The sequence below is a fragment of the Oncorhynchus mykiss genome, chromosome 16, assembly GCF_057628025.1.
Source record: "Oncorhynchus mykiss isolate SJ-2025 chromosome 16, ASM5762802v1, whole genome shotgun sequence".
NCBI lineage: Eukaryota > Metazoa > Chordata > Actinopteri > Salmoniformes > Salmonidae > Oncorhynchus > Oncorhynchus mykiss.
In genome coordinates this window covers 56,276,763-56,341,373 of record NC_143037.1, presented here as the reverse complement: position 1 = coordinate 56,341,373, position 64,611 = coordinate 56,276,763, and the positions used below count along the sequence as shown (strand labels likewise).

At 42.8% G+C, this 64,611-nt stretch overlaps 3 protein-coding genes across 11 annotated transcripts in view; 2 read left to right on the top strand and 1 right to left on the bottom strand.

Moving 5' to 3' along the window:
* The first annotated feature begins 6,029 nt into the window (after nt 1–6,029).
* Nucleotides 6,030–21,171, top strand: LOC110492291 (immunoglobulin superfamily member 21). 5 transcript variants are annotated; one of them, XM_021566492.3, is made up of 10 exons: nt 6,030–7,401; nt 14,717–14,829; nt 15,594–15,715; nt 15,923–16,041; nt 16,700–16,815; nt 16,935–17,451; nt 18,823–18,923; nt 19,324–19,516; nt 19,598–19,636; nt 19,746–21,171. In XM_021566492.3, exons 1-10 carry the CDS (start codon nt 7,242–7,244, stop codon nt 19,823–19,825), a joined length of 1,560 nt encoding a protein of 519 aa, XP_021422167.2. In that variant the 5' UTR covers nt 6,030–7,241; the 3' UTR covers nt 19,826–21,171. The 5 variants fall into 5 exon arrangements, with proteins under 5 accessions (XP_021422167.2, XP_090059561.1, XP_090059562.1 ...); XM_090203435.1 differs by lacking the exons at nt 6,030–7,401; nt 14,717–14,829; nt 15,594–15,715; nt 15,923–16,041 and adding an exon at nt 16,189–16,566; XM_090203436.1 differs by lacking the exons at nt 6,030–7,401; nt 14,717–14,829; nt 15,594–15,715; nt 15,923–16,041 and adding an exon at nt 16,199–16,488.
* Nucleotides 21,172–21,521: 350 nt separating this feature from the next.
* On the top strand, nt 21,522–31,679 carry LOC110492292 (short-chain dehydrogenase/reductase 3). Of its 2 annotated transcripts, XM_021566494.3 has the most exons (7): nt 21,771–22,297; nt 22,772–22,953; nt 24,093–24,239; nt 26,128–26,247; nt 28,967–29,205; nt 29,652–29,777; nt 29,926–31,679. In XM_021566494.3, the coding sequence occupies exons 3-7, from the start codon at nt 24,126–24,128 to the stop codon at nt 30,008–30,010; spliced, it is 684 nt and encodes a 227-aa protein (XP_021422169.2). In that variant the 5' UTR covers nt 21,771–22,297; nt 22,772–22,953; nt 24,093–24,125; the 3' UTR covers nt 30,011–31,679. The 2 variants fall into 2 exon arrangements, with proteins under 2 accessions (XP_021422168.2, XP_021422169.2); XM_021566493.3 differs by lacking the exon at nt 22,772–22,953 and having other exon boundaries at nt 21,522–22,297.
* A 7,251-nt stretch (nt 31,680–38,930) lies between these two features.
* The window catches only part of vps13d (vacuolar protein sorting 13 homolog D), a 65,318-nt gene continuing 39,637 nt past the window's right edge, over nt 38,931–64,611 (bottom strand). For all 4 annotated transcript variants that reach the window (XM_036947251.2, XM_036947253.2, XM_036947252.2 and 1 more), the window contains 14 exons: nt 63,747–63,855; nt 61,508–61,678; nt 61,137–61,241; nt 60,578–60,727; nt 60,297–60,449; nt 59,836–59,932; nt 59,396–59,544; nt 59,016–59,150; nt 53,887–54,054; nt 48,573–48,705; nt 48,163–48,358; nt 41,319–41,450; nt 40,389–40,629; nt 38,931–40,169 (listed from right to left, as the gene is read on the bottom strand). In XM_036947251.2, coding sequence (XP_036803146.2) covers nt 40,038–40,169; nt 40,389–40,629; nt 41,319–41,450; nt 48,163–48,358; nt 48,573–48,705; nt 53,887–54,054; nt 59,016–59,150; nt 59,396–59,544; nt 59,836–59,932; nt 60,297–60,449; nt 60,578–60,727; nt 61,137–61,241; nt 61,508–61,678; nt 63,747–63,855 — 2,071 coding nt within the window. In that variant the 3' untranslated portion in view covers nt 38,931–40,037. The remainder of the gene's footprint in view (nt 40,170–40,388; nt 40,630–41,318; nt 41,451–48,162; nt 48,359–48,572; nt 48,706–53,886; nt 54,055–59,015; nt 59,151–59,395; nt 59,545–59,835; nt 59,933–60,296; nt 60,450–60,577; nt 60,728–61,136; nt 61,242–61,507; nt 61,679–63,746; nt 63,856–64,611) is intronic.

The following is a 64,611-nucleotide window of genomic DNA, read 5'->3' as shown; positions in this document are numbered from 1 at the left end:
GTGTCTGCCTGGATCTGTGTGTCTCTGGATCTGAGTCTGGCTCTGTAGTCTCGCTTGCCAGACGAATGACACTCCACCCCCAGCGGCTCGTGAGATCAAGTTGGTCTGTGAGTGGGAGAGAGAGAGAGAGAGAGAGAGAGAGAGAGAGAGAGAGAGAGAGAGAGAGAGAGAGAGAGAGAGAGAGAGAGAAAGTAATCTCCTTGCTAGCTTTCTGTCAGTGCTTCATTCACGACCTCCTCCTTCGCAGAGTCAATGCTTGCAGGCTTCAAGCATAAGCTTAGGCCTTGAGTGTGCCTATTTTCAGAAGAATCAAGTCTCACAACAGTGCCAGTGTTTATTTCTCTGATCACCGTATAATTCAAAATAATTGGACTGGGTGTACTGTATTGAAGGCCTACAATGTCCTCTGTTAGATACAGTAGATGACAGCTGTCTGTCATGGTGTCTGCTCAGAAGACGGAGCGAGCCTGAGAAGCTTGTTGTTCATTGTAGAGCACTAACATGAGATGAAGTGCACCCTGGGTATTTGCAGTGGGTCTTCTACTGTTTAATTTAGTTACATTTATTTGCACCAAAGAAAACAAGTGATATACAGATTAAAACAAATTTTTAAAAGATGTGCAGGTGAGGTTTGAAGCCCAAGGGCTTACATGAAAACCACATCACAAAAAAAACTATATACAATACATATAGTTGAAGTCGGAAGTTTATATACACTTAGGTTGGAGTCACTAAAACTCGTTTTTCAACCACTCCTTAAATTTATTGTTAACAAACTATAGTTTTGGCAAGTGGGTTAGGACAGCTACTTTGTGCATGACACAAGTAATTTTTCCAATAATTGTTTACAAACAGATTATTTCACTTATAATTCACTGTATCACAATTCCAGTGGGTCAGAAGTTTCCATACACTAAGTTGTCTGTGCCTTTAAACAGCTTGGAAAATTCCAGAAAATTATGTAATGGCTTTAGAAGCTAATTGCCATAATTTGAGTCAATTGGAGGTGTAACTGTGGATGTATTTCAAGGCCTACCTTCAAACTCAGTGCCTCTCTGCTTGACATCATGGGAAAATCCAAAGAAATCAGCCAAGACCTCAGAAAATAAATTGTAGACCTCCACAAGTCTGGTTCATCCTTGGGATCAATTTCCAAATGTCTGAAGGTACCACGTTCATCTGTACAAACAATAGTACGTAAATATAAACACCATGGGACCACGCAGCCGTCATACCGCTCAGGAAGGAGACGCGTTATATCACCAAGAGATGAACGTACTTTGGTGCGAAAAGTGCAAATCAATCCCAGAACAACAGCAAAGGACCTTGTGAAGATGCTGGAGGAAACCGGTACAAAAGTATCTATAGCCACAGTAAAATGTGTCCTATATCGACACAACCTGAAAGGCCACTCAGCAAGGAAGACTTTACTATTTTCTACATTGTAGCATATTAGTGAAGACTTCTAAACTATGAAATAACACATACGGAATCATGTAGGAACCAAAAGAGTGTTAAACAAATCAAAATATATTTCAGATTCTTCAAAGTATCCACCCTTTGCCTTGATAACAGCTTTGCACACTCTTGGCATTCGCTCAACCAGCTTGGAATGCTTTTCCAACAGTCTTGAAGGAGTTCCCACATATGCTGAGCACTTATTGGCTGTTTTTCCTTCACTCTGCGGTCCAACTCATCCCAAACTATCTCTATTGGGTTGAGGTCGGGTGACTGTGGAGGCCAGGTCATCTGATGCAGCACTCCATCACTCTCCTTCTTGGTCAAATAGCCCTTACACAGCCTGGAGGTGTGTTGGGACATTGTTGAAAAAAAATGATAGCCCCACTAAGCGCAAACCAGATGGGACGGTGTATCACTACAGAATGCTGTGGTAGCCATGCTGGTTAAGTGTATCTTGAATTATAAATAAATGACAGTGTCACCAGCACCCCCACTCCATCACACCTCCTCCTCCTTGCTTCACTGTAGGAACCACGCAGAAATCATCCTTTCATCTACTCTGCATCTCACAAAGACATGCAGTTGGAACCAAAAATCTCACATTTGGACTTATCAGATCAAAGGACAGATTTACACCGGTCTGATGTCCATTGCTCGTGTTTCTTGGCCCAGGCAAGTCTCTTCTTAAAGGTGTCCTTTAGTTGTGGTTTCTTTGCAGCAATTGTACCACGAAGGCCTGATTCACGCAGTTTCTTAACAGTTGATGTTGAGATGTGCCTGTTAATTGAACACTCTGAAGCATTTATTTGGGCTGCAATTTCTGAGACTGGTAACTCTAATGAACTTATCCTCTGCAGCTGAGGTAACTCTGGGTCTTCCTTTCCTGTGGCGGTCCTCATGAGAGCCAGTTTCATCATAGCAATGGTTTTTGATGGTTTTTGCGACTGCACTTGAAGAAACGTTCAAAGTTCTAGAACTTTTCCAGATTGACTGACCTTCATGTCTAATGATGGTTTGTTGTTTCTCTTTGCTTATTTGAGCTGTTCTTGCCATAATAGGGACTTTTACCAAATAGGGCTATCTTCTGTATAACACATACCTTGTCACAACACAACTGATAGGCTCAAACACATTAAGAAGGAAAGAAATTCCACAAATTAACTTTTAACAAGGCACACCTGTTTGAAATTAAAATGTATTCCAGATGACTACCTCATGAAGCTGGTTGAGAGAATGCCGAGAGTGTGCAAAGCTGTGCAAAGGCAAAGGGTGGCTACTTTGAAGAATCTCAAATAAACAAATCCAAATATATTTTATAACACTTTTTTTTTTGTTACTACATGATTCCATATGTGTTATTTCATAGTTTTGATGTATTCACTATTATTCTACAATGGAATGAGTAGGTGTGTCAACTTTTGAATGGCACCGTATATGTATATATGTATATATATGTAATGTGAGAGAGAGGGGAAGCACCAAGGTGTTTGCGCACGCACGCGTAAGCGTGTGTTGAGAGAGCGCGAAAGAGCTGATGAGACTTTATTCACATCAAATCTGTTGTAGTTTTTAATCCTCACACTATTCTGGAAGCAATATCGGGATGAGGATTTATTTTCTCACTGGTCGCTTGACAGAAACAGAAAAGTAGCTCTGCCTTTTGGTGCAGAATGAAGCGTTCCGAATGGGGACCAGATCCCGTGCCGCGGGCATTGTGGATGGCACTTTATCAACTATTTATCGCCTGAAAAACAGATGGAGTGTCAATTTGACCACACGAACGGGGAAGATGACTTGTGCTTTTTCTCTGTGTATCCTCGTATATGTTTTGGATTTAGCTGTTGGTATGTCTCCGTTTTTTGTACTACATGGAGCATTTTGTTATTAGCTAAAAAGTTTTGATTTTATTTCTAAAGCTCCATGCTGTAGACAATTTTTACTAACCTATATATTTCACATGTAACATACTTCTGTGTTAGGCTGTAGCTCTAAAGCCTGCAGATTGAAATGACATTGCAATGATTATAGGCTGCAAACGTTATTTTCTTACCTGTCTTACATATTTGAAATTCATTACACTAGCCTAGATTGACTGTTAACAGTTCCAAGGTATTGACAGCCATCCAAAATGATTAGTTTGTCCATGACGAGATGCACTGTATCATACAGCAATTTCTGTAGACTGTACATTGAGTACACTCGTTGAATGCATGTTTGACTTAAATAGGCTAAAAGTTGTCTCATGCTAGTGAGGCTATGATGTCACAATCCTAGTTACCCAATCCAGTTTTTGATTGATTATCTGAGGGATAAAGGCTATTTGGCTGACCCATTTTACAGGTAATCTGTACTCTAAAATGATTAAATGCCACTGTCCCAAGGCTCTAGGACCTGACAGAATGCAAGCCAACAAAACATTGCAGATATGCATTATTTCAAGCATCTAATATAAGTAACATGATTTGCAATCAGGATCTGTGATAACATGTAAGTATAGCATTTCAATCCCATCATATGGCAATAATATATGCTATAGAAATTGAGGGGAGGGAGAGCATAATTGTGATTTCAGTGAATGCAGTTCCTATTGAAGTTGCTCTGTCACATGTGTGTGTGCACGTGTGTCTGCCTGGATCTGTGTGTCTCTGGATCTGAGTCTGGCTCTGTAGTCTCGCTTGCCAGACGAATGGCACTCCACCCCCAGCGGCTCGTGAGATCAAGTTGGTCTGTGAGTGGGAGAGAGAGAGAGAGAGAGAGAGAGAGAGAGAGAGAGAGAGAGAGAGAGAGAGAGAGAGAGAGAGAGAGAGAGAGAGAGAGAGAGAGAAAGTAATCTCCTTGCTAGCTTTCTGTCAGTGCTTCATTCACGACCTCCTCCTTCGCAGAGTCAATGCTTGCAGGCTTCAAGCATAAGCTTAGGCCTTGAGTGTGCCTATTTTCAGAAGAATCAAGTCTCACAACAGTGCCAGTGTTTATTTCTCTGATCACCGTATAATTCAAAATAATTGGACTGGGTGTACTGTATTGAAGGCCTACAATGTCCTCTGTTAGATACAGTAGATGACAGCTGTCTGTCATGGTGTCTGCTCAGAAGACGGAGCGAGCCTGAGAAGCTTGTTGTTCATTGTAGAGCACTAACATGAGATGAAGTGCACCCTGGGTATTTGCAGTGGGTCTTCTACTGTTTAATTTAGTTACATTTATTTGCACCAAAGAAAACAAGTGATATACAGATTAAAACAAATTTTTAAAAGATGTGCAGGTGAGGTTTGAAGCCCAAGGGCTTACATGAAAACCACATCACAAAAAAAACTATATACAATACATATAGTTGAAGTCGGAAGTTTATATACACTTAGGTTGGAGTCACTAAAACTCGTTTTTCAACCACTCCTTAAATTTATTGTTAACAAACTATAGTTTTGGCAAGTGGGTTAGGACAGCTACTTTGTGCATGACACAAGTAATTTTTCCAATAATTGTTTACAAACAGATTATTTCACTTATAATTCACTGTATCACAATTCCAGTGGGTCAGAAGTTTCCATACACTAAGTTGTCTGTGCCTTTAAACAGCTTGGAAAATTCCAGAAAATTATGTAATGGCTTTAGAAGCTAATTGCCATAATTTGAGTCAATTGGAGGTGTAACTGTGGATGTATTTCAAGGCCTACCTTCAAACTCAGTGCCTCTCTGCTTGACATCATGGGAAAATCCAAAGAAATCAGCCAAGACCTCAGAAAATAAATTGTAGACCTCCACAAGTCTGGTTCATCCTTGGGATCAATTTCCAAATGTCTGAAGGTACCACGTTCATCTGTACAAACAATAGTACGTAAATATAAACACCATGGGACCACGCAGCCGTCATACCGCTCAGGAAGGAGACGCGTTATATCACCAAGAGATGAACGTACTTTGGTGCGAAAAGTGCAAATCAATCCCAGAACAACAGCAAAGGACCTTGTGAAGATGCTGGAGGAAACCGGTACAAAAGTATCTATAGCCACAGTAAAATGTGTCCTATATCGACACAACCTGAAAGGCCACTCAGCAAGGAAGACTTTACTATTTTCTACATTGTAGCATATTAGTGAAGACTTCTAAACTATGAAATAACACATACGGAATCATGTAGGAACCAAAAGAGTGTTAAACAAATCAAAATATATTTCAGATTCTTCAAAGTATCCACCCTTTGCCTTGATAACAGCTTTGCACACTCTTGGCATTCGCTCAACCAGCTTGGAATGCTTTTCCAACAGTCTTGAAGGAGTTCCCACATATGCTGAGCACTTATTGGCTGTTTTTCCTTCACTCTGCGGTCCAACTCATCCCAAACTATCTCTATTGGGTTGAGGTCGGGTGACTGTGGAGGCCAGGTCATCTGATGCAGCACTCCATCACTCTCCTTCTTGGTCAAATAGCCCTTACACAGCCTGGAGGTGTGTTGGGACATTGTTGAAAAAAAATGATAGCCCCACTAAGCGCAAACCAGATGGGACGGTGTATCACTACAGAATGCTGTGGTAGCCATGCTGGTTAAGTGTATCTTGAATTATAAATAAATGACAGTGTCACCAGCACCCCCACTCCATCACACCTCCTCCTCCTTGCTTCACTGTAGGAACCACGCAGAAATCATCCTTTCATCTACTCTGCATCTCACAAAGACATGCAGTTGGAACCAAAAATCTCACATTTGGACTTATCAGATCAAAGGACAGATTTACACCGGTCTGATGTCCATTGCTCGTGTTTCTTGGCCCAGGCAAGTCTCTTCTTAAAGGTGTCCTTTAGTTGTGGTTTCTTTGCAGCAATTGTACCACGAAGGCCTGATTCACGCAGTTTCTTAACAGTTGATGTTGAGATGTGCCTGTTAATTGAACACTCTGAAGCATTTATTTGGGCTGCAATTTCTGAGACTGGTAACTCTAATGAACTTATCCTCTGCAGCTGAGGTAACTCTGGGTCTTCCTTTCCTGTGGCGGTCCTCATGAGAGCCAGTTTCATCATAGCAATGGTTTTTGATGGTTTTTGCGACTGCACTTGAAGAAACGTTCAAAGTTCTAGAACTTTTCCAGATTGACTGACCTTCATGTCTAATGATGGTTTGTTGTTTCTCTTTGCTTATTTGAGCTGTTCTTGCCATAATAGGGACTTTTACCAAATAGGGCTATCTTCTGTATAACACATACCTTGTCACAACACAACTGATAGGCTCAAACACATTAAGAAGGAAAGAAATTCCACAAATTAACTTTTAACAAGGCACACCTGTTTGAAATTAAAATGTATTCCAGATGACTACCTCATGAAGCTGGTTGAGAGAATGCCGAGAGTGTGCAAAGCTGTGCAAAGGCAAAGGGTGGCTACTTTGAAGAATCTCAAATAAACAAATCCAAATATATTTTATAACACTTTTTTTTTTGTTACTACATGATTCCATATGTGTTATTTCATAGTTTTGATGTATTCACTATTATTCTACAATGGAATGAGTAGGTGTGTCAACTTTTGAATGGCACCGTATATGTATATATGTATATATATGTAATGTGAGAGAGAGGGGAAGCACCAAGGTGTTTGCGCACGCACGCGTAAGCGTGTGTTGAGAGAGCGCGAAAGAGCTGATGAGACTTTATTCACATCAAATCTGTTGTAGTTTTTAATCCTCACACTATTCTGGAAGCAATATCGGGATGAGGATTTATTTTCTCACTGGTCGCTTGACAGAAACAGAAAAGTAGCTCTGCCTTTTGGTGCAGAATGAAGCGTTCCGAATGGGGACCAGATCCCGTGCCGCGGGCATTGTGGATGGCACTTTATCAACTATTTATCGCCTGAAAAACAGATGGAGTGTCAATTTGACCACACGAACGGGGAAGATGACTTGTGCTTTTTCTCTGTGTATCCTCGTATATGTTTTGGATTTAGCTGTTGGTATGTCTCCGTTTTTTGTACTACATGGAGCATTTTGTTATTAGCTAAAAAGTTTTGATTTTATTTCTAAAGCTCCATGCTGTAGACAATTTTTACTAACCTATATATTTCACATGTAACATACTTCTGTGTTAGGCTGTAGCTCTAAAGCCTGCAGATTGAAATGACATTGCAATGATTATAGGCTGCAAACGTTATTTTCTTACCTGTCTTACATATTTGAAATTCATTACACTAGCCTAGATTGACTGTTAACAGTTCCAAGGTATTGACAGCCATCCAAAATGATTAGTTTGTCCATGACGAGATGCACTGTATCATACAGCAATTTCTGTAGACTGTACATTGAGTACACTCGTTGAATGCATGTTTGACTTAAATAGGCTAAAAGTTGTCTCATGCTAGTGAGGCTATGATGTCACAATCCTAGTTACCCAATCCAGTTTTTGATTGATTATCTGAGGGATAAAGGCTATTTGGCTGACCCATTTTACAGGTAATCTGTACTCTAAAATGATTAAATGCCACTGTCCCAAGGCTCTAGGACCTGACAGAATGCAAGCCAACAAAACATTGCAGATATGCATTATTTCAAGCATCTAATATAAGTAACATGATTTGCAATCAGGATCTGTGATAACATGTAAGTATAGCATTTCAATCCCATCATATGGCAATAATATATGCTATAGAAATTGAGGGGAGGGAGAGCATAATTGTGATTTCAGTGAATGCAGTTCCTATTGAAGTTGCTCTGTCACATGTGTGTGTGCACGTGTGTCTGCCTGGATCTGTGTGTCTCTGGATCTGAGTCTGGCTCTGTAGTCTCGCTTGTGGCTTAAGGACAAGAAAGTCAAGGTATTAGAGCGGCCATCACAAAGCACTGACCTCTATCCGATAGAAAATTTGTGGGCAGAACTGAAAAAGCGTGTGCAAGCAAGGAGGCCTACAAACCTGACTCAGTTACACAAGCTCTGTCAGGAAGAATGCACCAAAATTCACCCAAATTATTGTGGGAAGCTTGTGGAAGGCTACCCGAAATGTTTGACCCAAGTTTAACAATTTAAAGGCAATGCTACCAAATACTAATTGAGTGTATGTAAACTTCTGACCCACTGGGAATGTGATGAAAGAAATTAAAGCTGAAATAAATAATTCTCTCTACTATTATTCTGACATTTCGCATTCTTAAAATAAAGTGGTGATCCTAACTGACCTAAAACAGGGAATTTTTACTAGGATTACATGTCAGGAATTGTGAAAAACTGAGTTTAAATGTATTTGGCTAAGGTGTATGTAAACTTTCGACTTCAACTGTAAGTACAACAACTACTGTACTTAAACCATTCATCATTAACTCGCATTAATTTATATTTCCTGGTGGTAATATAGTGAGTCTGGGCTCTAGTTGGGTGAGTAGGGACTATCGCTGCCTTTTGTTAACTGCGTAAGACAATGGTGATGCATTCAGAGGCCAATTCTGACATAAGAATTTACGCCATTCCTACGCATACCTTTCCTACGCACTTCTCAGTATTTGGTAAGTATTTGGTATTCATACTCACACCTACAGTGTCATTGCTCAAAATGGTATGCAGCATCATCTGGATATGTGTGCAACAAAAGTTAAACATTCACCTTCAGCTACCATTTCTTTCAAGCTGTCTACGCAGCTTGACTCGGCAGACTCAGTAGCCTCGGTTTTTCGGATGACTGCCTTGCCTGGTTCACCAATTACTTTGCAGACAGAGTTCAGTGTGTCAAATCGGAGGGCATGCTGTCCGTTCCTCTGGCAGTCTCTATGGGGGTGCCACAGGGTTCAATTCTCGGGCCGACTCTTTTCTCTGTATATATCAATGATGTTTCTCATGCTGCGGGCGATTCCCTGATCCACCTCTACGCAGACGACACCATTCTATATACTTCCGGCCCGTCCTTGGACACTGTGCTATCTAACCTCCAAACGAGCTTCAATGCCATACAGCACTCCTTCCGTGGCCTCCAACTGCTCTTAAACGCTAGTAAAACCAAATGCATGCTTTTCAACCGTTCGCTGCCTGCACCCGCACGCCTGACCAGCATCACCACCCTGGATGGTTCCGACCTTGAATATGTGGACATCTATAAGTACCTAGGTGTCTGGCTAGACTCTAAACTCTCCTTCCAGACCCATATCAAACATCTCCAATTGAAAATCAAATCAAGAGTCGGCTTTCTATTCCGCAACAAAGCCTCCTTCACTCACGCCGCCAAACTTACCCTAGTAAAACTGACTATCCTACCGATCCTCGACTTCGGCGATGTCATCTACAAAATTGCTTCCAACACTCTACTCAGCAAACTGGATGCAGTTTATCACAGTGCCATCCGTTTTGTCACTAAAGCACCTTATACCACCCACCACTGCGACTTGTATGCTCTAGTCGGCTGGCCCTCGCTACATATTCGTCGCCAGACCCACTGGCTCCAGGTCATCTACAAGTCCATGCTAGGTAAAGCTCCGCCTTATCTCAGTTCACTGGTTACGATGGCAACACCCATCCGTAGCACGCGCTCCAGCAGGTGTATCTCACTGATCATCCCTAAAGCCAACACCTCATTTGGCCGCCTTTCGTTCCAGTTCTCTGCTGCCTGTGACTGGAACGAATTGCAAAAATCGCTGAAGTTGGAGACTTTTATCTCCCTCACCAACTTCAAACATCTGCTATCTGAGCAGCTAACCGATCGCTGCAGCTGTACATAGTCTATTGGTAAATAGCCCACCCATTTTCACCTACCTCATCCCCATACTGTTTTTATTTATTTATTTTTCTGCTCTTTTGCACACCAATATCTCTACCTGTACATAACCATCTGATCATTTATCACTCCAGTGTTAATCTGCATAATTGTAATTATTTGCCTACCTTCTCATGCCTTTTGCACACAATGTATATATAGACTCCCCGTTTTTCTACTGTGTTATTGACTTGTTAATTGTTTACTCCATGTGTAACTCTGTGTTGTCTGTTCACACTGCTATGCCTTATCTTGGCCAGGTCACAGTTGCAAATGAGAACTTGTTCTCAACTAGCCTACCTGGTTAAATAAAGGTGAAATAAAAAAAATAAAAATAAAAAACAATTTGATGCACACCTTTGATAAATCCACCGTATGCACCACATAGAACGCACTGCAACTGTCTCCGCTGGAAACGCAGTATTCCATTGGAAATTAAAGTACTTCTGATGCACCAAAACACAATAACACTATCGGTGGGATCGAGGCGTTACCTAATTCAGTCGTGTCGCTGGAGACAAATAAATTAGTAATCTGCAGGTGTGGCTGGCTACCTGAAAGCCCTCCCACTTGCTGGCTAACAGATTTTCTTGTTGAGTTTTCATTCAATAGGGTTTTCAGTACATTTATCGTAAGCCATCCCTTTAAATCGATACTGATAGAGGCTAATATTTAACAATAGAAAACAGAAATAGAAAACAGAGAAACTGCAAGTTAAATGGCCGTACAATTTAAATTCTGCATAATGGCACAGCATTTCATAAACTTCACTGTGGGAAAGTTGATATGTTGATATGCTTCAGTTTGCTGCCATATGACTGGTTTCACATTTGTCTCCATCGATTATAAGGTAAAATATATCTAAAACATATGCAATTTATATTTACAATTCCCTTATCCAAACGGATTACTAATTTACCCAGCTCTTATCAATAGCTCTTTTCAAGTTGTAAATTACAGTGCATGGAGAATGGTATAATTTCTATCTGAAAAAAATAAGTAGGCCTAGATGCTTTTCCCACATGTAACCGGTAGGTTCGCTAGACATTATTCATGGTTTCCTCACACATAAAGGTGGTGGAATTATTCGGAAATTAAGTCAAGGTCAGAATACAGTGTATCTCTAGACATCCTCTGTCACACCTTCATTTATTTGATCTCCACCCCCAAGGAATAGCAGTTGAATTGCATGCTATTCTCATGCTTAAGTTCAAGGTCAGAATAGGCATAAAAACGTAAGTACTTTCCATTTACGCAAGCTTAATTCTGGTCAGATTCGGGCCCTCAAGACCTAACCTCACCAACAGTAACTGATGAGGAGGATGTAGCTGACAGCCTCAATAGTTAGGTTATGTTCGATAGTCGCCAAACAGTTGAAAACGGACCTAAATAGGGACGGACTACCTTGTTCTATAAGAAACCCTTATAAATACAACTCTGATTGGGATTGTATATTCTTAGTGGAAGGGCCCCTTTAAGAAATGTCAACTGACATCATAAAAACATCTGAGTCAAGTATTTTTGCCTCCACCTACAGGGCTCACGCTTACATGGTTGAATGGCAGCTCTGCTCCAAAATGCTGCAATTTCTTTATTTATTTTTCAAATGTTTGTGAGTATAAAGCTCCCTCCAGTTCTCTCCTGGGTCTGTTGATGAAAAAATGGGGGATTAGCGGGAAAAACATGAGGAAAAATAATCCACCTTGACGTCAGGGTGTAGAGGCCAAGGTGGGAGGAGGGGTGGCGATTCTATACTGGAGTAGCAGTATGAAACAGGAGATTACACTCTTTACCAGCTGCCCTGCACTGTGCTACGCTTATGTCTCTTTAAGTGCTCTGGGATCAGTCCTGGGCCATCACACCATCACACTCAACATGCCAAAAAGTCAAGGGTCATCGTGGATACCTGATCCTACAGATTTAATCTGTACTATGTACACCCTGGTGTTATTGTATAGGTTATTATATTATTATATAGGTCGTTTATAAGTCCTTTTGGGTTTATTTAACTTGTTTTAACATTCTGTCCTGATGAGCACGTTTTTATTTTATAAATTATTTTTTTTAATCAATTTTACCCCTTTTTCTCCCCAATTTCGTGGTATCCAATTGTTTTAGTAGCTACAATCTTGTCTCATCGCTGCAACTCCCGTACGGGCTCAGGAGAGACGAAGGTTGAAAGTCATGCGTCCTCCGATACACAACACAACCAAGCCGCACTGGGCGCGAACCCAGAGTCTCTGATGGCACAGCTGGCGCTGCAGTACAGCGCCCTTAAGCCACCCGAGAGGCCCTCTGATGAGCACATGTTTAACTTAATAAAAAACATGTTTTACTATATAAAGAGGTTAAATAACAAAAAGGACTATAGGAAATGCCTAATTAAGTGCCAAATAAAGTAACAGAGTTGACTGTAACAGGGTTGACAATTTAACCTTAAATAAGCCATAAATCCCCTTGTGACAGGAGGAATGGAAGCTTGTTGTGTACAACCGGGAGGGGAAATTGAATGCAAGCTGTTATAATTGTTCAAATATTTCTATCCTGTCTACCTATGGGTAACAGGGTTGACGTGTTATGCTCGACCCACTCAGTTTCCACCACAAAACACCAGAAAATTGTCAAAAAGAGTAGAACCTGATTTGACTATTAGAGGTTCAATGTCTCTTTAGGAAAATGTATTTAAGGCCTCCCGAGTGGCGCAGCGGTCTAAAGCACTGCATCGCAGTGTTGCGGTGTCACTACAGCCTGCGATCGGCTGTGGCTAGAAGTCCCATAGGGCGGCGCACAATTGGCCCAGCGCTATCCGGGTTAGGGGAAGGTTTGGCCAGGGGCGCATTACTTGGCTCATTGCGCTCTAGCGACTCCTTGTGGCGGGCCTGGGCGCCTGCAGGCTGACTTAAGTCATCAGTTGAACAGTGTTTCCTCTGACACATTGGTGCAGCTGGCTTCCGGGTTAAGTGGGCGGGTGATAAGAAGCGTGGCTGGTCATGTTTCGGAAGACACATGACTTGACCTTCCCCTCTCCCGAGCCCGTTGTAGACTTGCAGTAATGAGACAAGATCGTAATCACGCAATTTAGGAGAAAAGGGGGTAAAAAAAATGTGTATAATAAAAATGTATTTAAAAAGGAATAGTTTTACCATTATAAAACGAGAGTTCAGTTCACATAACAGGGTGGACCTTAAAATAAGGGACATGTATTTTTAGCTTAAAATGAATCACTAATCACAAGAAATAAATAATAATCTTCAGAAATGATGTTGTCAAATGACGGTGAAAACTTGGAGAAATGTTGAGGTTAAGTGGGTTAAAATCTTCAAAGAAGTCACAGAGAGTCCACAGAGGGACATGTCAAAATGCTGATTTATAGAATTTTCCATATGGTCTATATGATATGCCACTTTATTTAATATAACAGGCTTTTAAAATCCAAGATTGGTGCAGAAGGGACTCATTTTGTGGAATGACCCATACAACACTATAACACTGACAATATTTACCTACTGTAAAGCTAGGTGAGATTCTTTCTGCCACAGAATGCGCTGATGAAAGTGCAGCAGATAACCTAGCAGTTAGAGCGTTAGGCCAGGAAACCAAAAGGTGGCTAGTTCCAATCACCAAGCTGAAAAATCTATTAATGTGCCCAAGAGCAAGGAATGTATAACCCTAATTGCTCCAGGGTCACCGTTGATAATGGCAGACCCTGGCCACGACCCGACTCTCTAAGGGTGTCTCAGGGGGAGTTTCCAACTTACACATGCACATAATACACACTTGTACATGGGAAATAGGACAAATATAAGCAACCACCTAATTATTATAAATGAAAACACATCATGACAGTGCATTCATTCTCAGAGAGAATGAGGTCGCTACTAGGTTATCTCTGCCTCTCCAGGTTAGAGATAGAGATCTGTGCTTCTCAGCACTATATCATGTCTTTGGCTTGTTTAGGAAACCGGTTGGTTTTTAATTGACCATACTTTACTTTTTACCCAGAGCCACAGCATTTAGCACACACTAAGACCACGATAATGGGAGAAATAGCGAGACATAAACATGCACTTGTGCTGCCATTGCCACCCTACCTTTACATAGATATGGACACCTACTATTACAACACCACAGTTAATGAATGAACAAGTCCATAATGATCATGAAAGTAAAAGGGGGAAATGTGTGCACACAATATTCCTATCCAAAGCTGTAATAGCCTGCGAAAAAAAAACTTTTGGCCATTTAGCCTTGATTGTGCACTATTAACAATCCATGTAATTACAGCTAGCCTATAAGGTTGGATTTCAAATGCTCCAGAGACAGGGTGGTATGGTCATTTGAGAACTATAGTAACACAAACACAAGAGGGTCTTTAAGAATCATAAAATACAATAGAACAACTTTATGTCTAATGAATGCCTTTAGCAAGTTTTGTGCTGGACTATGTTATGGGTTTCACAGAAGGGACTGTATGTTGTAGAGATAAACATGTGTGGAAATGTGTGTAACGTATTTTACTTCTTTCTTTGACCCACAGGCTATTTAACTGTCACTCTTGAGCCTCTCCCTCCCGTTGTCATTGGAGACACGGTAACGCTCAAGTGCAATTTCATGACAGATGGCAACCTGCGAGAGATTGTGTGGTTTCGGGTGAGTAGGGTGGCCTTGATGTCCCTGTACGAAGCATATGGTTGTTTGCAACAGCACAAACTGTATCTTGTGTTTACCTCTAGGAGAAGCTTTTGATTAGGTCGGCTTTGTTCTCTGACATTTTCCATTGACACTTCAATTAAAACGCTGACAAACACAGCAAAGCTTTTGATGCAAAGAGAGAGTGCATTAATATACAGTACATAACTGTACTATATCTAATGGCTTCTGAAGAGCTACTAGGTTTGATAAGCTCCTTAAACTATGAATGTATGTAGCAATATGTAATGTAGTCCACAAGGACAGTTTGTTTCACCCTGAGCTCCCAGCTCCTCCAAAATAAAATGAATACCTAGTAACAACTAACTAAACTGATTAAAGAGGTAAAAGAAGAGGCTTCAAAGCTCTCTAGCCTTCATGAATTGGAAAAGAATAACTGTGTGCATCGATTCATTTTTTTAATTTAATCTCACGGCACAACGCCTCTCCACTATTTGACCTTGATATTTTGTGTGTATGCATTGATATGTACTCTATGTGTGCCGTTTTTAAATGTATGTAGTTCTGTCCTTGAGCTGTTCTTGTTTATAGATGTTCTCTATTTTGTCATGTTTTATGTTCTGTGTGTACCCCAGGAAGAGTAGCTGTTGCGAAATGGGGATCCTAATAAAATACCAAGGTCGTGTTTTGTGTAAAAACGTGTGTTACAAGTAGGTGGATACATGTCCAGGCTGTGTAATATGAGGTATTCCTTCACTTTCTAGGTGACAGAGGGTGGCAGTGCCAAGCAGAAGATCTTCACCTATGATGCCATGACCAACACCAACTTCTCCCATATGGAGGACTTCCGCAGACGAGAAGACTTGGTCTACCAATCAACTGTCCGGTAAGCTTGAACTGTAGGCGGCAGCCTCAAGAAAGAGAACATTGGTCAGTGTTTTTACTCGCAAGTGTAGGCTTATTTTATTTGAGCTTAAATGATTTGATCATATCTTATTGTATTTTATCTGATCTTATTCAATGCTTTGAGTACCTGGAAAAACCCTAACCTATATGGCTATTATCTTCACGGGGTTTGTTGTTGTACTGCCAGGCTCCCTGAGGTCCAGATGGATGATGATGGGCCTTATGAGTGCCACGTGGGGATCTACGACAAGGCCTCTAGAGACAGGGTGGTCTTAGCCTCTGGCAGCATCGTGCTCACTGTCATGGGTAAGATTCAAGAGAATTAACGCTATAATGAAATGATCATGTGGTATTTTAATCACCTCTGCCTCCCCCTACTGTTGAGATGTGGGAAATGCACAGGAGACTACTTTCTGATAGTCTTTTATATAAATCCGTGTTGCCGCCCACAATGTTCCCGTTTAACACGTCTGTACGTAATAGAACGTCAGTTTGGCATACAGGGACCACGCCACTGCCTGATCTGCATGAATACAACACAAAATAGTATCTAGCAAGATGGAGATCACGGAGGTTATTTTGAATGAGTACATTTCGCAAGTGGCTAGTTTGCATCAACTAACTTAACTTAAACCACTGCAAATGTTTTGCCTTATAACGTTGGTTTCGAATTGCGACGTTCTGGCATGTCTACCTTGTGATTTGTTGGAGAGTTGTCTGTCTGACACCCTGGAATCCCTCCCCCCGATCAAGGTTACCAAGAGAGTCCATCTTGTATACCAGACTAACATCTTGTATACCAGGTCTACGAGACTAACGTTATGCCCTCAAGTACAGTACAGACATGTTTGTTTCAGTTAGTTTTATATGTAGCCCTTCTAAAAATACTAGACGCAAAATGTGCCTATATGTAGATGGTTCTCTCGTTTTGAGTCACAGGTTCTATGCTATTTTTCCTCCATAGTTCCTCCTAAGTCCATTTCTGTAGTGGCAGCAGACTGCCCGGCCCCCTTCAGTCGCTATGACACCCAGAACTTCACTCTAGTCTGCATCGTCATGGGAGGAAAGCCAGCCCCTATGGTGAGTTTGTCCACATGCAAACAGTACTCGTACTGAAATATGTTTTGACGTAAAAACACTTTGGAAATGATGGGTGTGATTGGTTGTTACGGGCTCATACTATGTCTTTATCCTTTCAGGTGTACTTCAAGCGTGACGGCGAGCTGATCGAGGTGGACCCCTCTATTATGGAGGGTGGCGGGGGCAAATCCCAGGGCAGGGGCCAGGCAGGGCTACGGATCTCTAGGCCCCCGATCAGTAGAGACCTGGATGACACCAAGCTGAAGAAGTCCCTCTCCCTGCTTGACCAGGGGAAGCCACCCCGTCTGGACCATGACACCCCTGGGAAAGGAGGGATGGGGAAGATGGTAGGGGCCGGGAGGGAGCCAGGAAGTCTGGAGGGGTCTGAACCTAGCCCCACCACCCCGGAGGTGATCCCAGAGACAGTGGTAAGCCGGGAGTTCCCTCGCTGGATGCAGAGCACTGACCCGCTCTACTACTTCCAGCACCGGTGGCAGGTGTCCAGCGACGGCACCATGGAGGTCAGAGCCATGCTCACCTGGAGCCTCAACCCCCAGCTGGACAACGAGGCCCTGTACAGCTGCGAGGTCAAGCACCCAGCTCTGTCCATGCCCATGCAGGCTGAGGTCACTCTGTGTGAGTACCAAAATTAGACCATGACAATCAGCTGGATACCAAATATCTCCTCCATGAGGACATTAACCCACTTTTTAATGCCACCCAAATACTGGCTACCCAAGGAGTCCATGTCTGTATTAACCTATCAGAGCTAGGGATGCAAGGGGAGAGAACATTCTAAAATAATAGCTTGTTAAAATAATAGTTCAAATTCACTATGTATTTTTCCTGAATTAACGGAAAATGAACATGGTGTCTGAAAGCTCGTAATTTGGGGAATATACACTGAGTATACAAAACATTATGAAGTGTCGATGAAGGGGAGGAGACAGGTTAAAGAAGGATTGTTAAGCCTTGAGAAAATTGAGACATGGATTGTGTATGTGTGCCATTCAGAGGGTGAATGGGCAAGACTACTATTTATGTGCCTTTGAACAGGGTATGGTAGTAGGTGCCAGGTGCACCGGTTTGTGTCAACCACTGCAACGCTACTGCTTTTTTCACGCTCAACAGTTGCCTGTGTGTATCAAGAATTGGTCCACCACCCAAAAGACATCTAGCCAACTTGACACAATTGTGGGAAGCATTTGAGTCAACAGGGCCAGCATCCCTGTTGAACGCTTTCGACACCTTGTAGAGTCCATACCCTGACAAATTGAGGCTGTTCTTTCTGACGGCAAAAAGGTGGAGTGCAACTCAATATTAGGAAGGTGTACCTAATGTTTGGTGTGCTCAGTGTATGTACAACCCTACTTAGAGCTAATGCATTCAGTAATGGCAGAAAACAGGCACTTCCCAGCCTTAAGCATCAGCCAACTACAGGAATATACAGTACAGAGAACCTGATCACTGCTTTAGCTCAGGATCCAGCAGCAGCCAGCAACTGTTTATAGGCAGTGACTCACTTAATGAGGATGCTCCTTAGTGGAGTATTTTGTTCAGAGGATCCATTAGTTCTGCTTAGAAATGCTCGAGAAATCTCACAGTAGATTAGCCATTTTCTGCACAGTTACATATGTAATTCCATAAGCACACACACCTACACAAACATGGTCTGTATGCAGCACAGCCACCGGCATCAGTTCATGATGAATACACGTCGAACCTCATATCAGTTCGTTTGAGTGGATTACTAGATAAAGTGGAGACTTCATCATCATCAAAAACAGTTATTCCCAGTCAGCCATGGTTTAGCAGGCATGCTCAAATAAAAATGGATTCTAAGGCTGAGAGCTTTTTGCAAAGTATACAGAGAATATAGATTCTCAATTTATTCCTTTAGAAAGGATTTGAGACATAAGGAAAAATAGTGTTTTGTTAAAATGCTAAAAGATTGAAAATATGTAGCATTCATTTTTTTATATATATCATTTTTTTGTTTCCCTTTAGCTGCTCCCAGGGGCCCCAAACTGTCCATGACGCCTGGTAAGGCTAAAGTAGGAGACACTGTCCGCATTACAGTTCAGGGCCTCCAGATCTCATCCACTGGGGTGAGTACAAAATAAATGCTTTATTTTTATATTACTCATACCAGTAAGTACATTCAACTGTAGGAAAGACAACCACATATCACCATCATTGAAAGAAAACCTTAAAAAATACACAATTTCTCCAGCAGGTGTCGCGCTACAACTATATAATACAACTGGGAGATACATCTGAATGAAAGTCGTATGTACTTTTGAATGAAAGTCATTCCGCATGTTTGAGGGAATTTGTAAGAGTAATGCGAGCTGGCAAGGCGCACAATTGATCATCTTGATCACATACTATTTATTTGGGAGTCAAGGTGTCTTGCATATCAGTGATCTTGTACAGTCTGACTGCAATGTTGTCAATCTCATTACACACATTATTTACAAAGGATGCTTTTCCATATGCACTTCCCAGAACATGGTGTTCCCCGAGCCACTGTTCACCTGGACCAGAGTGGGAGGTCCTCTGCTGGACGGGAGAGAGGATCATATTGGGAGGGAGCTGGTGCTGGAGCGAGTACCAGCCAAGCTCAACGGCTCCATGTTTCGATGCACTGCCCAGAACCCTCTGGGCTCCACAGACACATACACACGGCTTATCGTGTTTGGTGAGTGTGTGAGGGTTCTCTGTGTCAGGTTACCCTTTCTCCTCATGCACATGACTTACTTTGTTTTCGCTGTTTTAACAGAGAACCCCAGACTTACGAAGGGGAGACACAATTTTGTTGGTAAGCATAGAGAGAATGGAAAAAAGAGAACTCAATTCTTTACATGGTCAAAGTAAGACATATCATCCTACTGAAGATGAGGTAACTAACACTTATTTCCTTCTATTAGTAGATGCAGCCTATTGCAATGAGGGACTGGGGCTGACCACCATGGTGCTAATGTTAGCCCTGACATGGGAGATGACGTGAGCAGCAAAATGGACCCATGACCTTCTTCAGTCACTCTAATCTCTCCAGTCTCTTCCTCGTCACTTACTTCCCCATCTTCTGGAGTTCCAGCCACTGGACCTGAAGAAGCACTGTTCACTTTTCATAAAAGCAACGTCTGAAAATAAAAACATTGTCAGAAATATGAGAGATAAGAACTACATGCATTCTAACTCTCTTCGTGTTTGTTGTCTCTCTGCCTGTCTAACTGCATGTTCCCTTTTCGTCTTGTCAACATCCTACGATCAGCTATCACAGTGGCTATGTTTTATGGTTGACCCCAATGTGTGTTAGAGGTCTTTTTAACCAAGTTGGTGTGGGCTGGCCCACATTAGATGCTTTTCCCCCATCTTCCTGTTATTTGAAGGCCAGAACACAAACAATGTGACATGTTTTTGAAATATCTTGGTCAGCCAGACCTTGATTGAAATAAATGTTTGGTCGGAAAAATAATAATTGAAATAAGTAAAGAGCTGTATATTTTAGGCCATTGGCTAAAATGCTTGCAATTCTTTAAGGAAAATGTATGGTCTGTGGTAGGCCTACTGGCCCTACTTTAATGCACAGCCCAGTTTCTTTTACCAATGAGAAATCTTAGTCACGGAGCCAATTGATTCAATGGTTGGAAAGATGGGGAGAGGTCTGTCTGTGATAAAGAGATTTTTTTGACACCACACACCACAAAGCAAGGCCTGCAGGATTTATTTTTATATTATGTTGATTATTGCCCCGTCATGTGGTCAGGTGCTGCAAAGGATCTAGAAAAACTGCAGCTGGCCCAGATCAGAGCAGCATGTCTTACTCTTCACTGTAATCAGAGGGCTAATATCAATACTATGCATGCCAGTCTCTCTTGGCTAAAAGTAGAGGAGACACTGACTGCATCACTTATTTTTATAAGAAATAATGTGTTGTAAATTCCAAAATGTTTGCACAGTAAACTTACACACACTTACCCCACCATAAATGCCACCAGGGCTCTTTTCACAGTCCCCAAACAAATTCAAGAAAACGTACAGTATTAAATAGAGCCATGATTGCATGGAACTCCTATCTCAGATGGATCAAATGAACAGCGAACCTGGTTTAAAAAAACTGATAAAGTATCACTTCATGGCACAATGCCTCTGCTATTTGACCTAGATATTTTGTGTGTATGTACTGAAATGTAAGCTATGTGTGATGTTTTTCATTTGTGTAGTTCTGTCTTTGAGCTGTTATTGTCTATAAATGTTCTGTATTATCAAGTTTTGTGTGGACCACAGGAAGAGTAGCTGCTACTTTAGCAACAGTTATTTGGGATCTTAATAAAATACCAATATTCTGCCTATCGTTTGGATATGTGCTGTGTGGGGCATAGAGATCTGTGATGAAACTTAAGCCTACGATGATGACATGATATGTCATGTTGAATATTGTCACCTAAAAACTACATGAATATGTAATTGGATCTTTATGGCATTAGTGATTGCGAATGACACCCAGGTAATGAATATCACCCGAGACAATTTCAATTATAGGCTACAGACTATATGGTTACTTGAGTCTATTGGCAATTCATACCATGAAAACAGTGGTGGTTGTAAACTTGGATCATGTCACTCATTCCACGGACGGCGGAGTCACTGAGGGTTTTCGCTCCACCCTCTGACAAATGAAGGTTACTGCTTAGTAACTCACTTCACCTGGTTGTCTAGGTCCGCAGACACTCGTCCCTGCGTGGACTGAGGTTGACAACACTGACGTAACCCCGGCAAATCATTGATTGTTTTTCTGCGACTTTCTCTATCAGCTTTCTTGGAAGAAGGAAAAGCGCTACAGCCGCTCATGCACTGTCAAGTCAGAGGGGCTATTGGCTACTCTCCAACATTCAAACTGTCAATCAAGATGAAAGGGCTATATAAAGCCATAGTACCGGTAGTTAGACAGTTAGAACAGTCTGAGCATATAGGCAGTTGTAGACGCGAGATCCAGTCGGTCTGTTGCTTGACGCACGCACTGTGTTGGCATTGGCGCGCCATGTCAGCTATTATCACTGCATTTTCGTACTGTTCCTATTATGACAAAGACGTATGTGTGTCGTACCTCTGATATTAAAACTGGATTGATAAGAATTTTGTCGTAGAGGGGTAGTGGTATGGAGAACACTTAGACATCCATCTGGCATGAGCCACGCACTTTGGGAAGGTGTGCATTGTCTATGTGGCTACTCCAATTTTATTCTCAGCAAAAGGCATCTTTATACCTAACAACGTCGTAATGGATTTAAATAATTTCGGAAACGCGGTGCTTTTCACGTTCCACATCATCTTCTGCATATTGAAAGCATGCTTGCGGTTGTTGCTCCCGAGCAGACGGAAAGACCTTCGCGGAGAGGTGGTATTGATCACCGGGGGTGGACGGGGCATCGGTCGGCATTTGGGGAAAGAGTTTGCAAAACATGGAGCAAAAAAGGTAAACTAATTACTGCGCTTTGTATTACCAATTTTTGTGTTCTACTTGATAAACGCCCAGTAATAATAATAAAAAAGCAAAGCATTAACAGACAGACAGCTCACATCGCTTCACACAGCACCTTTGTTATCCTGGTTCATAAATAGAATATGAACAGGAATTCCAAAAACAATTGAATAATCTGATAGTTGGGGGGAAAGAAAAGGGACAGTTCTTTGGAAGTGTTTTATGATATATTTTTTCTATTCTAGCATAAGTTCAGAATCGAGTATTTTTGTATTACTTCAGTTCGATTAAAAACTTGATATTCACCTTCGGTGTGTTTTTTTTTTTTTTTTTTCCATGTGAAAAGTATTGGGAAAGCCCCAGTACTTACTACACTAGTGGAAAGGAGCCTGAACTCTTTTAGCCCCTAGCTGACCTGGGTGATGTATGATGTGTAGTGTTCTCTTCCCCTTTCCTTTTATTGTAAAGGCACACAAACACAGGTGTTTCCTCAGTCCCTGTGCTTTACAATGGGGGCGATGACAGGTTGGGTGGATGGCTCCGTGGAACTACAATGATGTTGCCTTTTTAACCTCAACTCTAGCTCCTCTGGGTCCCCAGTGACTGTTCGATAAAGTTCACTGACAGGGTAGTGGAATGCACAGTTCAGAGTAAGGTGAAAATATTCCTTTTATCATCAAAGCATTTGTCATTGTTGTAAAATGATCTGTTGTGTGTGTGTGTGTCTGGCCAGTAGCCATCCATCCTGGGTTATCAGTGCACAGGGACCCCTCTGGAGAAGATATTAGATCTTAACGTTTCTTCAATTAGATCCACTTTAGCCGACAACCGCATAGCAGTTGTTTTAGCGGTGTCGGAGGTAGAACTGCATTAGAGCTGTCAAATCCCCAAGCGGCTCATGGCTTTATACCTAAAGCGGACCTTGTCGTTGGCTGCACGGCGTAGCATTAAGAGAAATTCCATGCAGCCCTGTTTACAAGTTCAAACACTGGAATGTGTGACATAATTTACACCTTGATTAGGCTGATAGAAATCTTTATTTTTATGTAATGATTTTCAATTTGCGCATTATTTCTATATAGCTTACATTTTCTCATTCTGAATTTCTAACGCGAGTGGGACAAGTGTGGCTTCATGACAACCAACCATGTTACAGCTCCGACACATCAGCTATGCGCATGTTGGCTATCACCGGTTAACATTTGATTAATTAGGGCTCTACTCAATCTATAAAGCTGAAGCGTTAGACTCGTGATACTTTTAGATTGAGCTGACATGCAGCATTTACCGTAAATACAGTCTCCGCTAAAGTGGGAACGTTGCCTTCAAATTTCAAACACTAAAGTTCAGAGCCTTAAGTCATTGGATTTCCCTCAACTGCACATCAAATAACTTGTCTGTGGTTGCGCAATCTCTAGCTAATGCCTCCTCAATTAGCAATTAATCATACAGAACTCTGCAACGCACAGCAATCTCAAACAGACGGGAAAGATGTTAACGTAATAGAGTATAGTTTGAATCTATTGTAAGCTACCTGAGCACTGGTTTAAGAATGCATGCAACATTTTACCAATGCAATTTGAAACATAAAATGATACATTTTGGTTTGACGAAATTATTTTGAATATTAATCTACAACCCTAATATATAACCATTAAATTAAAAACAACCTTCCTCTTACCACCCAGAAAGCCTATGTTTATTTGTGATTCCTACAAGCTAACACAAATCCAAATATGCATTCTCATGTCAATGGACTGCCCTTTTTGACCGCTCTGCCTGTTGTCAGTTGATCCTGTGGGGCCGCACTGAGAAGTGTCTGATGGAGACCTGCAAGGAGATCTCTCTCACCACCGGAGCCGAGTGCCATTACTTCCTGTGTGACGTGGCCAATCGGGAGGAGGTGTACAAGCAGGCCAAGGTGGTCCGAGAGAAGGTACAGTAGAGCGAGCTGCACCCAAATTAATGACCTAGTTCCAATGTCATTTACAGTAGATAACAAACACCTGACAGTAATAAATTGTCTTACACATCCAACCAGTCTTTCAAAGGTTGCCTTTGGAATCTTCCAGTGTTTCACAAGGATATACAGTATGATGTATCAACTTAACCAGTGGTGTAGTGGTGCCTGGAGAAGTGAGTATGTTCTAATTCAGCCCAAAATGTTCCCAACGGCCTGCCCAGTGAAGGAAAGGTGCCCTGTATTATAAATTATATGAGAAACAGTTACATACACTCTCTGAAAGACCTAACATTATAAATCCCATATTGGTATTTCAGTCAGGCCAACCCAAGTGTACTGTGCAAGTAGGCTTACTATTGAACAAATAAATTGGGCTGTCAACTGAGTCAGAAATGTACAGGTTTTTGATGTTCACTCTCAAAGTTGCTGTTTTAAATAGTAAAACAATAAAATTGGATGTTCTTAAACCACATCAGGAGACTAGTTTGACTTTTTTTTGTGTAGTTACCCTTTAATTCAGTCGTTCTGTAGCACATGAGTTGGATTTTGCAAAACAAATGGCCACTGGATTGAGGCATTTCATGATCTCATTCTGCAGGTAGGCATAGGCTACTTTGTAGGTAGTTAACATTTAATTGAGAAGGTTTTTGGGAAGACCTTTCCATCTACCAGAAGACGCTTGGGCCTATCATTAGCAGCTCTATTTTTCCTGTTCCTTCATTTAAAAAAAAAAACATGGACGTTTTCCTTCATGTTATGAGGCATCTCTTACCTTGCTTTAAAGTAGACTACAGCCAAAATTCCATCATAGAAACGTGAAGGCAATTATTTTATAACTTCCTCATGTGTTTACAAAGACCTCATTATTGGTTTCCATCTAACAGCCAAAGGCATTATCCTAGTCATATTAGCAGCACATGATAGTTGTTGCATCTTTAGGTCTCCCCATTTTCTAAATGTCTAAAATTGATTTCTATCTGTCATGTTTGGTGTGCATTTTAGGGAAAGGGGGATACCTAGTCAGTTGTACAACTGAATGCGTTCAAATGAAATGCGTCTTCCACATTTAACCCAACCCCTCTGAATCAGAGGGGTGGGGGGGGGGGGGCTGCCTTAATCGACATCATCGGCGCCTGGGGAACAGTGGGTTAACTGCCTTGCTCAGGGGCAGAACGACAGATTAAAAAAAATTATAATTACTTGTCAGCTCGGGGATTCGATCCAGCAACCTTACTGGCCTAACGCGCCTTCCTACCTGCTGACCGGTGTTTTCCCTCAAATTGCATTTTGGAACATTCGTGCATAGGCCTACCGCTGTGTTCACATTGCTGCACCTAAAATGTGAAGAAATAATAGTTTATCAACATTTTTTAGGTGAACATTCTGATAGGTTCCATCAGTCATATTAATTGATACAGCATATACCTCCAATACACAAGGCTACTTTGATGCACATCGTAGGGATTAAGAAGTGAGTATGCGCAATAAACACTGAAATACGTGGGTCTATACCTGTGTATACCCTCCTACACCACTGAGTTTAACTCAAGTCTTATAATAAGACAAGGATTAACATGACATAATTATCGCTCACTTATCAGCCTTTCAATTATACCAAGGGAAACAAAGTGATAAATATTATTTGTGAAATGCTTCGTAAACAACCGCTGTAGACGAACAGGGAAATGCTTCGTAAACAGCCGCTGTAGACGAACAGTGAAATGCTTCGTAAACAGCCGCTGTAGACGAACAGTGAAATGCTTCGTAAACAGCCGCTGTAGACGAACAGTGAAATGCTTGCTTCTGGCATAAAACGAGATTTGTGTTTTTACAACTAAATATGTTTATTTTTGTACCTTAGGTGGGCGACGTCACCATTCTAGTGAATAACGCTGCAGTGGTTCATGGGAAGAGTCTGATGGCCAGTGACGATGATGCTCTGATGAAGACTCAACACATCAACACGCTGGGCCAGTTCTGGGTGAGTGTTAAAAAATATGTACTTTAGATAAGTATGCAGCAAAGTGCTCATTCATTATGGCATTATGTTTTGAAGCTTGTATGAATTTAGATTTGTTTCAGTTCCGAGGCTCAGTATTAGAAATATTAGGGTCATCTTTCAATATGTATTGATCCCACATGTGAAGGGGAGAAACTATACTTTACTCTAAGTACTGAATCATTGGATCTAAGGTAAAATGCTGGCAACAGAGTGCTGGTTGACACTCTTAATAAAAGGATCTTACATGATATTGGTATTTGTCCTCTGATCTACATAGATGGGATGTGGAACAGGTTTGGTTCCCCTTCTCTCTGAGTGCTGCAACCCTTCTGTTAAGGTTGTCAATTACAGGAAGTAGGGAGGGAACCTAGTATGAGAGAAGAGTGAAGGAACAGGTAGGGAATAGTAGTGAGTGGAGCAGAACAATGTGCAGACTGTCACATTTCTCTCGCTCTCTCCAATTCAATGGGCGTTATTGCCATGGGAATCATGTTTACATTGTCAATTTCACTTGCTTTGGCAATAAGAAATTAACAGTAAACATTACTCACAAGTTTTAAAAGAATAGACATTTCAAATGTTATTATTGGCTATGTACAGGTGTAACAATGTACAAATAGATGAAGAATGAAAGGGAAAATAAACAGATAAATATGGGATGTATTTACAATGTTTGTGCTCCACTGGTTGTCTTTTTATGCGGCAACAGGTCACACATCTTGCTGCTTTGGTGGTACTGTGGTATTTCACCTAAAATATATGGGATTTTATCAAGATTGGATTTGCTTTCAAATTCTTTGGGTTTTTGTAATATGAGGGAAATATGTGTCTCTACTATAGTCATACATTTGGCAGGACGACAGAAAGTGCAGCTCAATTTCCGCCTAATTTTTGTGGTCTCACAGGCAGACCTGGCTCTCGAAGACAGGCCATGGTGGCTCAGAGTCTGTACATAGTCAAAGCTTTTCATTTTGGTTCAGTCAGTGGTCAGGTATTCTGCTACGGTATATTCTCGTTTTAGGGCCAAATAACATTCCAGTTTGCTTGTTTTTTTTTGTTCTTTCCTGTGTGTCAAGTAATTATTTTCTCATGATTTGGTTGGGTCTAGTTGTGTTGCTCTGTGGGGTCTGTTTGTGTTTGAACAGAGTCCCAGGACAAGCTGACAGAGTGCACTCTTCTCCAGGTTCATCTCTCTGTAGGTGAGGGCTTTGTTATGGAAGGTTTGAGAATCATTTCCATCTAGGTGGTTGTAAAATTCTATTGCTTTTTTCTGGATTTTGATAATTGGTGTGAATTGACCTAATTGTGCTCAGCATTTATTATTATTGGTGTTTTACTGTATGTTGTACACTGATGTTTTTGCTGAATTCTTCATGCAGAGTCTCAATTTGGTGTTTGTCCTATTTTGTGAATTATTGGTTGGTGAGTTGACCTCACATCCATAGAGGGCAATGGGTTCTATAACTGATTCAAGCATTTTTAGCCAGATTCTAATTGGGATGCTGAATTTTATGTTCCTTTTGATGGCATAGAAGGCCCTTCTTGCCTTGTCTCTCAGATTGTTCACAGCTTTGTGGAAGTTACCTGTGGTGTTTAGGCCGAGGTATGTATTGACATATGCTTTAGGGCAACAGTGTCTAGGTAGAATTTGTGGTCCTGGCAACTGGAAATTGTTTGGAACGCCATTATTTTTGTCGTACTGAGATTAACTGTCAGGTCCAAGGTCTGGCAGACTCTGTGAAGATCGAGTTGCTGCCATCCTTGGTTGGGGACAGAAGCACCAGATCATCTGCAAACAGTAAACATTTGACTTCTGAATCAAGTAGGGTGAGGCCGGGTGCTTCAGAATGTTCTATATCCCTCACCAATATGTTGCTATAAACTTTGAAGATGGTGGGGCTCAAGCTGCATCCCTGTCTTACCACGCGGGAGTTAGATTCTATTGATTCTTCAATTACATTGAGCTGATGTCTGACATGCTGTTCTTTCTTTTTTCTTAGTCTATTTCTGTATTGTTTTAATGTTTCACCACAGTGAAATGTTTTGTCCAGGACGTTGTCGTAAAGGGATTGAATTGGTTTTTGGCTAATTGTTTTTGTTAGGTTTCTGCACTACCCTCCCATCTATAGTATGCAAGTTGTTTGCTTTGATGCCTCAATCATTGATTGAGTATTGCTCTGTTCATGTAGACTTTGATTCTGCTGTGATCTGATAGGGATGTCAGTGGGCTGACTGAGAGACTCTGGGTTGAGGTCAGTGATAAAGTAGTCTACTGTACTGCTTCCAAGAAATGAGCTATAGGTGCACCTACCGTAGGAATCCCCTCAAAGCCTACTATTGACTATACCTACCCAGCATGTGACAGAGCTGAAGGAGTTGTGACCCATTTTTGTTGGTGGTTTTGTCGGTCGTAGAGGTGGCATATTGGGGCAGGAATGCTGTCATCTTCAGGTAGGTGTCCCCCCACCCCTCCCCCCTGTGTCTTGATGTTAGGTTCTTGTCCAGTTCTGGCATTTTGGGTCACCACAGACTAGTACATGTCCCTGGATCTGGAAATGATTGATCTCCCCTTCTAGGATAGAGAAGCTGTCTTCATTAAAGTATGGGGATTCTAGTGGGGGGATATAGGTAGCACACAGGAGAGATTTTTTTTTTTGCAGAGATTATTTCCTTATTTAATTGTAGTCTCTTTCTCTAGACCACCAAAGCCTTCCTACCCCGCATGCTAGAGCTTTGCCATGGCCATGTGGTGTGTATCAACTCCATCCTGTCCCTGTCCTCCATCCCGGGGGCCATAGATTATTGCACCTCCAAGGCCTCGTCCCTGGCGTTCATGGAGAGCCTCACCCTGGGCCTGCTGGACTGCCCTGGGGTCGGCTGCACCACCGTGCTCCCCTTCCACACCAACACTGACATGTTCCAGGGCATGAGAGTCAGGTAAGTCGGACCACCATGGGCCTCCCATACATTGGGCCTACTATACATGGCACTCTAGTTTTGCTATGGGTCAACCAGTGTATAGTGAGTCAGCACACAGAAATGACACATGGGCTCAGATAGAGGTTCCTTAAGAAAACCATAGATGGAATAACCAATCCCATTCACACACCAATGGCTGGAAGAATAAGTTCAGTATTGTTGATTCATCCATTTTGTGATAAATTCATGACACATTTCACATGTCTTGCATGGCTAAATATATATATTTTTAATTGAACCTTTATTTAACAAGACAAGTCAGTTAAGAACAAATTCTTATTTTCAATGATGGCCTACCGGGGAACGGTGGCCAGAACCTTTCGGTTACTGGCCCAACTCTCTAACCACTAGGCTACCTGCCGCCGAAAAAAGAGTGAAGGTGAAGTGTTGTGTTCAACCCCCAGGTTCCCTCAGCTCTTCCCCCCGCTAAATCCTGAGCTGGTGGCCCAGCGGACGGTGGACGCAGTCCGGACCAACACTCCGTTCATCTACTTACCTTGGACCATGCATGCTCTCGTTATTCTCAAGAGGTAGGGGGACCCAATCTGTCATGAGCTAAAGCCGTATGGATTAGTCTAGGGTGCTAACGCAAGTCTTCAGGTCTCAGACAATGTTCATTATTTAAGTTCACTTAAGTACCTCTGTTACACTAACATGCTCCATTCCCATCTCCAACAGCTTCCTGCCTCAGGCAGCTCTGGAGGAGATCCAGCGTTTCTCAGGGTGCTACACCTGCATGGACACCTTCAAGGGACGTACATAAGAACGGAGAGGCTACACACGAGTAGTGAGCATCAGAAGCACGAACATTGTGGCTTGGCACCAAGAACCGCACAACAGCTTCCTATCAAATGAGTGGAAGTATCTCCAAGACAACAGAGGCCGTAGGAACTATGGGTACTTGGGGTCACAGTGCCCTGATGGTGCAAGAAGAGATTTGCTGTGGAATCTTGAATTGAATAGTGGTGTTTGGGTTGCCAGATTGGCTGGCCCCAAACTGATTTATATGCTGCTTGGAGTTGGTTGGTGTTTCCTCCAAAGCCTTTCAGTTTGGGATCATGGACTAAGCACCAGATGGACTGGTATTCAGAACTGATCAAGCCTTACCACTGTGGTAAACTTCCCATCTGTCTTACTAATGATACCATTACTAATTTGAAAATGCACAGAGATTAGGTTGCATGGATTGTACTCAGTATGTTAACAAATGAGTAACTTCTGGTAGTTGCATTTCATTTGCGACTTTTTGGAGTTTTTGTGTTAAGAAAAAACTGGTGTTAAATCTGTATTCAATAGTCATATTTTGGGGATTTACCACTTGACAGTATTGTGAATATGCTGTTTTGTGTGTGTGTGTGTGCGCAGATCCAGTCTTTTGATTTTTTTTTTTATTGTCTGCTAAAGACTCCAGCCTTCTCATGGTCAACATTCCTGTGCTGCAGCCCTGCCAATTGTGAGCTCATTGTTCGTTTAAGGGTTGTCATAACACTCTCTGCTCCATAGGAAAGTTTACCGGAGAAGTTCCTTCCATTTGAAGAACCATAGAAATGGTTTCAGGGGGACACGGGCAATACAATCAACTTTCTCAGATTCATCATTCATTTGACACATGGGATAACATTCATTTGATCCTATACTGTGCCTACTGAACACACTTGTTGGTCCCCTCTTTATCTGTCCCTCTCGGCTCTGTCTTTTAATCTTCTTTAGTATGGTCATCCATCTGGAGCACAGACAGCTGGAGAATCATACCTGGCCTGGTGGGCTCTATTGTCTAATATCAGTTTTCCCACATTATGTTGAACTTCGGGTTATCTAGGGTTACGGTGGTTATGGTTAGCATCTTAAGTAGGTGTAGGTATTGAACATTAAACTTGCTGTATCTTGATCAAAGAATTCCTGAATGGGAGAAAGTTTTGATAAAACAAACTCACTTAGACACATTTAGTGCACAAAAGCAAGGGAGGCACAATCATACTACTCTGGACAATAAAATATAACAGTGATTATTTGTTTTAGACCAGAAATGTTTCAGAATGTAATCCTGAATGTAATGGTCCAACCAATGATGTGTGTGTATATACACCCTGGATTGCAGATGCTATGTAATGGCCAATGGGAGGCTTTGAAGCCACCAGTTGGCCATATTGGCACTCCCCAGTCAGAGCAGCCCTCCATAAAAATGAATGGAATTCCACAGTATTTCAATTAAATGTTTCAAGGATAAAATTACCTGTAATTGTTGTTGTTGTAGTAGTGGGGTCAGTAACAGAACTTTCTAATTATTTGACTTTAAGAAAAATGTTTAAATATATTTAAAATGTTTGTTTTAGCTCACATAATATAAACGTAAGCATTAAGGTGTCTGTAATAGAATGAACATGGCAAAACAAATGTAGACATTAATAAATCTATTTCTATAGCTTCCAAAATACAATGGTGGGCGAGTGTCAAGATGGAGGGGTGGTGGATTGAAAAAAGCACCCTGTCAGTCATCTAGAGTGTGTGCGTGTGTATATATGAGATTTAAAAATAAATAAATTATATATATATATATATATAGGGCTCGTTTCAATTAGATCCGCTTTAGCCAACATCTGCATAGCGGGAGTGGAACTGTGTTAGAGCTGCAAATGAGTGGCTACTGTAATCTAACGCCTCTTGTCCTGAAGCAAGCACCAGCTAGCCTTGAGCTGGCCTCGAGCTAGGCCCATATACCAGCTAATTCTAGGGCTACAATACCTCCTTTGCCAATTGGCCTGGACCGCTTTATTGTCGACACGGAGCCCCGCCGATCCATCACGACTGGACTGCCGACGTGATCGCCCGATGTGGTCTCAACAGGCTATTCTGTTACAATATCACTACAGAACCAGCTACTAGCCCCGGCCCGCTAACTTTTTCTGAACGCTGTGTCCCCTGCTTGCCCAGCGTAGTAGTGACTACCGCACGGCACCCTGACTCACCTATTGCTACTCTTTTGACACTATGATCACTCGATCACCCAGCTGATGCCCCTGGACTGTTTCAATAACACAGGAACCTCATTTTGTTTACCTGTCGGCCCCAGCCTCAAACTCAGGTCCTCTATGTACCTAACTAACCCGCCCATTCATCACCATTTACCCGTTGTCTTAGCTCTCCTAATCAACACCTGTGATTGCTTTATGCCTCTCTCTGTCAATATGCCTTGTCTACTGCTGTCTTGGCTAGTTTTTATTGTTGTATTTCACTTAGAGCCCTCAGTCCTGCTCAAAATACCATATAGCTCTTTCGCCCTGTCTCTTACTGTTGCCGCTTGTTACAGACCCTCCTCAGTCCCCAGCTGTGCCCTGGACACCATATGTAAATTAATTGCCCCCCATTTATCTTCAGAGGTTGTACTGTTAGGTGACATAAACTGGGACATGCTTAACACCCCGGCCATCCTACAATCTAAGCTAGATGCCCTCAATCTCACACAAATTATCATGGAACCTACCAGGTACAACCCCAAATCCGTAAACACAGGCATCCTCATAGATATCATCCTGACCAACCTGCCCTTTAAATACACCTCTGCTGTCTTCAACCAAGATCTCAGCGATCACTGCCTCATTGCCTGAGTCCGTAATGGGTCCGCGGTCAAACGACCAACCCTCATCACTGTCAAATGCTCCCTAAAACACTTCAGCGAGCAGGCCTTTCTAATCGACCTGGCCCGGATATCCTGGAAGGATATTGACCTCATTCTGCCAGTAGATGTTGCCTGGTTATTCTTTAAAAGTGCTTTCCTCACCATCTTAAATAAGCATGCCCCATTAAAAAAATGTAGACCCAGGAACAGATATAGCTCTTAGTTCGCTCCAGACCTGACCTCACTTGACCAGCACAAAAACATCCTGTGGCGTACTGCATTAGTATTGAATAGCCCCCGCGATATGCACATTTTCAAGGCAGCTAGGAACCAATATACACAGGCAGTTAGGAAAGCAAAGGCTAGCTTTTTCAAACAGAAATTTGCATTCCGTAACACAAACTCCAAAAGGTTCTGGGACACTGTAAAGTCCATGGATAATAAGAGCACCTCATCCCAGCTGCCCACTGCACTGAGGCTAGGAAACACTGTCACCACCGATAAATCCACGATAATCGAGAATTTCAATAAGCATTTTTCTACGGCTGGCCATGCTTTCCACCTGGCTACTCCTAGCCCGATCAACAGCTCTGCACCACCAACAGCAACTTACCCAAGCCTCCCCATTTCTCCTTCACCCAAATCCAGATAGCTGATGTTCTGAAAGAGCTGCAAAATCTGGATCGCTACAAATCAGCTGGGCTAAACAATCTGGACCCTCTCTTTCTAAAATTATCCGCCGCAATTGTTACAATCCCCATTACTAGCCTGTTCAACCTCTCTTTTGTATCGTCTGAGATCCCCAAAGATTGGAAAGCTGCCGCGGTCATCCCCCTCTTCAAAGGGGGAGACACTCTTGACCCAAACTGTTACAGACCTATATCTATACTACCCTGCCTTTCTAAGGTCTTTGAAAGCAAAGTTAACAAACAGATCACCAACCATTTCGAATCCCACCGTACCTTCTCCACTTTGCAATCTGGTTTCCGAGCTGGTCATGGGTGCACCTCAGCCACGCTCAAGGTCCTAAACGATATCATAACCACCATCGATAAAAGACAATACTGTGCAGCCGTATTCATCGACCTGGCCAAGGCTTTCGATTCTGTCAATAACCGCATTCTTATCGGCAGACTCAACGGCCTTGGTTTCTCAAATGATTGCCTCGCCTGGTTCACCAACTACTTCTCAGACAGAGGTCAGTGTGTCAAATCAGAGGGCCTGTTGTCAGGACCTCTGTCAGTCTCTATGGGGTACCACAGGGTTCAATTCTTGGGGCGACTCTTTTCTCTGAATACATCAATGATGTCTCTCTTGCTGCTGGTTATTCTCGGATCCACCTCTACGCAGATGACACCATTTTGTATACTTCTGACCCTTTTTTGGACACTGTGTTAACTAACTTCCAGACGAGCTTCAATGCCATAAAACTCTCCTTCCGTGGCCTCCAACTGCTCTTAAATGCAAGTAAAACTAAATCATGCTCTTTATCCGATCTCTGCCCGCACATTCCCGCCCGTCCAGCATCACTACTACTACTAAGGTTCTCACTTGATATGTGGACAACTACAAATACCTAGGTGTCTGGTTAGACTGTAAACTCTCCTTCCAGACTCTAATCAAGCTTCTCCAATCCAAAATTAAATCTAGAAACGTGCTGCCAAACATACCCTCGTAAAACTGACTATCCTACCTATCATTGACTTCGGCGATGTCATTTACAAAATAACCTCCAACACTCTACTCAACAAATTGGATGTAGTCTATCACAGTGCCATTTGTTTTGTCACCAAAACCCCATATACTACCCACCACTGCAACCTGTATGCTCTCGTTGGCTGGCCCTCGCTTCATATTTGTCACCAAGCCCACTGGCTTGGTCATCTAGAAGTCTCTGCTAGGTAAAGCCCTGACTTATCTCAGCTTATCTCAGATAAACTTTTGTTATTGACCAAATACTTATTTCCCACCATAATTTGCAAATAAATTCATTAAAAATCCTACAATGTGATTTTCTGGATTTTTTTTCTCATTTTGTCTGTCATAGTTGAAGTGTACCTATGATGAAAATTACAGGCCTCTCTCATCTTTTTAAGTGGGAGAACTTGCACAATTGGTGGCTGACTAAAACTAAATACTTTTTTGCCCCACTGTATGTTATTGCCTGTGCATTTGTTTATCCCATGTGTAACTCTGTGTTGTGTCGCACTGCTTTGCTTTATCTTGGCCAGGTCGCAGTTGTAAATGAGAAGTTGTTCTCAACTGGCCTACCTGGTTAAATAAAGGTGATTTTTTTTCTTTTTTAAACAATTGCAAGAGCAGTTGCTTACCGATTTGACAGCTCCAAAGCACCTCTGACACCACCAAAACATCCGCTATGCAGGTGTCTGCTATTGCCGGTTAACACTTGATCTGATTGAATCTAGACCCTAAACTGTCTCTGTGAGTGTGTTGGAGAAGACAGCTCAAATCTCAGGGGGCGAGGTCAGAGCAAGGTTAGCCAAACAGCAGACAGATTTGAGGCGGTGGTTGGACAAACAGATGACTCCCCCGGTGCTGAACTCTTCACCCTGACGCCTGGACAGGCAGGCAGCTCTGCCGCTGCATGAGGCAAATGGTGGTCAGATACTGACTGGTTTTCTGATCCACCCCCCTACCTTTTCTTTAAGGTATCTCTGACCAAGGTATATCTATTCCCAGTCATGTGAAATCCATCGATTTAGGGCCTAATGAATTGATTTCAATTGACTGTACTGTTACAGTTCATATAAGGAAATCAATCTTAGAAATGGTTGCATGTTGCGTTTATATTTTTGTTCAGTGTATTTTGTATGGGTACATTGTCTGTCTACCACATGGGCCATGGTGTAAGATGTTTTGGTCCGTCCCTCGCAGCATCCCCCTTTTTGCTCTAGTTTCACAAGTCAGACAAGAATGTGAAAAACTGATAATTGAGTGGAGGCTCAGGTGGATGAGTGGTCCATCAATTACCAGCCTTTCACATTCACAAAACTCTTGTCTGACTTGTGAAACTAGAGGAGAAGTGGGATGCTGCGAGAGACGGACCAAAACAGCTTACAACATGAAGAGATATGCATCTGTTGGTCACAGATACCTTTAAAGAAAGGTAGCGGTGTGGATCAGAAAGCAAGTCAGTTATCCGGTGTGACCACCATTTGCATCATGCAGAGCGCGACACATCTTCTTCGCATAGAGTTGATTGTGGCCTGTGGAATGTTGTCCCATACACACTGTTGGCCATCAGCCTGGTACAGTTGAAACCAGGATTCATCCGTGAAGAGCACACTTCTCCAGCGGTCATCGAAGGTGAGCATTTACCCACTGGAAGTTGGTCACAACGCCGAACTGCAGCCAGGTCAAGACCCTGGTGAGGACGACAGGCACACAGATGAGATTCCCTGAGACGGTTTCTGAAAGTTTGTGCAGAAATTCTTGGGTTGTGCAAACCCACAGTTTCATCAGCTGTCCAGGTGGCTGGTCTCAGATGATCCCGCAGGTTAAGAAGATGGATGTGGAGGTTCTGGGCTGGCATGGTTATGCATGGTCTGCTGTTTTGAGGTCAGTTTGACATATAGCCACATTCTCTAAAATGACATTGTGGTCGAGAAATTAACATTGAATTATCTGGCAACAGTTCTGGACATTCCTGCAGTTAGCATGTCAATTGCACGCTCCCTCAAAACACAAGACATCTGTGGCATTGTGTTGTGTGACAAAACTGCACATTTTAGAGTGGCCTTTTATTGTTCACAGCGCAAGGTGCAATGATCATGCTGTTTAATCAGCTTCTTGATATGCCACATAATATTGGCAATGGCGGAATGCTCACTAACAGGGATATAAACTCATTTGTGCACAAAATGAGAGAAAAAGCTTTTTGTGGGTATGGAACATTTCTGGGATCTTTTATTTCAGCTCATGAAACATGAGACCAACACCTAACATGTTGCATTTATATTTTTGTTCAGTGTAGTAATGCTCTTAGTTTGGCTTTAGATACATTGACTATGCTCTCCTCTGTGAAGGGAGCTTTTCCTTGCCACAACCTAATTTATCTTTTGATGCAAATTAAGTGTGTAACCGCTCCATGACTACCAATGACCTCGGTATGCAAAGACTTCTCCTCAGTCTTTGTGGGTGAGGGAGACACTGAACTACAACTACACAGAACCTCAGGGCCTGTAATGAAAACTAATCTGTGTAATTGTCCAAGCTTTGTACATATTTTTGATAATCACATGAATTCTTGAATCAGACAGACACTTCAGATTGACTTCAGAGCCAGCTTCCAATCAATGATCAAACACAAAAACCCTGGCCATGGATTTGATTGAGCTTCTTCTGAGAGCTTTAAAAGACTTCAGCGACTCCAGTGAAGGAGGCAGGGAAATCCAAATGAGCCAGGATCTTTAGATTGCTCAGCTCTCACTGTTAAGATCACTTCAGCTTCTTGGGGGCTCAATGGGGGTTTGCGGTCCGATGCCTTGCAAAGCCACTTATTCTAAACCCCCTTAAAAAGGGAATTTCATCCATGTGAGACTGAATATAGTGTGAGAATTCTTAGACCAGTGGCTAACTAGGTGATTAAATATATTTAAGAGCTCACATTCAGTGCTTGGTGGTCACGTGTGGCTCAGTTGGTCAAGCATGGTGCTTACAACGTTAGGGTCATGGGTTTGAATTCCGCTGGGGCCATCTATACACCTTGTTCTGTGACAACAATATAAACAATGTACAATAACACCATTGTAGAAAGCTTCAGAACCCTTCACCTTGTTGGCACGGCGACTGCTCCATCACCAGGCAGAGCATGTCCTCTGGGAGGGAGTCAGGGAGATAAACGAGCAATGGACTAGCCCCATAGCAAGGGGGAGACCCCAAGCCTCTGCTGACCTGTCAATCAAGAAGAGGGATGGTGGAGCATAGGCCAAGGACTTCAGGAGACTCAGCTTCATGGAGACAGGTTACAACTATAGTTATCATTTGAAATAAGGTACAATTCTCTTTTGCATTAGGATTGTAATTGAGATTGAATAATGAAGGGGTCCTTTCTGAGAGAAGTTAGTGGGCTGAAACCCCCCCCAAACATACCACTGCTACTGCAAAACTGGGGGAGGTGATGTTAAAAGCTCAAATTGTTTCTTTAAAGACACAGTCTAGCTTTTCCTGTTAAACGATATTCCAAGTATAAATACAGTACAGTACACAGACTTAAGGGTGAAAACAAAATAGTGCGCACTAAATGAGCAATAAAGAACAAAAGAGGAAAGCCCACCCTTCCCCCCCCACTTTTGTGTCATGTCATGAGGATTCCTGGACCACCTACACCGCCCTCCAGAATTATTGGGACAGTGAAGCATTTTTCTTCCTTTGGCTCTATATTTGAGCTTCTGTAACTTTCTCACTCATCATAATTCACGATTAATTCAGGATTATCTGTAATCATGGTAGCAACAACATTAATGTAGAAGTGTTTAGATACATTCTATTCTTATTTACAATTTCTATTGGGCACAAAATAATCTGGAACACAATCAAAACAAAGAAGAAACGTATCTGACAGATTTGTAGTCACAAGCTTGATGTAGTCATTGCATGCTAGGAATATGAGACCAAATACTTCCCTTTTTACTACTTTACACAAGTCAATTTGTCCCAATAATTTTGCTCCCCTAAAATGGGGGGGGACTACTGAATGTACAAAAAGTGCTCTCTATTATAAACGCTTCACCCGACATGGATGAAAACACCCTCAAATTAAAGCTGACAGTCTGCACTTTAACCTCATAGTCATTGTTTGCTTTCAAATCTAAACTTTTGGAGTATAGAGCCAAAAGAATAAAAAAATGATTCAGTCACAATAATTACTGAAGGCACTGTATAAAGATGTGCCTTTAAATGAGGTGCTAGCAGTGGGTCCTTAATTCATGTGCAGAGAGAGTTACAGATTGTGCCTTTCATTTGGGTGAATAAACAGTAAGGATGCACCTGATGATATGGAAATCATGACATTTGGTTCAGTAACAGGCACAGAGGGTCCATAGTATTGAGTACTGCAGTTGTGGTGCTTTATTATAAGCAATGTCATCAATTCACTCTCTTTCCTCCTCCTGCACAGGTTAAAGCTCATGTCCTCCACCTTTCACAAGCGTTGGGTGTAACTAAGGCCCCTGGTCTGATCACAGTAGATAGAAACTCAATGTTCAAGGAACACATTCCAAAACCTAGAGCTCTCAGAAGAAATCGGTTAAAAAGGACACTGGTAAAAAAAGTCAGTAAATAAAACGGTGACCGAAACCAGACAGAGGGCCATGATTGTAAAAGGCTAGGGACTTGAGTGGCAGCTCCCCCGACTGCCCTCCCTGTGTGGTGGGTGTGGCCCAGGTGGAGGGCAAGAGTAGCCAGTGTGTCCAAACTAAGTGTCAGTGCAATGAATTCAACCCCCAAATACTTTTATACACAAAATAAAGACATTTTAAAGGCAGTTTTGTACAGCATTTCACTTCATATCAACCCAAATAATTATTATATTGTCCAACTTGGTTATGTACATAGCTATAGTGTTATATTGGTATGTAGCTATTATATGTACATAGGTGTCTATACACAAACATAATATAACACTACTCGCATGTGTGTACATCTACTGACATATCTTATAAACATTTTTGTAAAATAAAACATCTGTCATCGTATTGTGTTCTAAATATACAGAAGTCGATAAAACAGCTGTTGGCATATTTTCTTTCATTGTTTAAACCGTGTGCATCTTGGGATGTTGGACCTTCTAAGTCTAAACTATGTTGCGCTACTATACTAAGTGCAGTGGGGGCCGATCCTGACCCGATATGGGCTTCACTTCACGCAAATCTGCAGCCAGACCCTAAGCCCTTATACCCATACAGATGGTCAGTCCAACAAGCCTGTTCACTTTACACTGGCCTAGTTTTCTTCATATCAGGGCGGTGGAAAATTAGCAGGCTGTTGCCATCCAGGACCAGGATGGGTTATTCCGTCCTTAGAGAGACATAGGAGAAATTATCTAGTGATTGTGGATCATATCTTCTGACACTATCGCAACATATTAAAGACGACTACTTTCAGTGGGAAGAAACAGGAAGAACGTGTATGTGCCACCCTTTCCAGGGGTCAGTTATGAGTCCAATAGTATGCAGTCTTCAGTCTCATTGGGCGGCAGCATGAGCTGCTGCTCATAGTAAAGGCTCTTGGCATAGTTGATTTCTTGAGAGATTTTTACAGCAAGATTCTCGCTCTTCACATGAACCTATTAGGACATGAGGGAAAATGAACCTAATTGAACATTGTGGAACCTATGAAAACCATTACCAATATAAAAATGTTTCTACTTGACAAGTAAAAAAAATACGTTTTTCAATTTTAAAATGTGCAACATTTTGAATAAATAAATAATAATAATGCAATTACTAAGAAGTTAATTCATTAACACTACAGAATAGTTCTTATAGGGTTGTGGAAGTGTTACCATAGGCTTCTGGTGGGAAGGGCCTGGCATGGCTACGCCACTGCTGGTGCTCTCTGCCTTCTTGGTGAGCTGCACATACACCTTCCCATGGTCCTTTGAGACCAGGCAGTGGTACAGGTCATCATACTTGACCTCCAGGAAAATGGCCTCACGGTCCACAAATTCACCAGGCTTGAGGAAGTAGACCACTTTGGAAGATATGAGCACGCAGTAGGTGTCTATGGGCTCCACAGCAATGAAACTAAGTGAGGTGGGAGAGAGAGAGAGAAAAACATTTAGAAATCATGACTTGTTTGGCAAAAATGTGTGAGCTGGAAAGATCGGAGTTGACTCCCTGCTGAAAATAAAAGCTGGAGGCACTTATTTTCAAGTAACCACTATGCATGTCATTTCCTAAAACTCGCACATGAGCTTTGCACAACACATGCTAACGTTAACAAACATGGTGTGACCTAGGCAGCCCAGAGGCTGAGCTGAGTAATTGTCTGGTTAACATCTCTAGGGTCAGAGGTCAATGGCTAGAGACAGGGTTCTGCTGCCTCTGGATTTATTAGCCTGTGAGAAGACAAACGCTCTCAGGGCCAGCAGAAAGACTGGATAAAGGCTAGTTACCCGTCTTTCTTACTCTGGAGATACTACATCTTTATTAATAAACTTAAACGTAATGCAATATTAAATCAGATCAATCAGATGTGAGTTTCTCCAAACCTTTTAAATAAGTCAACATATTCAGCAGACTTTTGTTCCAGATCATCACCAACTCATCATGGTGTAAATGAAAGACGAGTTGAATCAGGAGTGTTAGAGCAGGGCTGGAGCAAGTCTGCACACACTGTGGCCACTGTTCTTACACTGTTGTCCAACCAAAACAAGGGTGACTGGCCAGACAGTGGCTTAACTCTGGAAGCTTAGAACAGGAGTGTGACTCACAACTCAGAGTGGATGCTGTCAGTGAGGTGGAAGAGCTGCTCCTGTCCGTCGGCCTGGGTGGAGGAGAAGCGGGGCAGCAGGCCCTGGGGTCCTTTACAGCATCGTGGCTTCCTCACCCGCAGCACACTCAACCTGCAACACAGGATGGAAAACAAAGAGCAGCGTCAGCAGTCAGTATCGCTTGCCAAATACACAGCATCAATATAACAGCTTAGACAGCAGCTTGATGAAATACACAGCATCAATATAACAGCTTAGACAGCAGCTTGATGAAATACACAGCATCAATATAACAGCTTAGACAGCAGCTTGATGAAATACACCGCATCAATAACAGCTTAGCCAGCAGCTTGATGAAATACACCGCATCAATATAACAGCTTAGACAGCAGCTTGATGAAATACACAGCATCAATATAACAGCTTAGCCAGCAGCTTCATGAAATACACAGCATCAATATAACAGCTTAGACAGCAGCTTGATGAAATACACAGCATCAATATAACAGCTTAGACAGCAGCTTGATGAAATACACCGCATCAATAACAGCTTAGCCAGCAGCTTGATGAAATACACAGCATCAATATAACATCTTAGCCAGCAGCTTCATGAAATACACAACATCAATATAACAGCTTAGCCAGCAGCTTCATGAAATACACAGCATCAATATAACAGCTTAGCCAGCAGCTTTATGAAATACACAGCATCAATATAACAGCTTAGCCAGCAGCTTTATGAAATACACAGCATCAATATAACAGCTTAGCCAGCAGCTTCATGAAATACACAGCATCAATATAACAGCTTAGCCAGCAGCTTTATGAAATACACAGCATCAATATAACAGCTTAGCCAGCAGCTTTATGAAATACACAGCATCAATATAACAGCTTAGCCAGCAGCTTTATGAAATACACAGCATCAATATAACAGCTTAGCCAGCAGCTTCATGAAATACACAGCATCAATATAACAGCTTAGCCAGCAGCTTTATGAAATACACAGCATCAATATAACAGCTTAGCCAGCAGCTTTATGAAATACACAGCATCAATATAACAGCTTAACCAGCAGCTTTATGAAATACACAGCATCAATATGCCAGTAGCTTCATGAAATACACAGCATCAATATAACAGCTTAGCCAGTAGCTTCATGAAATACACAGCATCAATATAACAGCTTAGCCAGCAGCTTCATGAAATACACAGCATCAATATGCCAGCAGCTTTACATATGAGCCAAAACGGTGTCAACATGGCAGGTCAACACAGTGCGTACGGTGGTTTATAGAACCCTGGTTGAGACTGATACAGATTGGAAAGGACCTGTGAGGCTGTTGAGAGGTGAAGAGGTCACACAGTGCCCTGGTGCCAGCCTGCCTATGCCAGGTCTGAGCTAAGGTTTCACTTCCCCTTCAGATAACCCCTCCACCTCCCCTCTCATTCCGGCTGCCAGTCAGCCCGGCCCCGGCTGGAATTCCCACATCTGGCTTGAATCTGCCGGGGCTGCGGTCTTTTGATTAGGGCCCGATGGGCTCTGGTGGATTCCCAAAGGCGGCACTGTGCTGCTCTGCTCTACCCGGCTGGGCTGCGGGGGTTTGCTTTTCTTGGGGAGAGACAGGTTCCAGGCTGTCTGCAGCTGGAGCCGCTGCTGTGGTGGAATGGGAGCTTGTGGGCAGTCTGGGCGCCGGGAGCCAGGGGGCTGTATATGATGGGGGCTCCTTGGGCTGGCTGGCCGGCTAGGTAAGTAAGTAAGTAAGTAGGTGGGTGTGTGGACACAGAGATGAAGAGAGGCGCTGGCCGTTGTCAGCCACAGGTGAGAAATGGGGGGGAGGCACAGCTCCACATCAGTGTGAATAGCGTAGGACAAGCCAGGTCCACTAGAATGGCAGCGTAGCTGTGACATGCGAGAAGCGTTCCAGCCTTGTGGGCAGTTCCGGCCGTTCTCCTCCAGGAGACAGCACCGCCCTGCTCCGGCCGTTCTCCTCCAGGAGACAGCACCGCCCAATCTCCTACATTGCCCCTGGCCCTAGGCACTTCATGCAGATTGGATGGGTAGTTACTGCATAAGCAATATGCTAGTAACTCCACTATGCAATCTGGAAGGCTGAATTTGCAAATCCAAATTGATATATGAGGAGGTCACTTAGGACCTTTCCTATTGGACAAGCTCAGTTGGTAGTTCCTCCATTTGAAAATCTTATGGAGCTTATAAAATGTGACCCTACAGCCGTGAGTGAACACCTAACAGCATTTGGCTCAAGTGTTCATGGCATGCACTGCAGAGAGGTATACCTTGTTGGAAGATAGATTATATGAAATGTCTCAACTGTACAGAAGTGAATATCTTGGAATGCGGGTGGAATAACCCCCATCCTCCTAGAGATGTGGAATGCGGGTGGAATAACCCCCATCCTCCTAGAGATGTGGAATGCGGGTGGAATAACCCCCATCCTCCTAGAGATGTGGAATGCGGGTGGAATAACCCCCATCCTCCTAGAGATGTGGAATGCGGGTGGAATAACCCCCATCCTCCTAGAGATGTGGAATGCGGGTGGAATAACCACCATCCTCCTAGAGATGTGGAATGCGGGTGGAATAACCCCCATCCTCCTAGAGATGTGGAATGCGGGTGGAATAACCCCCATCCTTCTAGAGATGTGGAATGAGGGTGGAATAACCCCCATCCTCCTAAAGATGTGGAATGGCGGTTATGCTAAAACACATTCCTTACCAGTGTGTAGATGGCTTGTGGCGAGACACATCATTAGCATGTCTGTCTGGCATTTCTTACGCAGGGTTGACAAAATAAAAACATTCCTCTCCTCTCACTTTCCAGCCCTGTGGTTTCACTGTGAAGTCGCTGCTGTTGTCATGCTCATGTTCTATGTTGGGCCAGAAAGAGTGGGTGGACTTGCTTTGTGCATAGTGTAGATTTCTCCTTGGTTCATTCATTTAAACCAACAGATTGAATACGCGTCTAAATCTGATGACAATCCATGACAAATATATCAACAACACTGCTACCTAGGTCAATTACGCACTGTAATGTGCTGTATATCTTTCCCATAAGCAGGTTTTGAAAAGATGGGTCTAATGTTCTGTTTCTCCTCAGTGTAGTGCACTGTAGTGAAAGAATGCCTAGGACTGAGTTGACAGTGTGCTGAGGAGATGTGAGGAGTGCGTCCCTCCCGCTTTGTTTGGGAATTGTAATTGAGCTGGCTCTAGAGGGTTGCCAGGACCGAGGGAAGGAGAGTGTGTGTGTGTGTGTGTGTGTGTGTGTGTGTGTGTGTGTGTATGTGTGTGTGTGTGTGTGAGAGAGAGAGACGGGTGGGTGAGATTGTGTGTGTGTGGCGGGAGGGTTGTGTGAAAGACAGGAGGGAGAGTTCACGAGCAGGGCAGGAGAGCAAGGGGAGTGCGAACCATCACACAACGTCTGCTTCTCATTGACTTGTTTATTTCCTAGTGTGTGCTTTTCTGGAGATGTGATCTGAGCCAGTCATACAGAGGGTAAAGAGAAAGGGCTTCATGTGCACAGTGAAGAAGGTCATGTGATGAGCAACTCAATCCACAGTAGGGAGGAACTGTATATAACCCCACCATTGTTCCTTTAAATCATTTTACAGCTTTTCTTCTGTATGCGATGGTATCACATCAATATCACTGCTTGATTAATAGGCATGACAGTGTTGGGGAGCATGTGTGTTAGTATGTGAGTGTGTTGGTATGTGAGAGTGTAAGTGTGTATGCGAGTGAAAGCATTAGTGTGTGTGTTTAGTCTACCTGTGTGAGTGTGTTATTAAGTGGGTGTGATAGCGTGGTCAGTGTCTGCTGTGAACCATGATTCCGGCACATTCTCTGGGTTGAACTCTGGCTGAACTTGTAGACACACTGTGGCAGGCACGCTTCGGATGCCCCTCCCACCTCCTCTCCCTTCTCCTCCGCTCCCCTCCCTCATACAGCAGAAACAGTTCATCTGCAGGTCCCTTATTGTTCCCTGTACACGCACACACCTCTAAATCAACCCCTTAAATGCAAACACGGGCTTTCTTGATGTCCATAATATTCTCCTTGGGTATGCAATCTGGTTTCCGCTCACGTTATTGATGTGTCACCGCAACCTTAAAAGGTCCTAAATGATGTCACCATTGCCCTTGATTCTATGCAATGGTGTGCTGCTATTTTTATTGACTTGGCCAAAGCTTTTGATATGCTAGACCATTCCATTCTTGTGGGTCGGCTAAAGAGTATTGGTGTCTGAGGGGTCTTTGGCCTGGTTTGCTAACTACCTCTCAAGGAATGCAGTGTATAAAGTCAGAACATGTGCTGTCTCAGCCACTGCCTGTCACCAAGGGAGTACCCCAAGGCTCGATCCTAGGCCCCACGCTCTTCTCAATTTACATCAACATAGCTCAAGCAGTAGAAAGCGCTCTCATCCCTTTATATGCAGATACAGTTTTATACTCAGCTGGCACCTCCCCGGATTTTGTGTTAAACGCTCTACAACAACGCTTTCTTAGTGTCCAACAAGCTTATTCTGCCCTTACCTTGTTCTGAACACCTCCAAAACAAAGACCATGTGGTTTGGTAAGAAGAATGCCCCTATCCCCACCAGTGTGATTACTACCTCTGAGAGAGCTTGAGGTTTGTCACCTCATACAAGTACTTGGGAGTTTGGCTAGACGGTACACTGTCCTTCTCTCAGCACATATCAAAGCTGCAGACTAAGGTTAAATCTAGACTTGGTTTCCTCTATCGTAATCACTCCTCTTTCACCCCAGCTGCCAAACTAACCCTGATTCAGATGACCATTCTACCCATGCTAGATTACGACAACATCATTTACAGATCTCGAGCGGCTAGATGTTCTTTACCTTTCGGTCATCAGATTTGCCACCAATGCTCCTAATAGGACACATCACAGCACTCTATACTCCTCTGTAAATGGGTCTTCTCTATATACACATCGCAAGACACACTGGTTGATGCTTATTTATAAAACCCTCTTAAGCCTCACTATCTGAGATACCTAATGCAGCCATCATCCTCCACATACAACACCCATTCTGCCAGTCACATTCTGTTAAAGGTCCCGAAAGCACACACATCACTGGGTCGCTCCTCTTTTCAGTTCGCTGCAGCTAGCGACTGGAACGAGCTGCAACAAACACTCAAACTGGACAGTTTTATCTCAATCTCTTCATTCAAATACTCAATCATGGACACACTTACTGACAGTTGTGGCTGCTTAACGTTATGTATTGTTGTCTCTACCTTATTGACCTTTGTGCTGGTGTCTGTGCCCAATAATATTTCTATCATGTTTTTTGCTGCTACCATGTGGTGTTGCTATCATGTGGTGTTGCTGTCATGGTGTTGTCACCCTGCTGTGTTTTCATGTGTTGCTGCCGTTGATATTGTCTTAGGTCTTTCTTTATTTAGTGTTGTCTCGTTGCGATGTGTGTTTTGTCCTACATTTGTATTTCATTTTTTATCCCAGTCCACGTCCCCGCAGGAGGCCTTCATTGTAAATAAGAACTTGTTCTTAACTGACTTGCCTAGTTAAAAAATAAAAATCACACACAATCCTCCCAAACAGACAACATTTCCTAGTCAACACCCCCCCCACACACACACACCACCCACAGTGACATGCATTAGTGCAATCTGTTATATTTACCATTCCAAGTACACAAATGCCATTGGGCGCTTGGTCTGCCTAATGTATACACACACTGTATAAATGGCTTGAACTCCCAGACAGCCTGTGTAATACAACCTGCTTGTGGCTTTAAAACCAGTGAGAGCTGGAGAGGACAGAGACAGGCTCCAAAAAAAACAGTGCTGAGCCCAGTCAGTAGGTGTCACACCTTGTGTCTGTGTGAGTTAAAGAGAGTGGCTGTGAGGACCGTTACCTGCCATGCTGCGCTGCTATAGACTCTAATTGGGGGAGAGGCTTGACCCAGCCGACCCCATTAAAAATGGCAGGTGGCATTTACAAGCACATCTGGTGGGTTTAGTTGGCGTGCACAAATAGGAGTATGTAAGTGTCACACAACATTCTGAAGAAATACATGAGAACCTGCACCATATTAAAGTAACTGTCCAGTGTTTTCAGATTTCTATGAAATATGACCTATAATTAATTACATTGAGTGAAATAGTTAGGCATGTTACATGTTATTAAAGGCCCAGTGCAGTCAAACTAGAATGTATTGTGTTTTTTATATATTTCCACACTATGGAGGTTGGAACAATATTGTGAAATTGTGAAAATGATAATGCCCTTTTAGTGTAAGAGCTGTTTGAAAAGACCACTGGATATTTGCCCGTTAGGTGGGATGGAGATTTACATTAGTAAAAAATACGTTTTATTTAACCCTCATTTAACTAGGCAAGTCAGTTAAGAACAAATTCTTATTTACAATGACGGCCTACACCAGCCATACCTGGACGACGCTGGGCCAATAGTGTGCCGCCCTATGGGACTCCTAATCACAGCCGGATGTGATACAGCCTGGATTCGAACCAGGGACTGTAAGTATGCTAGTAGCAGCTTTTCTGTGTTGGAATGGTGTGGGCATACCCCAACAACAGAATGGTGTGGGCGCATACCGGTCATTAAAAATATGAATGCGAGTAGACCCCTGACTGGCCAGCTCCTCCTCCTCAGGAGGATGACATCATCCTCTTAGGAAATAGCAAGCATTTTTTAAGCGATTGGTTCCCATTGAGAGTGGCAGGGATCTAATGGTTTTTCTTTGAAAGTTGCCATTTAGGAGTAATTCTCATGGTAAAATTGGTGTTATGACATGTCTCTCCGGGTTTAGGCACTTACCTGTGGTTACTGAGGCTGGCCATGTCTCGGACCGTCTGTGCTGTCTCAGAGGCAAAGTCCAGTGCACCGGCCACCGGCTTGGTCACCGTACCAACCAGACCTTTCCCCAGGCCAGAGAAGAAGCCGCTGACTCCTCCCTCAGTCTTCACCCCCTCCACTGTGGAAGTGATGACGCTGGTCAACCCTCCGATGATACCTGTGAGACACCAGATAAGAACCAGGTGTGACCCTTCACGAACAGCTAAATGGATTCTGATGTATTACAGATGAAAAAGGCCTGATAGAACCCAGCGGATCTAATGTTTGAGTAATGAAATGCAATTGCCATATTGAACGTGAAAGAGACTACAGTCAGTGGTATTACTACAGTATTATTAGTAGCACTACAGTATTACTGTAATAGTACATACCATGAGCCAATCCATGAATCCCAGCCACCAGATGCTCTCCGCTGGTGGCGCCATGGTAACGGATGTACTCTCTTTCGTTTTGATGTCGATTGTCCATGGTCTTGCCCAACCCGTCCGACAAAGTCCCTGCAAACTAAGACAGAGAGAGAGAGTCTCTTCGGTCAGTCTTTTTCACACCATATCAGCAAAACCCTTCATTTCAAGCATGCTTTATACACAGTATTTGGAAATAGTCTTGAATAATGCAGAATCACGTCTATTTATCACTTCTTAGAAAAGGTGTACCTCAAGGCTCAGTTTTGGCCACCCTTCTATATACATAAATTATTTTAAAAGGTATTAAGATTCAGTTCGACCACATAGTGCTCCCACACACTATGTAGGGGCCATTAGACCAGTGCAGCCCTCACACTAGGCCTTGGAGTGGAATGATGGATTGGCTCTTATTTGTCCCAGTCAAATACCTTTCAATTCACACAAGCATGATGTCTTTCTCTCTTTCAAACTTATAAAGGATACTAACTCAAGTCGAAGCCATCCAACAAAACCACCTAACTCATACTGTAAATGTTGTCAATTTCTTTCTAGTGATGGGGGAAGAAATCGATACAGTATCACAATATTATATAGATAATGACTCCAAGTATTGAGCATTTTTTGTTGTTAGTTAACGTTAGCTAGCGCTAGTTGGCTGTTCCTGTGCCAAAACTCTGGTATCTCTTTCTATAGCATGTTCTTCATCTTCTTGAGGCAAAACTTTCTCATTTATTCTCTTGTCCTTCTGCCACAGATATAGAGAGCAATATATATATAAAAAAATCTAAATCACAATAAAATTGCAGTATTGAATCGCAATTAATATACAATCACAATACATATCGGCACCTAAGTATCATGATAATATCATATTGTGAGGTCCCTGGCAATTCCAAGCCCAATTTTGTTCCTTTTACCGTTTACCAGTGAATCCTGAGATGAGCTGCTGTTGAGTGACCATATTAAAAGACAAATACGTGTCACATATCCAGAGCTCACAACCTCACTGAGTGAAAAAGTTCTACAGTAGCCCAATGCTGGTTGGCTGGTTCTCATCCTCCACAACTGAACTAGAAGGACAGGAGGGACTGATAGAGAAGAACTGATTTTGCACAGCGCCTGCCTTATCCATCTGGCCAATATAATCAGCAAGTAATTTGTCTGCTGGAGTGGAGTGCCTTCACACCCCCATCTTTCCCCAGCGCTGACCTCTCTCCCCCTCCTCCTATCCCCTCTCCTCCCTTCCACCCAGCAGGTGCCTGCTGGAAGTGGGTTTGTGTTACGGGGGAAGCTCCCCAGAGGAGGCTGGGTTCTGTGTAAACACACCCGGGCCCTCCGCCGCTCTGCAGCCAGCGCCAAGACTGAACTTGGGATGACCTTGCCAAGCAAAGTCCCCGGAGAGTTCATTGGAAGGCCAGCACGAACTCTCTCCTTCTCAATTTTTTTATTTTATTCCCCCTCTTTGTGAAACTAAACCAATGTACGTACCAGACCTGTATCCCCAAGGGGGTGAGGAGTGAGTTTGCGATAAAGATGCTTTCAAGTTTACACCCCCTCCTCCCCTTCTATGCTGAAGGACACACACAATGTGAAACTGAGGCCCGTCTGGTGTGTTAACGTTGGGTGATCAAGGAAGGGATCTCAGAGATTACATGGAGTGTCAGTCATTAAAGGGGTGAAGGTGCATCAGATGAAACTAAACCCAGCAAGGAACAAGGAAACTATTCAGTGTGGTTTTACATGTGGTGTGTAGGTGACCAGCTGCAACATAACACGCGCACAAACATAAACATGTGCACGCCAATATTTAGTTCCATTTAGTTCCATTTCCTATCAATACTTTTGAAGTCTCTCAATTAAACCTGCAATAATGTCCTCAGTGTAGGCTAGCTATGTATATGGAAGGTGTCAAATAGGTCTATACAGCAAGAGTTTTTAGTAGAAGGTCTGCTACCCGGGCCAGGGAATGAGTTGAGCAGACCAACCCATAAAAAGGAGAAAAATAACATCCATAAAGGAAGCATAACAACCATCAAGTGGAAATGCAGAAGCAGTTAGACCAAAGGTTCACGGCTGTAGAGGCCTACATAAACTAAACTCAGCTAAACTCAACAAAAAGAAACATCCCTTTTTCAGGACCGTGTCTTCAAAGATAATTAGTAAAAATCCAAATAACTTCACAGATCTTCATTGTAAAGGGTTTAAACACTGTTTCCCATGCTTGTTCAATGAACCATAAACCATTAATGAACATTCACCTGTGGAAAGGTCGTTAAGACAGCTTACAGAAGGTAGGCAATTCAGTTATGAAAACTTAGGACACCAAAGAGGCCTTTCTACTGACTCTGAAAAACACCAAAAGAAAGATGCCCAGGGTCCCTGGTCATCTGCGTGAATGTGCCTGAGGCATGCTGCAAGGAGGAATGAGGACTACAGATGTGGTCAAGGCAATAAATTGCAGTGTCCGTACTGTGAGACACCTAAGACAGCGCTACAGGGAGACAGGTCGGACAGCTGATCGTTGTGTAACAACACCTGCACAGGATCAGGTACATTCGAACATCACACCTGCGGGACAGGTACAGGATGGCAATAACAACTGCTCGAGTTACACCAGGAATGCACAATCCCTCCATCAATGCTCAGACTGTCCGCAATAGGCTGAGAGAGGCTGGACTGAGGGCTTGTAGGCCTGTTGTAAGGCAGGTCATCACCAGACATCACCGGAAACAACGTCGCCTTTGGGCACAAACCCACCTTCACTGGACCAGACAGGACTGGCTCTTCACTGACGAGTCTCGGTTTTGTCTCACCAGGGGTGATGGTCGGACTCGCATTTATCGTTGAAGGAATGAGTGTTACACTGAGGCCTGTACTCTGGAGCGGGATCGTTTTGGAGGTGGAGGGTCCGTCATGGTCTGGGGTGGTGTGTCACAGCATCATCGGACTGAGATTGTTGTCATTGCAGGTAATCTCAATGCTGTGCGTTACAAGGAAGACATCCTCCTCCCTCATGTGGTACCCTTCTTGCAGGCTCATCCCGACATGACCCTCCAGCACGACAATGCCACCAGCCATACTGCGCGTTCTGTGCGTGATTTCCTGCGAGACAGGAATGTCAGTGTTACTGCTATGGCCAGCGAAGAGCCCGGATCTCAATCCCATTGAGCACGTCTGGGACCTGTTGGATCAGAGCATGAGGGCTCGGGCCATTCCCCCCAGAAATGTCCAGGAACTTGCAGGTGCCTTGGTGGAAGAGTGGGGTAACATATCACAGCAAGAACTGTCAAATCTGGTGCAGTCCATGAGGAGATACTGCAGTACTTAATGCAGTACTTAATGCAGCTGGTGGCCAAACCAGTTACTGACTGTTACTTTTGATTTTGACCCCCCCCCCCCCCCCTTTGTTCAGGTACACATTATTCCATTTCCGTGAGTCACATGTCTGTGGAACTTGTTCAGTTTCTGTCTCAGTTGTTGAATCTTGTTATGTTCATACAAATATTTACACAGGTTCAGTTTGCTGAAAATAAACCCAAGTGACAGTGAGAGGACGTTTCAAGTGAGAAATGATGAACAATTAGATGACTGGTTTAACATGGTTAAGTGACGAAACTAGTGTTTTGCTTCTTTTTGACACCATACTTCTTGAGCTGATTTAAATGAGTTAATAACAAGCTCATTCATTTCATCAAGACACTTAAATACCATTGGGAGATTCACTTTTGTCCATTGAATACTGTGGCATCGAATTTTTATAAGGCACACATCTTGGCAAGCCATTTTTATTAGAAGTTGGACACCCCTGTGTGTGTGTGTGTGTGTGTATATGTGTGTGGGCATGCCCGTGTGCATAGGGGCTCCTCCTATTTTATTATTGTTCAGCAAACAAAGCGATTGTTCACAATTTGATTGGAAGAAAGAAAAACATGAAAGTAAACTAATGATGACATTTTGTTTTCTTCAGAGAGGGAGGAGTATGTCAAGTCAGTGGAGAAGAAGTCATCCTTCATTTTCAGGAGAGCAAACGTTACAGGACACTGCCTTGACAGTGTTTAGAATCGCAGATACAAAGATTTCAACCAGTCAACAGGAGCAGAGCTGCTTTAAACTAGGATTATGGATTAGCCTCAATGGGAAAAGTTGGTGTGCCAGGATCTCACAACCTCAATGTGTGTGTTCCCGAGCGTAGGCAGACACAGGGATTCCATTTGCAATAAGCAACAGCAAGTTACAGTTGCAAAGCAGAGCTGAAATCTGGGGCAGGACGTGAGTGGTGTGTGTGGGCCTGGGGCCATGGGCTGGTCAAGAGCTAGGACAAGGGCTGTGTGACCGGGCCTACTGGCTGTCTGATATTCATGACATCAATGCCGCAGCACAAATACGAGTAAATTGCCGTGCAGGGAGAGGGGACAAAGAGAGACAGAGAGAGGGGGAGGGAGGGAATGAGAGAGCACTAGAGCACAGAAAGAGAGAGAGGGGGGGGAGACAGAAAGCTGAGCTGACTGACATTAAGCTGGCTGACACAGTTTGGCAGGGGGAGTGTGTGGGGCTGCCTGTATCTTCCAGAGGCCTGCTGAGAGCTGGCAGAGGATAGGGGAGAGAGGAGGACTTGGGGCTAAATGGCTGGGTTCTGGACTGACAACGTTCCAAAACCAGAATGGGTCCTTTAGCGTGGAACAGTGCCCCCCAGGACACGTCTCATTGTAATGAAGAGGAACTGATTACTGTTCAGGGACAGAATGGCCAAAGGGTTGGGGCATTACACTGGTCCTTGGAAGGCTACTGATCAAGAAAATAGAACATATACAGACAGACCTGCTGTAAAAGTGTCATATCCTCTATGTATTCACTAAGAGTATCCATTAAATATAACAATATTTTAGATGTTTGCTAAGAGTTGGTCAGCCCTAGGGTCAGGTACAACGATAATACAACGATAATGCGCTCTTTCTGTGCTGTTCCATCTCCTTTCCTGGAAGCCACATAACATTTAGTGACAGAGCTGATACACGCACTGATCCATCAAAGTAAGCAGAGGCCAATTTTCATGGAAAGTGATAGAAAAGCCTCAGCGCACAGAACCTGTGTGTGTGTGTGTGTGTGCATGTCACATCAAGGAGGAGACCTTCGCCTCGCCCCATTTCCACATTGCCTCATTTCAGCTTAGTAGTCTTGAAACTGGGACACCTACTGTAATTTCATAATGCAAAGTTAAACACAATCAACATCAACACAGAGCACAAGTAAACAGGAAGGTAAACCCCAACAACGTTACCTTGGCGGCGGAGTTGGACACTCCGTGTGTGACGTTGCGGATGAGCCCGCCCACATTGCCGTACTTGATAAGCTCAGAGACGCCCTCGGTGACATCATTGAGCAGTCCCATGGGGTTCCCCAGGAAGTCCACCGAACCGAGTATCTGAGCCGCCTGGCTAATCAGCTCCTGAAGAGGAACACATCAATGGGATTGGCTGTGAAGTGCAACAGCAACAAAACCTGATTGGCTGTGAGATGCAGCAGCACCTGATTGGTTACTTCACTGTGACCAAGGCTTGAATGGAAGTTTGAAGTGAAGCATTGACCCATTGCCCAGACACTAGAAAAAGTTTGATTTAAAACAATCAGTGTGGATAATACTTGCAAAGAGCCTCCTCCTCCACAGTCCTGCCAGGATTGTTTTGGGGAGATACATTTTTTTAAATGTTGTCTCACCAAAGCAGTCTCTGTTTAACAGAGAGCTCTACATTTGAGCTACATTTGAGTCATTAAGTAGTAGAACAGATGGTAAACATGGGATTGTTTTTGATATTACAAGGCAGATCATATTCCAGAAGTATTTGACCCTTTAGCATTCCCACATCATATGGAAGAAGGTGCCCTGAGTGTCATTAGAGCAGAGAGTACAATTATGTGATGGTTTGGCTTTGATTTGATATCATTTCCAGGGAGTAAAATAAGTTCTGTGAATTTCTGGAAGATAAAGCTATACTGTGCCATATTGTTTGCCAATTGAGAACATTGTTGAATGATTGTAGATCTTTATTCCAATATCTGTCAATTAAAAAAGAGGCTTGGACGAGGCCTTTACTAGAAGGGAATACATTTCAGAGACGAGACCTCTTTTTCTAAGCAATACCTTGTGAAAGGTATAAAGGCTGATCTTTGTTTCCCAAGGTATCACCAAACGTAATTGTAAGTAGAAAAATAAGGTGCCAGGCAGGTTGTGCTTTTGTTGGATGTCTTGGAATGCGCAGAGACCCTCATCCCCAAGAATGTCTGAAAGTGTGTGCACTCCATTGTCATGCCACAGGGGAAAGTAGATAGGGCCTCCCACCCGGAGACCAGGATTATGGAAAACAAACAGAAAAGGTGTGTGAAATGATAGGGCCAAATCTGAATTTAGATTGTTTCAGCAGAACATTGGAATAAATTAGGTCTTGTAATCTGTGCGGGTGAAAACATTTTCTTCTATGGGACGCCATGACAAGCAAGCTTCTGGATTTAACCAAGTAGCAAGAGAACGCAGAGCAAGGACCAAGTCTAGGTTTTTTGTCTCTGTAATATGGAGGTGGTGCTATAGGGAGCATTGACCTGAAACTATTCTTTTGAGGAAGGATGTTGATTTGAACAACTGAAATGAATAGGGAGATGTAGTCCGTCTACATACATCTGTTTCTACATCTTTAAATCTTTTACAACGAGGGATGCATTTGAACACCCAGAGATATGAAATTGTGGACCACTGGGATATTTAAAGGAATAGACGACCCTGGTCTATAGTTTAGTGGTAAGAGATATGGCAGAGATATGAAATTGTGGACCACTGGGATATTTAAAGGAATAGACGACCCTGGTCTATAGTTTAGTGGTAAGAGATATTGCAGAGATATGAAATTGTGGACCACTGGGATATTTAAAGGAATAGACGACCCTGGTCTATAGTTTAGTGGTAAGAGATATGGCAGAGATATGAAATTGTGGACCACTGAGATATTTAAAAGGAATAGACGACCCTGGTCTATAGTTTAGTGGTAAGAGATATGGTAGAGATATGAAATTGTGGACCACTGAGATATTTAAAGGAATAGACGACCCTGGTCTATAGTTTAGTGGTAAGAGATATGGCAGAGATATGAAATTGTGGACCACTGAGATATTTAAAGGAATAGACGACCCTGGTCTATAGTTTAGTGGTAAGAGATATGGCAGAGATATGAAATTGTGGACCACTGGGATATTTAAAGGAATAGACGACCCTGGTCTATAGTTTAGTGGTAAGAGATATGGCAGAGATATGAAATTGTGGACCACTGGGATATTTAAAGGAATAGACGACCCTGGTCTATAGTTTAGTGGTAAGAGATATGGCAGAGATATGAAATTGTGGACCACTGGGATATTTAAAGGAATAGACGACCCTGGTCTATAGTTTAGTGGTAAGAGATATGGCAGAGATATGAAATGGTGGACCACTGGGATATTTAAAGGAATAGACAACCCTGGTCTATAGTTTAGTGGTAAGAGATATGGCAGAGATATGAAATTGTGGACCACTGGGATATTTAAAGGAATAGACGACCCTGGTCTATAGTTTAGTGGTAATAATGCAGACCCTCAATTCATCTTGTATCCTGCAATTTTGCTTTAAAAAAAAAAACCTGAAGATATCTAAAAAGGTGGGGAAGAGACTGAGGAACTTTCTGGAAGAATACTAATGTAATCAGCATATTAGTGATGTTTGGAGCCATAGATTATGATATCATGGCAGACTGATTGGCGTGCTGTCTGGGCTATGGGTTCAACAGATAAGACAAATAACAACAAAGAAATCCCTGGAGAGAACGGACGCGAGCAGATGTTCCCAGTTAGAGCCATTGCAGATTGGTTGGCATAAGGGTTTGATTTATTCACATAAAATAATCTGATACCCATGTGGTGTAACGCTTACTGAAAATAACATTCTAGGTGATCAAAAGCCTTTTCTGCATCAAGTGAGAGAACTGCATTATGAGACTCACTATCTGATGCTTCGATGATATAGGAGGCAATGAATATGATCAGCCACGAGGCGTACTTGTATAAAAACCTGTTTGGTTGTTATGAACTAGAGGTCATAAAGGGTGCTAGTCAAGATGCCAACACTTTGGCGTAAAGTTTAATATCTGCATTGAGCAGAAAAGGGAGTGGTAACTAGAACATTTAAGAAGGGTCTTTGTCCTTTAAAAGCAGTGAAATAATGGCAATATCATTTTTCGAGAATGAACCGTTCGTTGGTGACAGCAGAGTGAATCATATCTAATGAGTGGCAGAATGTGATGTAACATTTAGGTGGTATGCCATCCAGCCCCGGATGCATTCGAATGTATCCAGACCCCTTGCCTTTTTCCACATTTTGTTACATTACAGCCTTATTGTAAAATGTATTATACTGCCCCCCCCCCCCATCAACCTATACACAATTCCCCATAATGACAGGTTTTTAGATGTGTGCAAATGTATTAAAAATAAAAACAGAAATATTACTTTACTTAAGCATTCAGACACTTTACTCAGTACTTTGTTGAAGCACCTTTGGCAGCGATTACAGCCTCGAGTCTTCTTGGGTATGACGCTACAAGTCTGGCACACCTGTATTTGGGGAGTTTCTCCCATTCTTCTCTGCAGATCATCTCAAGCTCTGTCAGGTTGGATGGGGAGCGTTGCTGCACAGCTATTTTCAGGTCTCTCCAGAGATGTTTGATCAAGTTCAAGTCCGGGCTCTGGCTGGGTCATTCAAGGACATTCAGAGACTTTGACTAGGGTCAATGTCCTGTTGGAAGGTGAACCTTTGTCCCAGTCTGAGGTACTGAACGCTCTGGAACAAGTTTTCATCAAGGATCTCTCTGTACTTTGCTACATTCATCTTTCCCTCAACCCTGACTAGTCTCAGTCCCTGCCGCTGTAAAACATCCCCCACAGTGTGAAACTGCCACAACGTTCTTTACGCCAAGGGCGGTGCCAGGTTTCCTCCAGACGTGACGCTTGGCATTCAGGCCAAAGAGTTCAATCTTGGTTTAATCAAACCAGAGAATCTTGTTTCTCATGGGCGGAGAGGCTTTAGGTGCCTTTTGACAAACTCCAAGTGGGATGTCACGTGCCTTTTAATGAGGAGTGGCTTCTGTCTGGCAACTCTACCATAAAGGCCTGATTGGTGGAGTGCTGCAGAAATGGTTGTATATCTGGAAGGTTCTCCCATCTCCACAGAGGAACTCTGGAGCTCTGTCAGAGACCATCTGATTCTTAGTGACCTTCCTGACCAAGGCCCTTCTCCCCCGATTGCTTAGTTTGGCCTGGCTTCTAGCTCTAGGAAGAGTCTGGGTGGTTCCAAACTACTTCCATTTAAGAATGATGGAGGCCACTGTGTTCTTGAGGGCTTTCAATGCTACAGACATTTTTTGGTACCTTTCCCCAAATCTGTGCCTTGACACAATCCGGTCTTGGAGCTTTACGGACAATTTCTTCAACCTCATGGCTTGGTTTTTGCTCTGACATGCACTGTCAACTGTAGGATCTTATCTAGACAGGTGTGTGCCTTTCCAAATCATGTCCAATCAATTGAATTTACCACAGTTGTACTCCAATCAAGTTGTAGAAACATCAAGGACGATCAATGGATAAAGGATGCACCTGAGCTCAATTTGAAGTCTCATAGCAAAGGTTCTGAATACTTTTGTAAATGAGGTATCTGTTTTTTTTTTGTAATAAATTAGCTAAAATGTCTTAAAACCTGTTTTTGCTTTGCCATTATGGGGTATTGTGTGTACATTGATGAGGAAAAACATGTATTTAATACATTTTAGAACAAGGCTGTAAAACTTGACAAAATGCGGAAAAGGGAATACTTTCCGAATACGCTGTACATTTATTCATAGTATTTGTTGCTCTGACAGTGTTATGGGCATCTAATGAGTGACAGGCATCCAAGGAAATGCGTGGGAGGTGGTAAGGTTTTAGAAAGTGATTGTAGGTCACACCTGAGCAGTACAAATTGGAATAAAATGTCTGAAATGTATTATTCATTTCAGTTGGATCTGTAGTAGTGTCCCCATTAGGCAATTTAATTGAAGCTATGTTAGCAAACTGCTCGTTGGTCTTTGGTCCCAAAGTGAGTAAATGAGTAGGTCATGCACCATTTACATAATCATTTTGTCTTGTTCTATGTAGAACATCTGCTTGATGTCGGAGTCTGAGTAACTGGTTGAGGTCTGCCGGGTTAATACGCATCACCAAAATAGAAAGTTACAACAGATTGCCACCTTTAGCTGCTTATTAACATAAATGAATGCTAAAGCCATATGCATCATTTTGGAATATGCCATTACATGTCACCTCCAGTGAAAGTCTGTCTGTTCATTTTCCCCTCACCTCTCTGAAGTGCTTGAGGATGTCGTTGATGATGATCTCCTGCGTCTCGTAAGGGTGGACCCGGGTGAAGGGGTACATGTTGATCACTGCATCCTCAAACCGTATCAGCGGGATACCCAGGGTTCCCTTGAGGGCCTGCAGAGAGCACAGAGCACTTTTAGAACAAGCACAAGGAAATTGTCTGGGTGGATCAACAACATTCTAGGTAAGTGGAGAATCATGTACATGTGTTTGTCTTATAATGCCGACCAATTAAGTCAAAGAGAAAACCAACAGGCAAAGGCTGACATATGAATGCAGAAAGCACGCTATGCTTCCCTGTAAGAATATCCTGGTACGGCTCTGTATCATTTCTTTGTACTGAATTTAGTAACCTTTACCTTGAGGTCAGGCGGGAGCTTGTGAGAGGTGAACACACTCAGCTTGACCTGAGGGAGGCTGATCTTCAGGTTCTCAAAGTAGTAGCGCTTGGGAGCTCCCTGGTCATCACTGGCCTTCTCATATAGACTCTCATCCAACCTCTCCAGTTCTGGAACCATAAGACAGACAATGAACACTGACCATCCCAAATACAAGATACACACACAGCAGACAGACAACACCACCTGTTCTGTATAATGGTACTAACTAACAAATTGTCTGATTATAAATCATATAACAGTGTTGATCATCATGGTCAACAGGTCTTATACACGTATAATACAATGATGTCTAGAGTCATTTATACACTGTCTGCTTATAAATGAGTATATATAGAATGCCTCTCGTACAGTCCAAAAACCTGTCATGATGTCCGTTCAGGAACCAGGGGTCTACCCACCTGCCTCTGTGTGGCCGTAACCAAAGAAGCTGAGCAGCTTCAGCAGGAGTTTCTCCTCGATGATGACAGTGAAGCGCCTCGCTGTCACCATGAGATGCTGCGCAGAAAACACTGTGTCATGACCTCAGTATTACAACATCTCCTCAGCCTTAACAGTCATTCAGTTTATAAACACTTATGAACTTGCCTCCTTTGTAGACTGTTAGCTAATGCTTACTATATGGCAAACAAACTAACTAGTTTGAATTTGCTAGCAAGTGTAAGTGATTGTTCACATGGGTCGGATTCATTTGGGCACACATTAGAAAAACATACAAATCGAGCATTTCTTATTGGACAAGACTTGGTAGTCGCTCCCTGTTTCAATTTGTTTCCTTCAATTTCCTGCCTAATGAATAAGACCCTGATGGAGTCAGGCATGCCTGAGGTGCTGTGAAGTGAACTTGGCAGTCAGGCCTTACCTTGAAGAGGTCGGTGAGAACGAGGTTGCTGGGGACCTTAACAGAGTTGATCTGCAGGGCGGCGCCAGTGTCCACGATGCTGCTCTCACTACTGGAGCCTGGGGAAACACACAGCATCACCGGCTGAGTGGTGCCCAGGAGCTGATTATCCACCTGGTGGAGGAGAGGGAGAAAGAGAGCAAAAGATGCAATCAATACATAACTTCAATTCAAACTCATCAGTTGATAGTTAAAAGGTGCACTAAAGGGGTTAAGAAGGTGAATGGTTTAGTAGGGGTTACCTGGATGTTCTGGATGCTCAGCTCCAGCACCTCGTTGGCAGCGGTGCGAGTGAAGTGGATGTCTATACCCGACAATGTAGTGAACACCAGCTCCTCTGGCAGCTTGTTAACCAGGGAGAGACCCACGCCTTCCTCCAAGTTCACCAACACCTGACCATCAGACAAGACGGACAGGCGGAGAGACAGACAGAATGGTGGTCATGGTAGGTTAGCCTTATGTGACAATCCCTCAAGGATTTAACAAAATTTCTCGCATGTTATGCAAAGGCTTACAAATTTTACCAATCACTGCACTATTCCTGCATAAAATAATAAAATAATGGCAATATTACCACATAAAATGGTTCAACAAAGCAACAAGTCAACAAACCTTTTCCCTCATCAGTACATTTGACAAATTTGTCAAAAATATTACAAATTGCAATGCGAAATGTCATTATTGCTACAGCAAAATCAAGCATTTTGTACGGCAATGATCCCAAAAAAGGGACTTAAAGGTAAGCTATGGGTAGGAAGAGGAAATGTATCTTCATACACTTTTAATGGTTAGTAAGTGTACCTCCAGTTCCTGTTCTGGCTTCTTCTTCTGAATGTTGTCTTTGTTCTGGTCCTCCTCTGTGCTCGGGGACGTCCGGTTCATTCGCCGCTGGTTGAAGTCACTGATCTACAGTAGCAACAGCATTACATAAAGCCAATCTCTAATTACCGGTGGACATGGAACCAACATGAAAGTATTGAAACGATACAGTCAACTGATTTGTTTAGCACTTTTTTAGTTACTAAGTGATTCCATATGTGTTACTTCATAGTTTTGATGTCTTCACTATTATTCTATGTAGACAATAGTAAAAATAAAGAAAACCCCTTAAATGAATAGGTGTCCCCAAACCTCTGTCTGGTACTATATATCCAAATACACCCAAAGCTAACCTGCAGCACTCGTGTGGGTCCATCCGGCAGGACTTGGACAGACAGCACCCCAGAGCCAGGCCTCATCTTCTGGTTGATGAACTGCTGCTCTGGGCCCAGCTCCAGCAGGCCTGCAGCCGGCCCCAGCACCACCTCTGCCCCGTCAAACAGCCCCTCCACACCACCGTTCGCCTGAGGGGGATCAGAGGTCAACACAGAGGGGCACATTAAATAAAAATTGAGCTATATTCGGATTGGAAACAATGTTTGGTGAGACTTTGTTTTAGATGTCTACATACAGTATTGGCCTAATATACTAGCTCAGTGTTTCTAAGCTTCGTAGGTAACATTGTCAAAAGTGTCTATGTGCTCTAATCATAAGAACCTTATTCAATAGCATTATGAAGTACCTATTAAACATTTCAACACATTCAGCTGTAAATTAAGTGTTACTTAATCTCTGAAAAATCCTATTAAGTGTTTAACAATGCAAGATTAGATACCAAAACTTAATTAATTCTGCAATTATAATCAAATAAGAATTTGATATGGACAGCTAAAATACTTCTAAAATAAAGAGTAACAGCAAAAGTACAGTGCCTTGCGAAAGTATTCGGCCCCCTTGAACTTTGCGACCTTTTGCCACATTTCAGGCTTCAAACATAAAGATATAAAACTGTATTTTTTTGTGAAGAATCAACAAAAAGTGGGACACAATCATGAGGTGGAACGACATTTATTGGATATTTGAAACTTTTTTAACAAATCAAAAACTGAAAAATTGGGCGTGCAAAATTATTCAGCCCCCTTAAGTTAATACTTTGTAGCGCCACCTTTTGCTGCGATTACAGCTGTAAGTCGCTTCGGGTATGTCTCTATCAGTTTTGCACATCGAGAGACTGACATTTTTTCCCATTCCTCCTTGCAAAACAGCTCGAGCTCAGTGAGGTTGGATGGAGAGCATTTGTGAACAGCAGTTTTCAGTTCTTTCCACAGATTCTCGGTTGGATTCAGGTCTGGACTTTGACTTGGCCATTCTAACACCTGGATATGTTTATTTTTGAACCATTCCATTGTAGATTTTGCTTTATGTTTTGGATCATTGTCTTGTTGGAAGACAAATCTCCGTCCCAGTCTCAGGTCTTTTGCAGACTCCATCAGGTTTTCTTCCAGAATGGTCCTGTATTTGGCTCCATCCATCTTCCCATCAATTTAACCATCTTCCCTGTCCCTGCTGAAGAAAAGCAGGCCCAAACCATGATGCTGCCACCATGTTTGACAGTGGGGATGGTGTGTTCAGCTGTGTTGCTTTTACGCCAAACATAACATTTTGCATTGTTGCCAAAAAGTAAAATTTTGGTTTCATCTGACCAGAGCACCTTCTTCCACATGTTTGGTGTGTCTCCCAGGTGGCTTGTGGCAAACTTTAAACAACACTTTTTATGGATATCTTTAAGAAATGGCTTTCTTCTTGCCACTCTTCCATAAAGGCCAGATTTGTGCAATATACGACTGATTGTTGTCCTATGGACAGAGTCTCCCACCTCAGCTGTAGATCTCTGCAGTTCATCCAGAGTGATCATGGGCCTCTTGGCTGCATCTCTGATCAGTCTTCTCCTTGTATGAGCTGAAAGTTTAGAGGGAAGGCCAGGTCTTGGTAGATTTGCAGTGGTCTGATACTCCTTCCATTTCAATATTATTGCTTGCACAGTGCTCCTTGGGATGTTTAAAGCTTGGGAAATCTTTTTGTATCCAAATCCGGCTTTAAACTTCTTCACAACAGTATCTCGGACCTGCCTGGTGTGTTCCTTGTTCTTCATGATGCTCTCTGCGCTTTTAACGGACCTCTGAGACTATCACAGTGCAGGTGCATTTATACGGAGACTTGATTACACACAGGTGGATTGTATTTATCATCATTAGTCATTTAGGTCAACATTGGATCATTCAGAGATCCTCACTGAACTTCTGGAGAGAGTTTGCTGCACTGAAAGTAAAGGGGCTGAATAATTTTGCACGCCCAATTTTTCAGTTTTTGATTTGTTAAAAAAGTTTGAAATATCCAATAAATGTCGTTCCACTTCATGATTGTGTCCCACTTGTTGTTGATTCTTCACAAAAAAATACAGTTTTATATCTTTATGTTTGAAGCCTGAAATGTGGCAAAAGGTCGCAAAGTTCAAGGGGGCCGAATACTTTCGCAAGGCACTGTATGTTTGATCAGCAGATAGTAAAGAGGCATTCTGTGGGAACTACCCACCTGTACCACCAGCCGGGGCAGGCCACAGGTCAGCATGCCTGATGAGAAGTGCCAAGTCTGGGTGGTGCTGCGCCGCGGGTCTGGCCTCCTCAGCATCAAGGGCTCATAGCTAGCGGAAAGGGAGAGGACAATGATGTCAGATACAGGTAAATATGTACAGAAAAATAATAATGTAACAGGCAACAATTTCTAAGATTTTACTGAGTTACAGTTCATATAAGGAAATCAGTCAAGTGAAATAAATATGGATTTTACATGACTGGGATACAGATATGCATCTGTTGGTCACAGAAAAAAAGGGTAGGGGCGTGGATAGGGCTGTGGGGGGTCACGAAATTGTCAGCCGGTGATTGACAAGCAAATAACAGTCGTCAGTAATTGACTGTTGATTAACATAAACACGCATAGCCTACAAGCCACTGATGCAGACCTCTGGAACATCTACATTTTAAAAAGTCTAATAAATCCATGTAATATAGCCTACACCATCACAATAAATCCATTATTTATTTTAGACAGGTCTAAAGTAGCATGATATGAAGAAAATGTAGTCTATTACAGAACAGCATACTCCGAGTTGTCCTTATGTCAGGTCCTGATCTGGCTATGCCAAATAGCCGTGAGCTACAATAGTTCATTTAGCAGACAAGTTTTGCTTTGAATTTCATGGCATTATTTTGTAGCATGAAGAATACAATTGAGTGTCCTAAAAAAATCAATTCCTTTTGTGGCCAGTGGCCATTGTGCCCTTCTCCCAGAGTGCTGCATGCTCGGAAGCGTCTCACTCACATGTCTATCCATCACCTTGAGCTCAGATGTTGCCCTACCGGAATTACACAGTATTGTTGAAATGCACATCCATGCT

What these genes read in the sequence shown, in the direction of transcription:
- LOC110492292 (XM_021566493.3), top strand. Translation starts at nt 22,103, where the DNA reads ATGGATTTAAATAATTTCGGAAACGCGGTGCTTTTCACGTTCCACATC. An exon ending in CAAAACATGGAGCAAAAAAG is followed by an intron (nt 22,298 to 24,092) that starts GTAAACTAATTA and finishes GCCTGTTGTCAG; the next exon opens with TTGATCCTGTGGGGCCGCAC. An exon ending in ACACGCTGGGCCAGTTCTGG is followed by an intron (nt 26,248 to 28,966) that starts GTGAGTGTTAAA and finishes CTCTTTCTCTAG; the next exon opens with ACCACCAAAGCCTTCCTACC.
- LOC110492291 (XM_021566492.3), top strand. Translation starts at nt 7,242, where the DNA reads ATGGGGACCAGATCCCGTGCCGCGGGCATTGTGGATGGCACTTTATCA. An exon ending in TGTTTTGGATTTAGCTGTTG is followed by an intron (nt 7,402 to 14,716) that starts GTATGTCTCCGT and finishes TTTGACCCACAG; the next exon opens with GCTATTTAACTGTCACTCTT. An exon ending in CACACGGCTTATCGTGTTTG is followed by an intron (nt 19,517 to 19,597) that starts GTGAGTGTGTGA and finishes CTGTTTTAACAG; the next exon opens with AGAACCCCAGACTTACGAAG.